This window comes from Gossypium hirsutum, chromosome D08 (genome assembly GCF_007990345.1).
Source record: "Gossypium hirsutum isolate 1008001.06 chromosome D08, Gossypium_hirsutum_v2.1, whole genome shotgun sequence".
NCBI lineage: Eukaryota > Viridiplantae > Streptophyta > Magnoliopsida > Malvales > Malvaceae > Gossypium > Gossypium hirsutum.
The window spans coordinates 64,528,773-64,589,720 of NC_053444.1; the positions used below are offsets into that span (position 1 = coordinate 64,528,773).

A 60,948-nucleotide genomic window follows, 5' to 3' on the forward strand; every position below is an offset into this window, starting at 1 on the left:
AAATGGCATCATTTAGCATATTCTATATTTCCTTCAAACTTCTTTAAATTTTTAAATAGAAAAGGATTCGTAAATAAATCTCAAAGTCAAAAAAGTTCAATATTTTTAAAAAATAATGAAGTCATGAATTATTTCACTTTTTAAAGAATTATTTGATACAAATGGGAAATTAAGAATTTATAGTAAAAATTATTAATACTTTTGGGAAAATAAAATTTAAGAGTTCCTCTTATAAGTATTCGGTATAATGATATATTTAACTCTCTCTTTTCACTTTAGCCCTTTTTTCGATTACTTTCATCCTAATCTTCAAAAGTTATTGAACAGAAAAGTTTAAAAAAATTATCCACCCCTACAATGAAGTACACATAGACTACACAAGCTATCACATCAGTATCATTAAAATTTTAACAATTTAGGGTCTGTTTGATTGCCAGTAAAATGTTTTACGTAAAATGATTTCTGGAAAATGATTTACTTTTCTGTAAAATGATTTACTGGAAAATATTTTTTAGTGTTTGATTGAATCTGTGTAAAATATTTTTTGCTGGCAGATTTCCTGAAAATATTTTTCGAAAAAGTTATTTTTACATATATTAATATATATTAATAAATTTTTATATTTTAAATTGTTTTTACATATATTGCAATGATTTATTTATAATAATACTCAATTATTAAGCTACAATATTAAACGTTATAAATTGAAAAAAACTAATATCAAATAAATTATTTGTAATTGTGTTAAAAAATCAAGTATTGAATAATTAAAAAAACAAGTTACTGGAAAATCGATAAACATAAGCAGTTTTCTACCGGAAATGAAGGAAGGAATGAAAGAGGCGATAGAGAGGAGAGCACGGAAAATGTCTTACGGAAATTGAAAGGGTAAGACATTTTCCCTAAAATGTAACCCATTTTCCCTTGTTTTGGAGTTCATTTTCCAAATGGAAAATGTTTTCCGCCAATCAAACGATGGAAAAGTTGGAAATGATTTTCCGAAAAATCAATTCCGTCAATCAAACAGACCCTTAGTAAGCTTTTTCGTCTCAAATAAATGTAATTTGATTAAAATTTGAAATTTTAGGGTCAAAAATAAAAGTTAAAGCCAAAATGATAAAATAGATAAATATTAAGGGCTAAATTTATGATTATACCTAATTATTTTAACATTTTCTATTTCTTTTATTCTAAAACTTTTAGTACTGAAAGCCTTCTTGGAAAACAAAACGGGAAAAGTAATGGGCTAAAATAATTATGACATGAAAATTGCTCCTTTATCTTAGCTTCTTTGGGTGGGCTTGCTTTGAGTTTAAACATTCCTTCATCCAAAATTTTGCATACAAAATTCATGGTTTGTTTTTTTCCCTTCAGAAAAGGGCTTCTTTTCTGGTTCAATTCTTGGGTCGTGCATTTTTGGTAAAATTCTGTTATTAGTCCCTCTGCTCTGTGTATATTGTAGATTTAATCCCTATACTTTAATTTGATCAATTTTAATAATTGTATTGTTTGAATTGATCAATTTTAGTCTCTATAATTTTCGAAATTTAAAATTTTAGTCTTGACAGAAATGTAGCAACTAAATCTATTTGGTTAAATTCTATTATTAGTCATGTACTATGCATAACGTTTTAGATTTAATCTATGTTCTCCAATTTGATCATTCTTAGTCATTATATTATTAAAATTTTAAAATTTCAATTTTGATGCAAACGACCGTCGTTAAATCTACTAACTGGTTTTTTGTGGTTAATATGTGGAAATAACAAGTTGACATGACATTACACACGAGAAAATATGTTTGCCACATCAAAATTTGAAAATAACAAAACTTAATGAATTTAATAGCTACCATTTGGTCAATACTAGAACTTCAAAGTTCAAAAAGTACAAAGGTTGAAAATAATCAAATTAAAGTATATAGACTAAATTCATAACTTATGTATAGTATCAGGACTACTAGCAAAAGTTAACCAATATTTTTCTATAAAGACCTTTTTTCTAAAAAAAAATTCTGTATTTCTATTTTTTTTTTTGGTATTGTCAAGTCTATTTCAGAGTTTGGGATTTGTAACTACCCTTCCCAATAATGTTGCTTTCAAGGTTCAAATTTGTGTCTGACCTTGAAAATACAATGTGTTTTACCACTACACCCAACAGTAGTTGATAAATCTGAATTTCTATTACTTTCAAGTAAATCACTGCAAAAATAATATTATATAAAAAAGGAATAGTGACTATAGTATCTTGCTTTACGTCCTCACCTTAAAATATGGTATTTTCTCTTCAATGTTTAAAAGAATCAATCATCATATGATGTATGGAAAAAGTACTAATGATTCATTTGATTACTAATGTAATAAAATGGGGAAAAAACTTTTTTATTACATATATATTACAATGGTTAAGCATAAAATAAGAAATAATTAGTATAAATTTAAACTTAAAATTAGAAAGTTGAGTACAAACTCTTGTAAAAAAATAAGACCTCTCCAAAATAATGAAAAACAATTTCCTCCTTTTATCTTAAAGCAAGATATGTGAGTTGTTAAAAATTACTAATTGAAATTAATGAATTGCTAACTCATAGTGAAAAAATAATACAGTAAAATAGCATATCAATCTTAACTCTATAAAAGAAAGAGAGAGAGACAATAATCTTTTCACATCACCTTTTTTTGTACTTATCAGGCCAAAGATCATAAATCATTTTGATTTTTCTTACATATGACAAAAGTAAAAAGAAAAGAGAACATTACTTACTTCAAGCTTGAGTTTGTAGCATTAAACCTTTTCATGAAGTCTCTCAAAGATTCATCTTCTTGCTATCTAATGGATATTAAATATGCTGGTGATTGCTAGAGAGGTTTATTTGTTAAAAATCTACTCATATGATTGGAGATAGAATGATGCCAAAGTGCCAAGTAAAAAATCCTTTAAAGCCAGGGAAAATGCTCTGCATTTTACTTTGTTTGTAGCGCCCAAAACATTCATATGATTAATATGTGCGCCAAATGGTCTTGGGATCCCCACGTCCATCATAAAGCATCTTGGGAAACTTGAATATTGGGGGAACATGATGGTGTAATTTCTCAACAACCAAGGGCTCATTAGTATGTCTTATGGGTAACCCCGATGACTCTAATTTCCCGTAATCTTGCATTCCCCTTCTTTAACTATTGGATTTTTCCTCAAATATATTCTCATTCATTCTCCAACTTCGACTGTTACCAGTTACCACCATCTTCAGGATCGGTCATACTCCTATTACTGAGTTGTTGCTTGTGAGTGGAAGAAGCTTTTTCATCTTCTCGCTCCTAGGGGTTCTGCCTCTGGGCTTCCCTAGTTGTTCTTAACTTTTCAATTACCTTTTCATTCTTCTCATTCCTTATATCGATCTGTCTTTGCCTCTCTGACTGTTCCTAGATAAATTTTTGTTATTCTTCGAATCTCTTCTACTGAGTGGACAGTTGTTCTTCTAGAGCTTTTATTTTCTCCTACATCTCAGTAAACTGTTGGGATCCTAACAAAGGGTTCTGGGAGTTTTGATCGGTTGGAGGGGCATTAGAATGCCCGGGGGGTAATAATTGCAATACCATGGTGGGGGGTATTGGTAGGATTGTTGATTAGGGTTATGATGTGTTTTCTTTTAAGGGTTACATTGTGTTTGTTGGTGGGGATTAGGTTGTGCATACAGACATTCTTGTGTTGTATTCGTCTGGGTTTGTCCAATTACATCTCTCTGGGGTTTTTGTTGATCATCACAAGGGTTACGCTCGTTAGCTGGGGAAACACTAGAACCTAGATTGGCCATTATTGTCCATGTTCACCCCACCAAATTGTTGACAAGTAAAACCAATAAGGAGGAGAAGAAGGTTGTGGTGGAGACGATTCACCCTAAATTGGGGTGGAGAGCCACTGTCCCTGGTGAATGAGGAAAGATTTGGGAGGATCGCTGGTTCACGTTGGCAAAAGGTCAAGGTTCTAAGTGTTTTGGTCCACTGTCCATCAAGTATTGTGATCGGGTTTATATGTATATGTGTAGGGGACAAAGAAATCCACACGTTCTGAGCTTGCTGGTAACAGAGTTATTCATTGTCTCCTTACAGTGATGATGATGTGACATCTTAGGTTAAGGATATAACATCTTAGGATAATTGGGTAAACAATGAGTCTGAGACCTTACGTGTATCCAATGAATATGATATAGTAAAGTTTGTCATGGTGTTCATCGATGTTCATTGATGCCTAAAATGCGCTCAGTGAGGACATATGTATGGTATGTAGTTCACCTATTAGAGACACATAAAGGAGGCATAATATACTCTCTCTTTTTAACAATATTCACATACAAATGAAAATAAAAGATAAAATATAGAAATATTATATATTTATTTTCAAATTTAAATATTAATATAAAATTTCAATTTTAAATTTCATATTTTAAATAAATATAACAAGAAGATGTTAATCATATTTCTATGAAAAATATTAAAGTAATTTTTCATATTATTTTTATCCAACAATTTGCTATGTTACGATTTGTATTTATGTCATTAAAATTAAGGTTTTTAAATAAAAAATATAAAAATAATAATGACGAAAATGAGATATATTACAAATTATTTACGAGAATGGTATGTTTTGAATAGTAAAATTCAATCATGCCTTATTGTTAGGCAATACCAACCCCAATACTACACCCATCATGAGCAAATCATTCCAGTCGAAAAGAAAATTTATTTTTGAAGTGGTGTTGACAATTCGGGTGGTGACATTGAAATTTTTAATACCCCGTCATTTTCTCTTTTTTTTATTCTATATTTACTGTATAAATTATTGATGATGCAACTTGCAAAGGATATGATATGGAGACTATAATCGCACTGTATTGCTCACCCGGTAATGTTGAACCAATTGAGTTATTCATTGAATTAGCAAACGTTGAGCCTATACAAAATGTGTTAGGCGACACTAGTATTTTCAATTGTATTTGCTCAGTATTTCTTCAATATTTAATGTTTATACAATTAATATGGTTAAAAATTTTGATGTCGCCACCCTAATTGGCGACACTACTTGAAAAAAAATTCATCTAAAATGATTTGCTTATAATGAGTGTACGGTTGGGGTTGGTGTCGCCTGACAGTATGGGTGATTGAATTTTATTATTTAATACATATCACTCTTGTAAATAATCTGCAACTAATTCCATTTATATAATTATTTTTTTTATTTATATAAAAAAAAAACCTTAAACTAGTATGTATATATGTGTATAAATTAAATTGAGACATAAGTTCCTGGAATTTTCAGGATCAATGATTTCTTTGAAAGTTGTTGGTAGGGAGGAGGAAGAAGAGACCGTAAATGCCAGGAAGTTGCCAAGAATTAACGTGAAAAATCAACTTAATAAAATATTCAAATATGCATGCAATCACAGTCTCAGCTTGAACCAAAACAAATGTGCAATTTTTATTTATAAAACTGTATACACTTGCACGTTTATCATTAACAATCAGATTTCGAATTAAACTCGTAGTACCGTGATAAAAAAAATACGTTGCAATTTAAATCTTGAATTATTATGTATAGGAAAAATAAATTTATATCAAACAAGGGCATAGTTAGGAGTTAGACAGTACTCAACCCTAAAATGAAAAATTTTCTATCTAGGATCTTTAAAATTTTTAAAAATTTAAATTACTTTGATCGCATTAAAAATTATAAAAATTTAATTTAATACTAAAATAATAAACATAAGAATTACAATTTAATTTCTACTCATAATTTCGTTCCCAATAAAAGAGTAGTTGAAAATGATCAATAATTCAAAAACATCACCAGCCACCATTTTTCTTTTTTGCTAGAAGAAATTAAGGGACATTTCGGCCGACAGTGAAAGTGACATGGTGAAACAAGTGGGGAGTATTTAATTATTTTAGACTCAAATAAAGTTTTGAGACTTAGGAATGAAGGGTCGATTTTATTATCTTATTTTGGTTTTATGATTTTCTTGGAATATCATGTATATATGTATAACCCTTGGAATTACCATTTCTTAGCTATTTTGTAGATTTGGTTGATAACGTGCTTTTACTTGGGGAATCACGACCAAGATTTTGTAGGTTTTATAATTATAATGTTCATCTATTTTGTTATTGTATTTAAGTTATTCTATGTTTAATAAAATTTTAATATTAATTAGTATCTGTTGAGCAGATAGATTAGAAGGGTTCATGAATTCAGTCGGATAGGTTTGATTTGAAAAGAATTCAAGTTTAAGTTTAATCTATTTAAATGATCTGTTTTAAAGTTCAAAAAAATATTATTTTTATTTAAATTTAATTAGAATATATTTTATATAACGGGCTAATCTAACTCAACTTCGTTTAGGGTCGAAAAAGTTGAACTCAAACTTAGCTCATGAACACCTCTAAAGGAGACAAACCCTGTCAAAAGAAGTTTATAAAGTGTTATCCATCGAGAGCCAATAAACTCCTCAACAAGTCAATATTATTCCCAGTGAGAAGTTTTGTCCCTCAACTTTACTGGGAGTCGGAGTGCTTGAAGAGACAACAAATTGATATAGTAGAAGCTCCTTGTTGGGTGCTTGAGAAGGCAAATCATTCGTATTACACATGATTGAAGTCAAAAACATATAGGGATCTTATGGGTGAAAATGCTATAGGGTAGAGTTCGAGTTCAACCATACGCAACGCCAAGGGCAAAGCTAAAAAATCATTTTAGAGGGCCAATTTTGAATCATAAATTTGAGGGAGGGGGCAACGTGCAACTTTGTTATTGCACTAATTTATAATATTTTTGTAATTTTAAGTATTTTTATCATTTTCGAAGGCCAAGGTCACCACTTGCCTCATTAATTCATCCTTGTGCAATACTCATGATTTGTCTTTTCAAGCACCCAATGAAATGCTTCTACTCTATGAACCCGTCACCTCTTTAAGTTCAGTTTTTAACATAGAAAAAAAATCTTCGACATTTTAAGTCTTCTGATCGAAGCTTCATTGCAGACAAAAAAAAAAGAAAAGGGGCCCATTTTTTATCAATAGAGAATGGTTTGAAAATTTTATCAATCAAGAAGGATTTTTTAGAAAACATTGATGTTAATGTTATCATTAATGATTTTGCATTTCGGAATGCTCACAGAACCAATTTTTTTTTATGATTTTTTGTGTTTTGGTTGTTGATGACATAGGAGTAGGTTGAATGAAAAATATATTTTTTTAAAATTTTGTTAGAAAATATCTTATGCGCTTAATGTAATAAAACATATTATTTTAATGAAATTATTAGTATATGTTTTTATTTTATTATATTACATTTTATAATTTTGTTAAAAGGGGTCACAATTTATTATTTCGCCTAGGGTCCCAAAAATATCAAGAACGGGTTGTTATTTGTTATGTTGTTAAAGTAAGGTTGAATTGATGGGAAATGTATATAAAGTACATTAAAATTTTAAAAAATAAGACACATTACAAATTTATAATTCTATTTGCCAAGTTAAAACATGCGCTGTAGTATATCAAATACTCACCCATTAATATATAGTTTAATAAAACCTTTTATTGATTGTTTGTGTATATACATACTTTCACCAAACCAATTATAAATTTGTATAGTCAATTAAATTTTAACTCGATTGGTATTGTTACTGTTATTATAATTTAGAGAAGATGCATTAATGTCTTCCACTTTAGAAATTGTATCAATATATATTGGTTAAATTCTGCAATTAGTCATTATATAATTTGGTCATTTTTAGTTCTATATTTTTGAATTAGTCAATTATTGTCCTCGTACTTTTAAAATTTTAAAAATTTAATCCTAATCCAAACAACAACCGTTAAATCCATTTAGTTAAATTCAATAATTACTAGTCATGTACCATGCGCACAATCGTAGATTCAATTCATATTCTCCAACTGGATTATTTTAAGTCTTTATATTTTTCGAATTTTAAAATTTTAATTTTGACACAAATAACAATAGTTAATACATTAATTAAAATTTTAAGGAATATTAGAATCTAAGCATTTTATTTTTCTAGAAAATTAAGTTAAGCGAGAAAGGGAATGCGATTTTCAATACATGTCGCGCGATTCTCAGCAGTCAAAGCTAGACCCAACGCGGTATTTGTGGAAAAACAACACAATGCATATGCTTTTTGAGTTCTTTTCATGCACGCGTTTTAATTTAATGCAATCCAACCGTGTTTTTTTTCATATTTCTCTTGTCATAAAAACAACTACAATCCAACATTTTCTGTTTCATAATCCTCTAATATTACATTTAAAATCGAATAATATTTCAATGAATGACTCGTTTTCACAGTACATTTTATCGTTTTTCTTTATGTACTTTTCAAATTTCAATGATGATAGCGCGTTGTTTGTTGTTCCACTTTCGTTAATCGTTAATGGTCCCAATGATTTTATTTGCAGTTTTTTTTTAGTTAAAGTCTGGTTCAGTGATGTGTACAACTTAAGTCTGAGGTTGATCCTTTTTAAAGTATATACTCACCAAAATTAGCATAAAATAGTGTTGTTTTCTTGTTTTAGGGTTTTTCACCTTTTCTCCTTTCTTATCTTTTAAATACAATATTTCCTTGACTTTAATGACATTTACGTGTTTTTATACAAGTGGCTTCGAAGAGTTTCCAGGTACCTTCAGTGAGTGACTTGAGTTTTCAAGTCAAGGAAAGCAACATTTGCTCTCTGATTATTTATATAGAACTAGCTGGATACAACTGGGTTTAAGGGCTTGTTTGCTCACAGTGTTTTCTGCTTCTTTTTCTTTTTATATTTTGTTTCCGTTTTCATGATGTTGCCTACTAAGAGGCCTGCTCCTGATCATGGTGATGATGAAAGGAATGAAGTTATGGTCCCTGAACCAAAAAGAAGAACTAACCTTAAGAAGTGAGTTGGCCCTTTTTTTTCTTTTTATAAGTTAATAGTTTACATGTTTTCGAATTGGGTTTTCTTTAATTTGTTGTTTTTTTGCTGTATTAGAAACATAATGGGTGTCGGAGGGCTTTCCTTTAATAAAATTGTGCTCAACCTTGAACCAATGCTTAGAATATGGGTAAGATCACATACATGATCTTATGTATCAATGAATTGAATTTATTAAGCTGGGAATATGTATATTTATGCTTTGTACCTTTGATCATTGTTGAACGTAGGTTCACGAGGCAGTGGAAGCTGCAATTAGGTCCTCCATTCATCCATCTTCAAGGTTAGCTATTTTGCTTCTTTTGCAATTTTTTATGTAATAGATTACAAAAGTCTAAGTTGGTTTTTGGTTTGATTCTTTTTTAGGCCTTCGCTTAATCGGATCGAGGCATCAAGAGGACGAAGGCTGCAGTTACGTTTCGTCGATAAACCGCCTTCGACTATATTTACAGGCAGCAAGGTTGAGGCTGAGAATGGTAATCCCATTCGGATTATCCTAGTTGATGCAACTAGCCAGGCAATGGTCTCCTCTGGCTCGCTGTCTTCTATTAAGGTCGAGATTGTCGTCCTTAACGGTGAGTTTGGCACTGATGAACGACAAGATTGGACCGAAAACGAATTCAATGCCAGTGTTCTTCGTGAACGAGAAGGTAGAAGGCCGTTGGTAACTGGAGATCTCAACATTACGTTGGTAGATGGTGTAGGTACTGTTGATAATGTGATTTTCACCGACAATTCGAGCTGGATAAGATGTCGAAAGTTCCGGTTGGGAGCTAGAATTGTGCAAAGGAGTGCTGGTGAAGTGACAATCAGGGAAGCTACAAGTGATGCATTCATGGTGAAGGATCATCGGGGAGAATGTAAAGTTTGAATACTCTGTTTTCAACTTCAATCCTATATATTCTCTGTATAATTCTATTCGAGTAACACAAACTTTATTTGTATGCAGTGTACAAGAAGCACTACCCACCGCTCCTTCATGACGAAGTATGGCGTCTCGAAAGAATAGCAAAAGACGGAGCCTTCCATAAACGTTTGGCATATAAAAACGTTCATACCGTGAAGGACTTCTTACGGTTGCTTGTTACCGATCCAATCGCACTACGCAATGTAATAAATGAAAAAAATTTCATGTCAATCACAACATTTGATCTTTTCTTTTCTTTTTTGTTTCATCTGCTGAGTGCTGACCTGTCTGAATTGTGACATAACTGCAGATACTAGGTGGTGGGATCTCAAACAGGGTATGGGAAACAATCATAGAACATGCTTTATCATGTGTTCCTGATGATGATGAATGGTATACCTACCATGGAACTGCACAAAGAGTTGAACTCCTATTAAACTCTATTTACAACGTTGTTAAAGTAACATTTGATGGCCAAGATTACCTACCTGTGGAAAATTTAACCTTTTCTCAGAAGGTTTGTACTTTATATGTCATATATATGATATCAATGAGATTTGTTTATGTTGAGACATAAGATTGAATGATTTGTCTGATTCATTTTGCAGCTTTTAGTGGAAGATGCAAAGAGACAAGCTTACAAGAATGTTTGGAACCTGACCCCATTTGATCGGCGAGCAATTATGGGCCCTTCGATGCCCTTTACCGATCTGCTGCCTGAACCAGTAGGCACCTCTAATTTACTTCTGCAGCAACATGATTTCTCAGGTACAAGACCAGACATGCCACTAGGATTGAACCAATCCTCAACATCATTTTCCTATGAAGTGGAAAATCCCAAACCCTTACAGGGAATTGAACCACTTAATCCAATGCTAAGAAACAGTAGTTTTAGAATGGAAGGGATCTTCCCTTACAATGCAGACAACAGTTTTTCATTTTTCGCGGACGACGGTTTCGGTACAAATCAGGACAACACTCAGGCTCAAATGCTAAGCTTAACATCAGCTACTCCAGCATGGGCACAAGGCAGTGGATTCATTTTCACACCAGACTATGAAACATCATCTATAAGCTTCTTGTCTTCTTTCCCGAGCTGCAATGTAAATGACCGAAGCATCGGAGAGACAAGAGAAGTGTGTCCCAAAAACAGGTGGTTGAAGGTACGAGCTGTTATCCAATGGAAATCAATCAGCCGCGGCGCTGCAAAAAGGCGGCGGCAGCACTGGCTGCAACACGGTATATGTACATGAATAATATATAAGATCAATTGCACAGCAATTAAGCATCTCCTACATGTTTAATGCAATCAGGAGATAATAATCAGTCTCCTAGATGTTTCAGCATAGGTTTCTCAATCTTATGTAGCGTTTTTTCTTCCTATGGAAATGTAATGTAATGTATTGTAGGAGAGGGCAAGTAGTAGTATTTTCTCTTAGGTTCATTTATGTGGTTGTAGATTTCACCTTTGTAACTTATAATTAACAATTGCAATCAAAACAAGGCTGCTTGAAAGTTAAAAAAATAATAAATTCTAATGTTGATCTGTTGATTAGTAATTTCATCTTAAATTTTAGGATTTTCATTTAGATTTTATTTTTTTAGAACGAAAATACTGATGTAACATTAAACTATTAAAAAGATATATAGATGACGGGATGTCCCTATACACTCCTTTCCTGGGTTAAAAAGCCAAAATAAAGTATTTTAGTCAGTTGACACCATTTTTTGATAAAACGGGATCGACTTGGATTTTAAAAGCAAAAACAAAAACGGGAGTCGCCACCAATCATTTTTTTGATAAGGTGTGATCGGGCCACATCGTAAAATAGTTGTTTTTAATAAACGATTTAGATTTTATTAAAACAACGATTTTGGTTCACGAAATTCAAAAAAACAGGTTCGGGAGTCGATTACGCACGAGGAAGGGTTAGCATCCTCGATACGCCCAAAATTGGTACCTAGTCGATTACTTAATATATTGGTGTCGAAAATTCAAAAACTTGAAAAGAATTTAAAAATACGATCCCTCTTTATAATGTTGATTAAAAAATGCTTTAATTAAATCAAAAAATGGAAAATGCCTCCTTATCTCGAAGTGACAAGAGGCCACGCCCAGAAAGTTAGGGCCCGACATCTCATACTTTGAGAGTAAATTTGCATTTCACTTTTTATTTAAACCTCATTTATTTCAATTTTAAAAGGATATTCGGTTACTTAGAATCAACGAGAAAAAATCAAAACCCAGTAAGTTAGGACACAATTTTCTCAAATTTTCTAAATGTAGAATATTGCCTTTATTTTGGAAATTTTATGTGTTTGAAATTCAAAAGAATATTTTGCTATCTGGGTTTTACGAGAAAATCGAGACCCAATAAGTTAGGATACAATTTTCCGAATTTCCAAAATGTAAAATATTGTCTTATTTAACAAGATTCCATTTCGAATGATAGCGGGTAATCCATTTGAAGGTAAGCATTTATCTTACTTAGAATAAAATAAAGCAATCCACATTGGACAACTATGTTGAGGTTTAATTTACGAAATGATGACATGAAATAACAATATAATAATAAACATGGAATAATGGTGCATGGATAATTACACAAATGTATGGCAAAATACGAGTAAACTAATTATAGTACACACGATAGCAAAAATCACACCATATTCATCATTCAAATACAAACATTAATAAATAAAGACCCATTAATTAGACAAACAATTAAGAAATGTAAAAGTAAAGTAAAATCAAATAAGATGTAAAAAAACGATGTTAAAACGATAGTGATGAGTTTAAAATAAGTAATGCCAAACAAGAAATTTAGGGTTAATAATATGTAAGTCAATCTTTTAAAATTGTATATAAGTATAAGATATGTAAGGTAAGAAAAGAAAAATCTTTGAAAAGAAAAAACAAATGAAGCATTTTAAAAAAATAAGTTGAGTTTAAAAATCTTTTAAAAATGTTTAATATAAATAAAACGTAAAAGTGAAATGAAATAAAATTATTTAAATGTAATAATATATAAAAAAAATTTACACAGTTAAAAAGAAAATAAAAATGAAATCAAAACAAACAAAACTAATAATAATAAACAAGAGCAATTTAAAAGAAAAATAAAAATTTAAAGAAATTAAAGAACTAAGGACGAAACTGGAAATGGACAAAAATATGGGGGTCAAAACTGTAAATAAATGAAACAGTTAGCTAGGGGGCTAAAATAAAAGGCGCTGAGGACATGGGGATCGATTGTGCAATATTCCCTGTCCCGCACATGCAACGTTTTGCGGAGGACCCGATTGGAGCAGGTGCAAAATTATATGGCCGAAATTAAATAAAACAAAAGGCTGCATTGAATATGCCGCGGAATCGGAGGGACCAAAGGCGAAATTACCCATTAGGGCAATAATGTGCAGATCTTCCTCCCTTAAACGGCGCAGTTTAGTTTATGCTATTTAAACTATATTTTTTTGAAATTTCATTCTTCCTTCTTCAGAGGAGAAAAAAAATGGGAGGCTCTTTGAAACCCCCCCCAATGCCTACCGACGGTTGGGTTTCTCACCGCCGTTCACCTGTCCGCCGCACCGCCACTAAATCCGACGGCCGACGAAGCGCAATAGCAGGCTTTTAAAGCCCGTTTCCGGTTTAGTCAGAAAGTTAAGTCTTTGAGCCCCGTAAGCAACGAAATAGAGGCTCTCGACCCTCCCTCCCCGAATCCAGATCCGATGCCGACGAGAGGCCACCGACGGCACAAACCGATTCAGGTAACCCTCTCTTATACCTTTTTATTTATTAATAGTTTTCTTTAAAACGATTTCGAAAGAAATAAACAAATAAATAAACCAGTAAATAAATCGACAAAGAAAAAAAACTAAGGATAGGAACAACAACCCTTTTTTATTGATTTCTGATTTTTTTTGTCTAAAAAGTCCCCGAAGTAGCATACAAAGAAATCGGAGTGGCTTTTTATAGCCGAGATTACAACTGTTTGCTTCTATTCTTTTGTTTTTTTGCGATTCGTTTTCTTCTCTCTGCTGCGTGTTTATTGTTTTTTGCAGGTGGTGTCAGACGCGTTGGGTGGCGGCTGGTCAGAGGCGTGCATGCTCGAGGGGAGGCAGACGAAGAGGCCACGCAAAGCAGGCGGCTAGCTAGGGTTTATTTTGCTGAAAAGTTTTGTTCTTTGTGGGCTAGGGTTGGTTGGGTATTGGGCTAAAAAACTGGGTTTGGGCTGAAAATTGGGCTGGTTCGTTTGGGTTAATTGTAAATGGATTTTTTTTAATTCTGGATTTTGGGTTTCTATTTTGGGCCCGGGTAAAAATGGGCTCTTACATAGTCATTATAAAAAGAAAATGAATTCTTGAACCCTTTTATGCTCATGTCACGTCGAGGTACTGCAGAAGAAAAAATTGTAAAATCTGATCCAATTTATCGTAATCGATTAGTTAACATGTTGGTTAATCGTATTCTAAAACACAGAAAAAAAAATCATTGGCTTATTAAATTATCTATCAAGCCTTGAAAAAGATTCAACAAAAAATAGAAACAAATTCACTATCTGTTTTATGTCAAGCAATACGTGGAGTAACTCCCGTTATAGCAGTAAAAGCAAGACATGTAGCTGAATTGACTCATCAAGTTCCCATTGAAATAGGATTCACACAAGAAAAAACACTTGTCATTCGTTGGTTATTAGGGGCATCCCAATAACATTCAGATCAAAATATGGCTTTTAAATTAAATTAAATTAAATTCCGAATTAGAGGATGCTGCAAAAAAAAGTGGCTATCACTCTTGATTTTATACTTTCTTAGTTTATTTAAATTCTCATTTAATTTCATATTTTTATATAAAAATATTAAGTAATTTTAATTCAAAACAACATAATTAATTACTAAATTACGACACATCTACAATGTGAGTAAAAAAAAACATATATTTATTAAAAAAATTATTAAAAATACATAAAAACTAAAAATATTATTAATATTTCTTATTTTGTGAAGTTAAGATACTTTTAGTAATTACACTGCCAAGTTCAACCAAATGCTTTATAATAAGTAAAGATATTTAATGAAAATGATTGAATACACATTTAGTTAAATACAAACAATTATTTAATTGTATAAAATTAGAAAATTATATTAGAGATTTTGTTGAAAAGTCAAATTTATGTATAATATTAGTATATTTTATACTTATTTAAATTTGATTTAATCAAATATATGAATCTCAAATTTTATTTAAACTTATTCATATTTATAAAATAAATTCACGCATGAATTTAAGCCGAACTTAATTAATATTTTAAATAATTTAAATTTTTTATAAAATTTATATTTTACGTGTACAACCTTCCTAAATTTCAAGGGCAATTTACCAATAAAAACCCTTTTTTTCAAAAATTACCGAAATGGGCCCATTTTTTAACTATTTACTGGAATGGTCCTTTTTTCGGGAAATCGCGTCCACGTCAGCGCGATGTCAGGGTACGCGATTTCGGCCCGCACGTGAACAGTACCCAACGGTCAAAAAAATAAAATACCAGGCCCATTTCGATAAATTTTAAAAATATAGGGCTTTTTTGGTATTTTGAAAAAATAAATTTTGAATCTTTTTGTACTTGTATTTATTTTTTAAATCAATTAACACTTCAATATTACATCAATAGCAATAAGTACAAAAAAGATTCAAAATTGTTACCAACAAGATTTGAACCAAGGTACTAAGGGAAAAGAACAAGCATCTTAACCAACTAAGCTAAACTAATTAATTGACATATTATAGAAATACTGTTATTATCTTAATTATGTTACTTACGTTCTAACGATTTATCAGACCTATTCCATACACGTGTCAAATCAGAAAAAATAATACAACAATTCTGTAAAAAAAATCCGGTGTTTACTTCAAATAAGTAAGGAAAATAATTATTTGAATGTTTCAAAATTCAATTTTAAACCGAAAAAATTGAAATTTAGGGGCAAAAAAGGATCTTTTTCGACAAAAAGTTATTCGAAATAAAAAAAAATCGTCTCAATCGAACAACCGAGCCAAAAGTTATGTTCAAAGTTTTTCAAGCTAAAAAATATAAACTGTTCATCCACGTCAGCAAATCGCGACCTCATAGGTGCGATTTGTGTCCACGTAAGCAAAGCGCGTTGACGTGGACGCGATGTTCTGACACGTCCCCTGACATCGCGCTGACGTGGACGCGATTTCAGGAAAAATAGCCCATTTCGGTAAATAATAAAATACCGGGCCTATTTCGATAAATTTTAAAAAAATAGGGTTTTTTTGTATTTTGTCCAAATTTCAGAGCTTTAAACAGATATAATATTTTTATATAAACCCTTTAAAATTTCAAGTTTAAGCGAACATTAAAGAAGTCTTAAATGGGATCCAAAGTTGTTTACGTGACGGAAGGGAAGAGTGACGGATAGGATGAAGAGAAAAACGGTACCGTGGTAAGCACCCAGAAGATTCCGAAGCCCAATGGCAAATCTCGTAATTTAAACCCAAATCCGGCGGCATTTCAATAACCCCCGCCAAGAAAATATCTAGCTTAATTCTCTCGAAGTTTCCTATCCTTCTTCTCCTTAGATATTTTTCTCTCTCTCCAAACTAAAAAAGAAAAAACAAAAAATCTGAAAATAATCCAATCAGCGACAACATAAACTAGTGTTTCGGTTTTTCTCAAAAAGAACATTGGTTTTTTTGTTCCTAACCTTTTGTTCCTGTTTCTAAGATCTCATTAAAGTTATGGGTTTTCTATAGTTTGTCTTTTTCTTAAGAGCTAAAAGATTTGGACGGCTAAGATGGACCGGGAAGGAGGATCCCACGGCGGATCTTGTTACTACACTGTTCTCGGGATTCGCAAGGACGCCTCCTTCTCCGATATCCGTGCTGCTTACCGTAAGCTTGCTCTGGTAATCAAAAAGCTTGTCTGGTTTTCATTAATTTCTAAAACCGTTTAATGTATTCTTTTTGACGTTTTATTTTTCCTTTTTTTGGAAGAAATGGCACCCGGACAGATACGTCACAAATCCGGCGGTCGCCGGCGAAGCGAAACTCAGGTTTCAGCAAATCCAAGAAGCTTATTCCGGTAACATTGTCGAATCCCTCCCTCTAATGCTATCGCCGTCGAATTTTATCACCTTATTTGTCCATCAAATTGGCCGTTCGCTTTTTCACAGTTCTCTCAAACGGGTCCAAGAGATCAATGTATGACGCCAGTCTCTACGATCCCTTGGAAGATGATGACCAAGTGCGTAAAAATATACATGTATATTTATTTACAGGTTAAAACATGCTCCAGGTCTTTGAACTCTTCTTACATTTGGAGTTTAGTCCTCTTACTTTTACTTGCAATAATTTGGTCCTCAATCTTTTGGATTTAAAAATGCAACTCCATTTCTTAGTACTATTAGACTTCCTCTAAGTTCATTATAACATCAGTTCTGAAAAGTAAAGGACTAAATTTTAAATATACAATGACTTGGAGCATATTTTAATATTTATTTAATTTTGCTAAGATCAAATCTTTTTCCTCCCTGAACTTTGTAAATTTTGCAAGCAGGACTTCTGTGACTTTATGCAAGAGATGATCTCGATGATGAACAATGTGAAAGACGAGGTGATCCCTTGATTTTCCTTTTAAATGTTGTATATGTAATGTATGATATCATCGACAGTCTAATTGATAAATTGGTGGGATACATAGGGGGTTAGTTTGGAGGATCTGCAAAAGATGTTCGCCGATATGGTCGGCAGCGGAGATGGTATGAGCTTCAACGTCAACACTGATCTCACGGAGACGAAGAAGGCGCATTTCACGGCATCTAAGACTTAAGAACAAATGTAAACGCGAGGTAGCCATTAGCATTCAACCTCCCTTTGTCTTAGGTAATCCAATGAGCTTGTAAGGCCTAATTTCCTTCATTAGAGAAATAGAGGGTTTGTTTAGTTTTAGCCAATTAGGACCTTGTGGAACTTGGGAATTTCTGAACCTTTTTAAAATGATTTTAGAGAAATCGGTGTGATAATTGGCATTGGCATCAATGGTGTGTTCTGTTTTTAGCTCTTTTACTTTTTGCTGCTTGTAATGGAAACGGCACTCGATACTGCAGGTGGTTTGCTTTTCAAGCACCAATTTGCTTTATGCAATTAGGAATTAAAACAGGTTTTTGTGCCGGTAAAACAATTTCTGGGTGGCATATATTTGGGTGTAAATGTTAATATTTGATACATTTTGAACTAAAGAATAAAATAGGTAAAAGACCCCTGCAATCCCCCTTTCAAATTTGAAATTTACCAAAGCGATCCCTCTCAAAATTTAGAACAATTTAATTCTATCAATTTCGAAAGTGAGTAATAAGGATAATTAATTACGATGTTAATGTTTTTTATCAATTATACATTGTTTTGATTGATATAATAATAAATTTAGTCCTTAAAGTTTATATATTTTGGAAATTTACTCTTAATTTAATAAATTTATCCGATAAAATTGTGAGATTGAATTTGTTGAATGTTTAAGAATTAAGGTCAAAATGACAAAATATGAACATTAATGGTTAAATTTATTATTATATCAATAAAAATTTATTATTATATCATTAATGGTCAAAATGAGAAACATGAACTGTTATTGTTACTTGATAAAAATTAAATTGCAATTTTTTTTGAAAGGAACTAATTTACTGAATTTTGAAATGAAGAGGACTGAAAAAGTTTTTTACCAATAAAATACAAACCCCAATTTGGTTTCTGGGCATCACTCTCATCAGCATTCAGCAAGAAAAAATGGTGGTTAGAAGTCCAGTGGCGATTTTGATGGATTAAGATGAGTTTATTTGGGTTCTGGCCATCAAAGTATTGTTGCAAAGATCATTTTCATACTCATAATTCAACAAAATCAAGTTTATCATCATTATCTGGGTTTCAACCTTGGCAACACCAAGCTGCATTTTCTTTTGATGCCATTGTTTTGTGGCAGTTTTTGCTTGAAAGAAGGGACCAAAAAAAAAAAACTACTGAGTATGGGCGTTGATGGCTTAATCATAATGTAAATAGTAGTTTTCAAAATCAATCAACCAAGTACGAAAAGGCCCGTTTACAGCCAAGTCTTTCGGTAAAAATTTTTGTTGTAATATTGCTATTATTTTATTGTTATTATTTGAATATTGTATAAATTTTATTTTATTATTAATTTTATAACTATTTTAAAGACATTTACTTGCTAAATTATAACTATTTTACTGTTATTTAAGTATTGTATTTTCAATTTGTGAGAAATATTTATTTTAATATTTTTAGTCTATTTGATGTATTATATTTTTTAAATTTATTTTTATATAAAAATAATATAAATAAATTTAATAACAGTAGATCGAACCGATCTCAAGTTTAGCATTTTTATCTAGGTTAAGTTTAGATAAAATCTTATGCCCATTTTTTAAATCGAGCTCAAGCCTAAAAAATAAACTCAAAATTTTACATTGACCTGATCCGAACCTGACCCAATTATCATCGGGTCTAAATGAAAAGTGACATTGTAGCCGTTTCTTATATTGTATGTCTTAAATAATTGTTTTTCTAATCCTCTGAAAATATTATTATATACTTGTATAAATCTGTTATTTAACTTTTGAGGTGTATTTTTACTTTTATCATATTTTAATTGTAACACCCTTAACCTTATCCGTCATCGGAACAGGGTTACAGATCATTACCAGACTGTTCAGATCAAATTCGAACATTTCATATCATTTAACATACATATTATAAACTAATCATAATCACTCATATTGTCCTTTGTATGAGCCCTCGAGGCTCAAAATATACATTTAAAATAAATCGGGACTAAACCAGGAACTCAAAGAATTTTTCAGAAAATATCAAAAATTTTCAAAGAAGCAGGGGACACACACCCATGTGGCTAGGCTGTGTAGCTCACACGGTCAAGAGACACACTCATGTCTTAGGTCGTATGGGCATTCGAAATAGGGCACACGGTCGTATCCCATGCTTATTTGAAAATTTTTGATATTTTCTAAAAAATTCTCAAAGTTCCCGATTTATTTCAAATGTGTATTTTGGGCATCAAGGGCTCATATAAGGGACAATATGAGTGATTATGATTAGTTTCTGATAATATGTTAAGTGATATGAAATGTTCGAATTTGATCTGAGCAGTCTAATAATGCTTCGTAACCCTGTTCCGAAGACGGATAAGGGTTAAGGGTGTTACATTAATTGTTTTTTTATTTTTATGTTATCACGTTTTAATTTTTTTAATTTTTTTTATTTTGAAACATCGTGAATGGTTTATTGTTTTGGTAAAATTATTCGAGTTATTCGAATTATTTGAGTCAACTCGAATCGAGTTATTCGAGTTGAATCTGACAACATATAATTCGAATAATTCGAATAATAGATTGGTGTAAATACTCTTTTAGTCCCTTTCAATTTTGAAAACAAGCAAATTTACCTCTCTCAACAAAAATTCAAAAAAAATTCAAAATAATTTTCAAAAATTAAAAATAATTTTTAAAATTAAAAATAATTTTTAAAATTAAAAATAATTTTTAAAATTAAAAATATTTATAAAAAATATATTAAAAAGTTAAAATAAAAAATAAAAAAAAATAATTTTAGGACCTAATTAATGATTCAAATACATATGTTTTCAAATTTATGTGCTCTAACATTAAATTAATTATACTGTAATAATATTTTTATTTGACATGTTTAATTTTTTACTTTTACTTGATTCGATTCGACTCGAAAAAATTTCAAATTGAATTAGGATGATAAAATAGGACTCATGAACTCGATTAACTCAAAATTTTTTCACTTAATTTGATCGAACGCTCACTCCTAATTGCATTGATACCTCCATCGTATGTATTGCAGGCCTTGAAATCACTAAGTCCAACTCAATCTTAGGCCAAACTAATCAGATATTTTAAGAGAAAATATCAATTTTTTTTACAAGATGTCTAAATTAGGTTTAATGCTTCTGATCGCATATTAACTGTTTAATTTAATTGTTTTTTAAAATAAAGCTAAGATTGGAGGAAGATATATAGCAATTGAAGCTTTAAATTAGGGTCTATTTATGCAGCATAAAAATAAAAATCAGTCAAAGTGAATCTCACATCGATAATCCCAATTTTAATAAGCCAAATTAGGACCCGAGACGTACGGATCGGGCGTTGCAAATGTGCTGAATCCGAGTTTATAGGTGATGATGGGGCTTAACTTCAACTGAAAGCCGAAAGCCCACTCCTCCACCATCCCTCAACCTCAAGACGAGGGGCTAACCCCATTTTCTATCTCCAGGTAAGAAAAACTGAAAAAGGAAAATCTCTTTCTCTCACTTTCAGAAGTGTGTGTTTGGAACTTTTTTTCGAACACGTAATGCGCGTTGCTTCACGTCTCGAATCACTCCCTGCACAAGGCACGCCTCTCCCTCCCTCCCTCCCTCTCATGTGTTTGGTTGCTTGGAAATTGAAAGGATATAAGAGAAAGGTTTTGATGTTATTATGTTTTGAGAAATGCGAAGGGAAGTAGAAGAACTCACAATCGAGCTTGGTAAAAGAAAAAAAAAAGTTGCTTCTCAATGGATAACAGAAGAGAAAAAAAAAACTAAGATTTTGAATTCAAATTTTAGGGTTTTTTTTTCTTGGGGGGGGCGAATCTCTGAATTTGTATTTTGTGAAGACATTGAAGTTTTGTTCTTATTTCCCCCCTTCAGAGCATGGTTGCATTAACTTCATTTAGATTGTGCTATTTGATTAAATAGTTAGTCTTGTTTTGTTAAGAGCCAAAGTAACAGTTCGCCATTAATTGTGGTATTGATGTCAGACGAACAAACATTTATCATTGGGTTCAGTCTTTTGTGTAAAAAAAAAAAACCCATTTTAACTTTTTGGTGCAAATTTAGGGTTGAAGTTCACTCCTTGATGGCTTGTTCAATTGTTTTCATTAATGTCTGATCTGTAAACTTCTCCATTGAAACTTGTTTTGTTAAGGTTTCCCCTCAGCTCCTTTATTCAAGGTTTTAAGGGTTTTGGTTCATTATCATAGTGATACTTGGGTTTTCATATTTTGGGTCTTAATTTGATCATGTAGGGATCTTTTCTTTTTGGTCTTAGTTTGACTATGTAATGAACTTAAATAGTTAAATCTTTTTGAGGCTTGATATGGTTGAGATTTTATCTGTTATTCTTATTTTACTAATTCAACTGTTCTTCATTTTCAGGTTGGAGTCCATTGTTTGTCTGATGTGGTATAATTTATCCATTAAAACCTCGCCTTGTTATAGATCAAATTCAGATGAGATCCGCTGCCATTTACTTTTCAATGTTGCAAGCCCCCAGAGGCAGTATCCATGGCTTAGCTAACTTTTGTTGGGAAAGCTTCCGCAATATAAGTTGCAGTCATGTAAATAGTTCGAGCCTCAAGCCACTTGCTTCCAAGTATGGGGTTCAAGGAGGTTACAGAAGAAGATGGATTAGAAGGCCTATGACAACAAAAACAGGTGGAAGAAACAAGACTAACCAGGCTGCTAAACCAAGTAACCTTGTGCGTAAAATTGTAGATAAAAAGGTGTCAACAAGCACTGCATTGAATTTAAATAAAGCAGATGAAACAAGTAAACATCAACAGATTCAGTACTGTGGTATTAAACAGATGATTGCAGAGAACAAAGACTTAGCTGACCTTGTAACGTTTATCATTTATGATACTGAAACTTCGGGCCTTAGTAGAAAAGATGACCGAATCATCGAGATAGCTCTTCAGGATCTGGCAGGAGGTGAAAACAGCACATTCCAGACGTTGGTTAATCCCGGATGCTATGTTGCAAATTCTCATATTCATGGCATCACAAGCAACATGGTTTGTAGGCGTGATGTTCCAAGGTACAGTATTTCTTGGGTTTTTTCCACCACTTATGAAATCAAAACGAGAAAATTTGTTTACTAGGCAGTGGTAGTGGTTAAATTTGAAACTTTTCCCCCATTGATTGCTGGATAATGACATTCGCGAACTGCTAATTGCATCTAAAGCCAAATTATTAGGTTTTGCTTATAACAGGATGTGCTGTATGGACCTTTTGTAGGATGGAGGAACTAATACCAATCCTGCTGCAGTTTATAAAAAGCCGTCAGAAACCCGGGGGTTATGTATTGTGGGGTGCTCACAATAGTTTTGCATTTGATTTACCGTTTTTAATCAATGAATTCAGTTGTTGCTCATACGAGATTCCTCCGAATTGGTTGTTTATTGACACCATTTCTCTCGCCCGTGAACTGATGAAGTCCGGAGGTCTCTCTCTTTTCCCTCCCATTTTTTGTTGATATGGTTTAGCTGTAAGTTAAAAGCTTTGACATTGAAATCAAATTCCTTTTTATCCACAGGGTCCAACCTCCCTTCGGGAATATCCTTACAAGCACTTCGAGAGCACTACAAGATCCCATTAGTTGGTTCAGCACACAGAGCCATGTCTGATGTAAGAACCTTATCAATGATTCTACAGATGTTAACATTTGACTTGAAACTCACACTCCCAAACCTTGTCACAAGATCTTTCACTGCCTTTGAATATGTCAACAATAAAAGGAAAAAGAGTTGAGCCTTTGCTTCGAGGTGGTTTATCCTGTATTTAATTATTTGTTGTATTCCTTAAACTCCATTCTTACCAATAAAATGCTAAGCTGCATTTGTGATTCAATCACTATATGAATCATGTTTATTTGGAAATTAACATCCATTTCATGCTTATATATGTTTACTCTCTGAGCTTACCAACATAAGAAAGCACATGATTACTGACCTGAAGAATGTTGTAACAAGTAAGCTCAAGAGAGGAAGTATGAGATTGTATACGCAGTTCGGTTATCAGATCTATATTTATGAGTACTGACCTAAAGAATGAATCTATTATACAAAGCTTCTTGATAACAACCTAATCTATCAAACACATCAAGGATAAATGCAAGGCTAAAGTCATAGCTTCTATGCATTCATTCTACGCCTAAAACCTTTCCTATAGAATGCTAGATACCACTTTCACAAATGGCGAAATATAAATAATGAAATCTACTTTAAAACAGTTCCTAGTTTGATTAAAGTAGGGTTATCTTCCATCACCAATTCTAAAGGAAGCGTCCCTTATAAAGTCATGTGGAGCCAACTATCATATCTCAAACAAATCATTTAGAAAACATTAAACTAATTATTTTATTTGTAATTTCACTCGTTCGATTAAAAGAGTTGCAGTCTGATCAGAACCGTTTTTTTTATGAAGTTCCGAGTTAGTGCCTGTGTTTAGGGTTTGGAATAATGTCCACTAGACGTGCGATTCATGAGTGATAATGAGCTTAATTGATATATTTTTACTATTTATTTTAATTAATTTTGGACATAAGTTCTATTAAATTTGGCAATTAATTAATCATCTTTTATGTAGGCACAAAAATTATTCAATGCGCCGAAAAACAAGTTGATATGTGGATTGCATGAAAATTTGACATGAGAGCTCAAATTGGCGTACAAAACTTTTTTTTAAAATTATTTGTTTTTTATTATTTTGAACAATCTTTTATAGGTTCTAATTATATATGCTTTTTTTTTATAGAATGTATAGAACTACCTATAGCCCCTCCCAACCTATAAATAGGAGGATAATGCGCTTCAGCGCACTCAAACGCTTGTCCTTCTACACTGACAATAACATTTATACCAGACTTAGTCATCATATTTATCATTATTATTGTTATCATTGTTGTTGTATATATATAGTTTAGGATGAAGGATGCCCAATTCAGAAACATTGTTTTACTTTTATTTTTCAATAGAATTTCCTTTATAATTATTTTCTTTTTTTGTTCTTTGATAATGAGTAGCTAGATTTGATCTAGCCAAATACCGGTAATTAAAACGGTGTTTCAATGGTGAGATTTGAAATCTCACATATACTTTCCACATTGGTATTCGTTAATTCTTCAATTCAGGAAATAAACTCAGCCGCCTCACACATCATTTTAGCATCATTTTGAGAAGGGTGCCCCCTGATTCAGTGTTGGACAACAAACAGTTGGTGAATCGATACAATTCGTAATTGGCATATTCAGTTTACTGAATAACAAACATACGTGACCAATTGAATGAGTGGTTGGATCAGTCAAGAGAGTTAACGATCAAGCTTAAACGGCCCACATAGTTGAGACTCTTGATTTGAGTTGGATTCTTCTAATTTGCAAGGCTGCTGAGGAATTAAGTTATGGAAGTTGCTTTTAAGGTTATTCACTTGGTGAGGGTTAGTTGTCGGGTTATTCTCACAGTTAATTTGCCATTGCGGACGAATTAGATTGTTCTTCGATCTCTATAAACGACTTATCGATTGGAGGAGAAAAACTATTTTTCGGACTCAATTTGAAGCTAGAATCAAAATCCAGCTTGAAGCTAGAGCTTTCATTTGATTGGTTTATTAAGTTTTAATTTCATTTTACTTATTTCTACTTCGTTATTTTCTTTATTTAATTTCTATTATTTGTTTATTTCCATATTTAATCCTCCATTCTATTATGTACAGGTTAGCATGAGTCGTGGGCACAAAAATACTTGCGACACATTTTAGTTATAATGAAATACAAATCTGGATAGATCAGTCTTTGTGCGATTGACCCTCCTCCCTATACTACTAATTTAATTTTGGTTTTAGGTATGGTAATTTATTTTTGATCAATTTGACACCCATCAATGTGTTAGAAAATAGTGGAAAAGATCCAACCGATTGAAAATAAAAATTGAAGTAATGTGAGAATCTGAAATTAATCTCGTAAAATTCCATAAGGTCAAATTTGGCCAGCTTTTTCATGATTCTAGTTCCCAAATCTTATAGCTTTGAGTTATCTTTGAAACAGTTTTTGAATAACTTGAACTTGAAATATGATAATTTTTGTAAAGCAATGGATTTCCCTATGGGAAGTTCAAGATTAGTAGTTCATAGGATTAACTTCGACTTCCTAAAATATTTTGACCTCCTTTTTGTGTTATTTTTGTTTTCAAATAATAAATCATCAAGTTGTCTTCACAGGAATTTTGAATTACCTAATTTCAAGTTCTACAACACGACATATGATCTTTCTATCAAGGAGTGTAACTTATTGTCGACAGTTAGAGATTGACCACAAATAAGCTTTTCCAGCTTGTGGAAACAGACCAAAATGAATCTAAGTACTAAATTATCAATGATTTATAGTTCTTAACGAATCGAGTTGATTCTAAGTTGAATTAAAATTTTTAAAATTTGGTCCTGCACCACTTTCGTATTTTTCCAACATGAAATACATCATATCACTGGGTTTAAGATAGAGAAATTGCCTATACGATACTTAGGTGTTCCTTTTGTGACTAAGAGACTCTTCTCCCTTAAGATTTCAACTTGTATTTATTCTTGTTCAGCCAAACATCTAAGCTATGCAGGAAGGATGCAATTTATCCGGTCAAGTTCAGAATTTTTTATGTAGACTATTTTTTGTTGCCAAAAGCAATACTTCAATCTATTAATCAGAGAAAAGACGAGGCCCCAAGGGTGCAAGGGTCAATTGAGTACAAATTTGTAAGCCCAAATCAAAAGGGGGGCTTGGATTGAAAAATCTTGAAATATGAAACCATGCTATATGATTAACCGTATTGAAGCTATCCAGGGATCATTATAAATAGCTTAGCTGCAAGCTTGAAAGATTGGTCTTTGTGGCATGTTTCTTCTTTTCGTAATAAAAGTTGGAATTGGAGAGTGATTCCAGGAGTTGGAGAGAAAGCTAGTTATTGCTTAAACTTGTTAGCAGGACAAAAATAAGGACAGAAAGATGGTAAGGTTCCATGGCATAGAATTCTTTGGTTACCTATAAAAGTGAGGCTCCAATCCATGGGGTTAACATTGATAGTTATTGCAAATTGGCTGAAAAGATAAGACATCATCTGTTGTTTGATTGTGAATATTTGAAGAAAGTTTGGGGAGAAGTCCTTAAGCTTTGCAATATTAACAGAAGGACCAGTAGATGGAATCAAGAGTTTCAGTGGGCTATTGCGTGTTTGAAGGGGAAATCTCTCATAACTCTTATTTTGAAGCTACCATAGAACGCTCCTATAAACTTTATATGGAGACAACGAAACAGTAGACAGAGCAGTTGCATGGATTAGATTGAGGGGGAAATCTATTAATACACTTATTTAGTAAATGTACAATTATGTAGAGATTGGGGATAGGGGCGTAAATGAGGTGTTGGTGCTCTCAAGCTACTCGAATTCGATTAAAAAAATTTAAACTTGATTCGTTAATTATCGAGCTGAACTTAAGCTCGAGCTATCGATCAAACCGAATTCGAGCTTAGTAATACTCGACCTAAACACCTTGCATGTCTTATCAAGTTTTTATATTTTTATATTATTAAATTAAGTTATTGCCTTAATCATTGAATCGAGTTCAAGCTTGAGTACAAAAATTGGTAAACGAGTTTAATCGAACTCGAGTAACTTGATTATATCTCAAGCCGAGTTCAAGCTTAAAAATAGATGTTCGATCAAGCTCGAGCTTGAACTTAACAATATTCAAGCTTGGCTCGATTTGATTACAACCCTAATTCAAATATTAGACTAATTAATTATTTCTTTTCTGAATTTTTGAAACAAACCAAAAAATGAAAATTTAACCATTTGCTACGCATTTATATTAACTATAAATTATAAATATGATTTATATATTCAAATTAAATTTTACAAATAAATTATATTAATTATTTAAAAAGTATTTAAAATTTATATTTCATAAATCATAATATTAATAATGTGTTATCATAAATTTTAATATGATTTAAATTAATTTTTTTTACTTTATAACATTACGTTTAAAATAGACATTTTAACTTTTCACAGTATTTTTAAACAATAACGATGAAAGCATATACATCATGTTTTCATTAAGTGGGTTACCGAAGTTAACAAAAGAGTGACTTAAATGTAACAATACAATAATATAGAAACCAAAATATAACTTTATAAGTATTAAGTGACCAATTTGTAATATTAACCTTTGTTTAATGACAATTTATGAGTTTACCCATTTAAATAAATAGAAAAAAACTGTGCTATAAAAGGCCAAGAGTTGATAAATGGGAAAACCTTTTTGTCGATGAAATTCACCTCCAAAGGGGAACCAAAGGAATCAGCTTCTTCTTCTTCTTCCTCACACTCACAGCCAACACCAAAGACCTAACTACCTTCATACTCTGTAATTTCTTGGTTTTTTATTTATTCAGTGATTTACTTTTTAAAAAAAATCTAAGATCAGAGCTCTAAACAATTCAAGGTTTAACTCCAGAAATTATTGTTTACACTTTGGGTCCAAAATAATAATAATAAGAGGGTGATTTAGAAATGGATGCTGATACATGGAGTGTTCGTCTTTCTTCAGCTTCTAAGAGATATCAATCATCTCTTGAATCACGATCTAGTAAGCTTTAATAAAACCCCATCTTCTTTTGCACTTCCATTTTGTGATTAAATACATATATTTGATTTTTTTTAGCTGTGTACGGTGGAAAATTAAGGGAAAGGAAGTAACTCGACTTAAATTGATTACAAGAAGATTAGATTTTTAGGACGAATTTTTTTTTCCTATTTTTTTGATTGAAAATGATTTGATGTTTGGAAATGGGTCTAAAATGCAGATATGTTAATGGGGTTTGAAGAAATAGATGAAGAAGATGATATAAGAGAGGAATTTCCATGCCCTTTTTGTTCAGAGTATTTCGATATCGTTGGCTTGTGCTGTCACATTGATGATGAGCATCCTGTGGAGGCTAAAAATGGGGTATTTTTTCTTTTATTTATTTATTCCTCACTGCCCTTTTATATATTTTTACTAGCAAGATGGGTATATTGATTTCTTATTTTTTTTCATCACCCTTTAAGATTTTGTTCAAAGTAGCATAGTTCACTTAACTAAGTTAAGCTTTGAATTTTAAGGGGTTTGTTTGTTATGGCCCCTGGTAGTTCAGATTTTAAGCCTTTGCCTCAAAAGCTTAAATGAGTCTTTTGATGGTTGAGTACTTATGGATTTTGATAATTTGGATTATTAAGTTTTAGACTAAGAGCTCGAGTTTAACCAATTTGAATGTGCTCATTGAATCTAAATTCTGTTTGTGATGTTTTTTTTGGTTCACAGGTATGTCCGGTCTGTGCATTGAGGGTGGGGGTTGATATGGTTGCGCATTTAGCGCTACAACATGGAAATATATTCAAGATATCCTTGTTTATTGAGTTATTATTTATTACGAATTGTCTTTCAAGTTTCCTCTCTAAGTTGTATCTTTGAGTTCTTTCTTTTCATATTGCCATGTACCTTAAAATCATTATCGGTGTCTGCTAAAGATGTAGAGTTTGATGTTGATTCTCAATTTTACCTGTTATTTTTTTCATCTTTGTTCCTTTTCTTTGATGCTCGGATCATCAAAGGACATTTAAGATGAGTCTCCTGTCCTTCTCTCCCTGTTTGGTGTAGTAGTAGCATTGCTAGCTTTGTTGGTCACCGTTACATCACTGTAAGGGCATGATTTAGATATATTTGTTTCCTTAACGAGTGGTTACATGCAGCGCAAGAGGAAATCACGTAAAGGTGGATCTCATTCAACACTCTCCCTTCTGAAGAAAGAGTTGAGGGAAGGAAACCTACAGACCCTCTTGGGGAGTTCTTCTTGTATAGTGTCTTCATCCAATTCAGCACCTGATCCATTGTTGTCTTTGTTTATTTTACCAATGATTGATGATTTTGTTAGTGATCAGCCTCCGTTTCCTACTGAAACAAGCAGAAATAACAAAAGTTCTGACGTGAAAAAGTCCGAAAGGTAAGTTTTAACTGTGTTTTAAAATCCGGTTGTCCCTTTTTTCTCCAATTGTTGCTTGAGGCAGTCTTACTAATGGATCTTTTCATAGCCTTCTTGTTTGGTATGACATCTCAAAAAGTTCGGTTCTAAGTGAAAAGGGCATGCAGATGTTTAACAACATTGTGTTTTCCTATCGAGGTTTTAGGCTTTTTATGTTTCTGATATTTTGTTTCAATGACAGAACTATCCAATCATCACCCCTTTCTGTTAAGGACCAGGAAGAGAAGGCAAAGAGATGTGAATGCGTTCAAGGGCTGCTGTTGTCTACAATTGTTGATGATATCTTATAAAGCTGCTGCAATTTCGGACACCGGTTCCTGATGGACATCAAGTTCAGGGAAGAGCCTTCATCCCACTTTCAATCAAGGGTTTGTTAAGCTGTTAGTGGTGAATATGTTGATGATGTATTAAGCAAAATGTTGAAATAAGGTGTAGCAATGAGTGTAATTTTTAATGTTCGATGATGGACTTATTTTGAAGTTCTTATTTTGTCCAACAACATATTTAAGAGTTAGTGATGGAGATTACATAAATATTATTGGAAGGAATTACTAGGCCTAACGTGCTTAATTCAAAAGTATAAAAGTTGAAGCCCATTGAAAAGCTAAAACTCTATACTTAAGTTTACACTAGACCTGTCCATGGGCCAGGCGGCCCGGCCTGGCCCGATGGCCCGTCTGAAATATGGGAGGGTTTGAGGAAAAATATAGGCCCGAAATATGGGCTTGGGTAAAAAAAGAGGTCCGTTTAAAAAATGGGCTGGGCCTCGGGTACCATTTTTTTGGCTCGGGCCTGGCTCGGCCCGGCCTGAATATAATAAATATATTTTTTTATTTTTTATTTTTAATTTTTAATTTTTAATTTTTAATTTTTAATTTTAAAATACTTTAAAATTTTTTAATTTTTTTATTTTTAAAATATTTTTTTAATGTTTATTAAAAAATGGGTCGGGCTCGGACTTATGATATTTTTCTCGGGCCAAGCCTGGGCAAAATTTTAGGCCCATATTTTGGGCTGGGCCCGGGCTTAGGAGGCGGGCCAAAAAAATTTTGGGCCTGACCCAGCTCGGCCCATGGACAGGTCTAGTTTACATGCACCCAAATAGAGCTTGATGTGGTGTTGGGTTTGGGAAAATTTTAGACCCTATAGCACCTCATTTTCTCTTTTAAATTATTGTTGTATGGCTTTCTGTTCGTATTGTTTACACTAAAATAAAGTTTCCATTCTCGTTCTCTTTTATAATTTGATTTTTTTTCATAAACTAGTTTTGAATATTACAAATTTGTGAATCAAAATTCAAATAGCATTCTTCTCTAATTTTTGACATTAACTCTCAGATCGACTTGGATTGAAAGTATGTTCTTCTACTCGTCGATGAGTACTAATTCACCTATCAATCGTTGAATCATCGCTTAGAGCTCGCTACCCAGACCTTTTATAAAAAAAAATTAACTTAATACTTCAATGACTTAAATGAAAACTTTAAATAGTTTAATGACTTTTTTTGTAACTTTTTAAAATTAAATAGACAGGACATATTAAAGGCGAGTGGCATTATGGTAAGAGTAAAGCATCCTCATTTTGATTGTATTTGGATTGATTTTAAATCTTGAAACTATTATTATATTAAAGTGGAATTATTTAAATATCATTTCGATTCGAACAGAAATAATTTTAAGCTGTAAAACTGATGAGAATACTTACGATCATATTAAAAATAATTTTAGTACCGAAACTTTAAACACCAAACATGATTAAAAAAGAAGTACTTATTAGGTAGTTAAAAACTATACTTTAGCCCAGCCTAAACCATGCAAAGTTCCAATAAAAATGAACAAAATTATTGAAGTGTCCACAGGACTGGAACAATCCTTAAAACCCATAGATTGATTAATAGAAAGAAGTAATGCTATCTATAAAGGCTATAAGAAGGAAAGAATAAATTTTAGCCACATTTGAAGAATCATAACAATCCATCCACTTGCTTGTTTGAACGTTGATGCATTTGCATGCCCACTTTGCCTTGCACATGAGTTTGAGATAAGTGGCTAACCCTCAGTAGGCCCCACAAGCACATGGCCAAGTCAGCAAACGCCTTGATTTTTCTTCCCTTTTTTATTTTATTTTATCTAAAAAATTTGAGATATTTATTCCACTAAATTCCATTAAAGAGGAAGACAAGTACTCCCACAAAGTTTAGGCTAGCTACCCTTCAATACAAACCATAACCTTAAATATAAATTATTTAATATATCCAAAATATTCTAAATATAATTATAATACAAAATAATAATAATAGTATAACCCAATATTTTGATTTCTTTATTTTTTTCTTAAATTTTTTATTTCATATCTTTCTTGCTAAATTATCATCCCAGTTTTAGTTCATACATACAAAGTCAAAGATATAATATATATGGAAATTAGTGAGAGGCAGCTTGCAATTTCCACTAGGTGGACTATGATTATAAAGAAAAAGAAACAATAATGTGATGAAAATAACATGATATATAAATTTTGATTTAATTTAATTATATATATATGAAATTTTATTTTTTATTTAATTATACATATTTTAAAATATTTGTTGATATATGTAATTCGTAATCGTAAATAATATTATGTTAAAAGTTACTAAAATTAAATTAAAATAAATTTTTATATATAATTAAAAAAATTCAAATTTATTTATCACATTGTATATACTAAAATTTATGTATGTTTTTTAGATTTATCCATTAGGTTTCTTGAATAATTTGATACAAGAAAAATAATAAACAAATGTTTTTTTATGAAAAAGAATATAAATTTGTTAATTTGTCTTAAACAAGCAACCCCTGACTTTGGTAATCTTAATCCTCACCTAAACAACAAGTAGCTTTCTCTCAGCCCCACCATTATTTTCTCGGGAAAAATTCAACCCCACCTTATTTTCTTGCCAGCCAAAACACAGCAAATTCCCATTATCTTCTTTTTTTAATTTCTTTTTAATACAGAAAAGAACTCTCTGTCGATGAATGAGCAAATAAGTCAAACCCAATTTTCATTAAGAATAGGATATTTGATAGAGATTTTCTTTCATAATATAGACTTATAGGAGGTGAAAAATAAGGGGGGAAAAATCAAAAGTCAAAACCACTTTCACTTTTTTTTTCACATCCCTATATCTTACCCTTTTTAATAATATGTTTACATCATGGTTATATTCAATTTTAAGGATGAATTGATAGTTACATCACATATAATCTCATCCTACTTTTTTAATAATATTTTTACATCATGAGTATTAAAAATGATGTAAGTGAGGTGATGAAAGTTTTTCCTATTTAAGTAGAGGTCGAGAGTTCAATTTTTATATTGGGTATAGAATAATTTTAGAACTCATAGAAAAAATAATAAAAATAAATTAATTTTATTGTAGAATAATATTTGTACAAAAGGCCAGTTAGCGTAGTTTTCTTCAAGAATATTTGATAAAAAATAAACTTTTTTTTATTTCCTTTAGGGGGAAAAAACTAAATAAAGAAATTGAAAATTAAATAGTTTTTTTTTCTTTAAGCAAGTTAAATTATGGTGCTCTAGACAGTGAAATAGTATTGGGATTTGGGATCATGGCGAGATTTATGTAAAAAGACAAAATCTTTAAATTTAAAAAATATGTCATATATAATATATTAAAAAGATAAATATTATGTTTATAGGTTTTAAATTTTACTTTTATTAGAAGAATTCATTAACGTCTAGGCAACATTAGAAGTTGGGTCATATATTACATTTCCAGGAAGCTTAATAGCATCGCTGATTGTTTGGCCAAAATGGCGTTCGATACGGGGCAAAATTTTATGTATAATTTTAATATTTACCCTCATTTTAAAATAAATTATTAAAAAGGGGCTGTTTTGTTACTTTAGAGGTTTTATTTTTGTTTCATAATTTATTCCTTATTATAAGGAAAAAGGATTAAGATTTAGGACATAAATGTCATTATCGAAGTGTTTTGTCCAAAAATCAGCACCTGAACCCCGCGTTTCTCTCTCCCTAACTTTCTCTACTTTTTTTCGATCAAATCACTGTGAATCTCTCTCTATCTCTTTCTCTCTCTAGTTTTTTTTTCAGCTTTGATTTTCGGAAGCCAGAAAAACACAACAAAAGGAATGCTTTTTATACATGCAGACAGAAAATGAACAGACACCCAATGAATCTCCATAGCTGCTCGATCTGAAGTTTAACTTTGTTCATCTTTCAACTGTGAGTTCTTTTGGGTTTCTTAAAAGTTCTCTTTTTTGGGGCTTTTGGCAGTTCATTTTTCAGATTTTTTTTTACTGTTAAAATTTGGATCTTGAATTGAATTTTGGGTTTCTCATCAAACGGTTGAAAATGGCTTGGTTTTGATTTTCTGGTTTTATTTAATCTTTTTTTGTAGATTTATGGGTTAAGAGTAACATTTTTTGAGTTCGATTATTTTAATGAGTAAAGAATTTAGCTTTGGATGATAAGTTTTGTACATTGTCTCATTGCTTTTTTGGGGATTAGTGTAAAGTTCAATACAGATGAGTTAATATGTGGAAATTTTCAGATCAGTTTTCTGGGTTTTTGTTTTAATTTTTGTGAATTGAAGTAGTGAAGTGTGTAAGGCCGTTTCTTTCAATTGTTGTTGCTGCATTGGGTTTTTTTGCAGTTCAATTCATCTGGATTTGTCTTCCATTTTATATAATCAAAGATGAAAAAAAGCTGTGGGAAGCTTTTGATCTGTTTGTTTCACTTTTATCCTGTTTTTTAGTGGCAAAAATGTGTTTTAAAGATTAATAATGAGTTATATAGTATATGAAATTGTTGATAATTTGGAATTTGATTTTAACCTATTGATACTGTTTAACTTATTGCAAGTCTTTTAGATTTTTATCGAACTAAACTGGGTTTTTAAGCATTTATATATGGACTTGGCAAGTTTTTCTTATCTTTGGATGTGGTGATGCTAAATAGTTTTCATTTGGATTGCTAGGACTTGGGTGTTTTGGAGATTTGGAGATGTTAAGACCTAAACTAACATGAGCCAGGCTGAAGTATTGAGGATGAAGCCACCTCTTGTTCCGCTTGCGACCTTGATCGGTCGTGAGCTGAGAAACGAGAAAGTTGAGAAGCCTTTCGTGAAGTACGGACAAGCTGCTTTGGCCAAAAAAGGAGAAGATTACTTTCTGGTTAAACTTGATTGTCAGAGGATTCCCGGGAATCCAGCAACGTCATTTTCAGTATTCGCGGTATTCTCTTCCTTTCTCTTTCAAAACATGAAGTCTTGTTAGGTTTTCAAGAAATTAAGAACGAAAACGGGAGAAATTGAATTGTATTGTGGGAAGGAAGAGATTCCGTGTTGAGTGTTGGTCAATGCATGATATTGTTTAATTTGTCCACATAAAAATGATAACCAAAGTTTCTTAGGATTCTTCTTCTTTTCTCCCTTGCTGATCAAGTTGATAAATCTAAATTTGGCAATACTATTAGAGCTTCCTAATATTGGTTTTATTCACAGATTTTTGATGGGCATAATGGTATATCAGCTGCCATTTTTGCAAAGGAGAACTTATTGAGTAACATCTTGAGTGCAATACCGCAAGGCATCAGTAGGGAGGAGTGGCTTCAAGCCCTTCCTCGGGCTCTGGTTGCTGGCTTTGTGAAAACGGACATTGAATTTCAGCAGAGAGGTACTTATTCGATTCTATTTCATGGCACTTGTTTTCACTCAGTCAAATTCTGCTGCGTGCTTACCTATCTGTCTGACAGGGGAAACTTCCGGGACAACAGTCACATTTGTTGTGATTGATGCATGGACTGTCACTGTTGCATCCGTGGGTGATTCTCGGTGTATATTAGACACCCAAGGGGGCATAGTTTCTCTCCTGACTGTAGATCATAGGCTAGAAGAGAATGCAGAAGAAAGGGAGCGTGTCACTGCCAGCGGGGGTGAAGTAGGAAGGCTTAATGTTTTCGGGGGCAATGAGGTAATCTACTTTTCAATTGGAGGAATTATAGGTGGTGGAATGGATTGTTTGTGAAGGTTGCGAACGTTTGTAACTCCTTTATCTTAATGGATTGAATCTTTGTAGGTTGGTCCACTTCGTTGCTGGCCTGGTGGGTTATGCCTCTCTAGGTCAATTGGTGACACAGATGTTGGAGAGTTTATTGTCCCGATACCACACGTTAAGCAAGTGAAGGTTACATCTTCATCCTTATTGCTGATGCATTTTTTTCCTTCCAAACAGTCAAACCTGAAACTTGTTTTCCATTTTAATTTAGTTGTCAAATGCTGGAGGTCGACTTATTATTGCTTCAGATGGTATTTGGGATGCTTTATCTTCAGACATGGCTGCCAAGTCTTGTCGGGGATTACCAGCAGACCTTGGAGCAAAGATGGTTGTTAAGGTGATAACCTGACCGGTATTTTCTCCTTGTATTATCCACTCAATTTGCTTTGATATCTAATCATGTTTATTACTCTTTTCTAGGAAGCTTTGAGGTCGAGGGGCCTAAAGGATGATACAACCTGTCTGGTTGTTGATATTATCCCGTCTGACCAACCGGTCCTACCTTCAACTCCAAGGAAGAAGCAGAATATGCTCAGTTCAATTCTTTTCAGGAAGAAATCTCTAAATTTCACAAACAAGACTACAAATAAACTTTCTGCCATTGGAGTTGTTGAGGAGCTCTTTGAAGAGGGTTCTGCTGTGCTTGCCGAAAGGTTCGTATCATTTGAATTCTTCTCTGCTCTTCTAAATGCTAATCAGTGTCCAGTTTTGCTTGTTGCTTTGTAATACTCATGTTGGGTGTCAATGCATGTGGGAAAGAATATGGATCAATGGTCTTAAATGAATTGCCATACATTTGACATGTTAGTTGCAACCATTCCGTTGCAGGTTGGGTAAGGATTTCCCCACGAATGCAAACTCCGGGATTTTCCGATGTGCAGTCTGTCAAGTAGATCAACCTCCAGCTGAGGGTTTAACAATGAGCTCTGGGCCATTTTTCTCACACAGTTCGAAGCGCTGGGAAGGACCGTTTCTCTGCACTAACTGTCGGAAAAAGAAAGATGCCATGGAAGGAAAAAGGCCAAGCAGGCCCACGGTGGTCGCATAACATCTAATTTGGTAACAAAAGTAAATATGGTGTGATATTTTTTTTCTCTTGCTATGGTTTTGCATTACCTGGTGATTGCAATAGATGTGGCTAAGAATCAAGGTAGAAATAGAGTTAGGTGTTGTTTTGCCAATTATTGTTTGAGTTTACGTTGGCTGTTTTACCAACCAAACTCCGGGCAAAGATTTTATGCTATCGGATAGAGTTAGGTGTTGTTTTGCCAATTATTGTTTGTGAGTTTACATTGTCTGTTTTACCGACCAACTCCGGAAAAAAAGAAGCTATGTGATAGATATTTGTGATAAGTTTTGATTGCTAACAGCATGAATGTTGTAAGTAAAAGTGAAAGATTGAGCAGTGTAATATATATATCTCAATATCTATTTTCAGATGTCCTTCTTCATTAACAAGGGCATCTTCTCAACTTTCTAGCCTGACTAAACTCAATGGCAGCAATAATGCCTATCTACAGCCTGTTAGGCCATCAATAGCAGGCCTTAAAAAAGCCTGCTAAAGGGAGCTTCATACACCTAATAAGTTCAGATCTCTTCCATAATCAGGTTTTAGGGTAAGAATGAAGACTTTAGGTCAACTTGCAAGACATTATTTGTTTCAATGGAGAACTCCTTTCTAAAACCATAACGTACTCTTTCACTCCAACAAGGGCCACTATCTTCAGTTGCACATTACTCTGCCCTCAAAGCATCAACATGGCGCCTCTATAAGACCATGCCATTGAGCCAGGAAAAGTCTGATCGCATACTGTTAAGAGTAGTTTTAAATGAACAGTGTTTGGTTTCTATTCATTTTTATTTGTTTATGAATAAAATTTTGATGCTCGTTTATTAAACAAATTGAATACGAACAAACCTTATTTAGTTCCTTTATATTCATGAATAAACTCGTTGATATTTTATTTAAAACTTGAAACTCATTTATCATCAAGGGAATATTCGATGAATAGTTTGATTTATAAGTAGTTTGGTTTTTGTTCATTTATATTCCTTTATCAAGCTAAATAAACAAATAACAAATTTAACACAAATAAAACTAGTTTGATTCATTTATGTTCATGAACAAATTCTTAATTTGTCTGAAGTTGGTTTATAAAATCATCTAAAACTTGTTTATCGATGCAACATTGGATCAGGACCGAAAGGATGGAAATATTCAAAATGTTGATGCAATCGTTTTGCTAACGTAAATGGTCCCTCATATCAACCTCTTTAATATTATCATGAATTCACATTCTCAGTTCTTCAAATGAAAGGGAGAAACTAAGAGGGGAGGAATAGCAAAGAAAGGCAAAAATGCCATATCGAGTTTTTGTCAATTGGTTTAAAACAAGATGATGATGACCAAGTGGTTCATAGAAACTAAATGAACTAAGCATTAATTCCATCTTGGCTCAATCAGCAGAAACATAAGAAGGTTCTTCCTTTTATACAAAGAAGCATCAGCTGCTCCCATTTTCGGTGTAAAAGTTGCCACAGTGTGCCCTTAGAGATCAAACTACACCAATCCCTCACCTGCCACAACCAGTCAGGTCCATTAATCAGAAGATTGAAGATATAGAAGGTGCAACCTAACTGAGAAGGTTTTATGCCCTTTGCTAGTAGTTTCAATAACTTAGTATTAACATGCCACTTTAAGCAAAGAGAAATTAGAAAGAAAACTTACTCAGGTCATCAAAGGATACATTGTTAACACCTGTACCGGGCTTTATAACACGAATTCTTCCTGCAAGGAGATATTACAAGGTACAAATGTCACAAATTGATAATGCATCATCTACAAAGGTGATGAACTCCTTAAGATAAAAACCATATAAACATTATCAATGCATAGTTCAATGCAGAATGCAGTTTGCTGGTGTCTACTTTCTTCAAGAACTTAACTCGGTTTTAAATCAATTCATATAGCACTACCCCGATAATGAGGTCATCAAAAACAGATAACAAATAAATGAGCCCTAAAACAATAAAATGGATAACAAGGGAGATAAATAAGGGCAATAAAAAGCCACATACCATCGCGACGGATGCATATTTCTGGTACATGTTTAACTTCACCATTTATGCTGTCATTGTAAACTCTAGTTTCAATGTCACCCTCAACAAAGACTTGAGAGCTGCATCAAAAAATCCATTCCTCAGACACACACAAAGATAAACACGGTGCTATTTTCTAGGATAATCCGACTTTAGGTTGTATCAGAAGTACGAATTTATTACTTTTTTGTGACTTGTTGAACTGCATATGCCCCAAGTATATCATTATGCACAGCAATTCGATGCCATTGGACAGGTTTTGGTGTGTTCTGGTCCCGTACAACTCTCAGGTCAAACATACCACCTGTTCCAACAGTAAATATAGTTACAGTTCTCCCATTTCGCAATATCTTCTGCACGGGGGCTTGCCCAACTTTTCCACAAATAATTGCCTGTAAAAAATGCGTAATACTTTGTTTACCTCTCCTTTTAAAGGTAATAGAAAAGATGAATACGGAGACAGGCACACACACATAAAAAGCTAGGTGATTGCTTAGAACCTGTGTTACTCCAATCTGGGTGTCGGACACAAGTACATGTCCAACATGGTTATGTTCAACTTTTGCCAAGATGAGTCCTTAAAAGGATCATATCCTCAATTCATATCTGGATATGCATCCAAGACCTGTGTCGGACTTAAAAAGAGTAAAAACCTAAGTTTCTAATCAAGGGCGGATTTAAGCAGGGCTCACAGAGAGGGGGACATGGGAAGGCAACCCCCCAAATTCTTTGAAAAATGCCTTTTAGCCCTCTTAACAATTATTTAAAAATATGATAAATTTTGTTTGGCCCTCAGAAGTTTTTCTTTTATTTGGTTTAATTTTTTGGGAATTTGTAATATAGTATGATAAATTTGATAATATTTTTAGTTTAAATCACATTCATGTTATTAATTAATATCTTTCTTACCTTTTCAATCAATTAAATAAATTCACTTATATTAATTATGGTATAAATAGTTTTCATTTTATGTTCATAATAAGAAAAAGAACAGGTTAAACCATTACAATATCTAATGCAAGTTTACATTTTACTTTTAACCTTACGTTTTTCTTTTGTAATATAAAATAGTTCTGTGCCTATTTTAATTATTTTACATGTACCATGTCTATTCACTTAAGGATCCTATCCTATACCACCTTTAGTGATTAAAGGCAAGAACCATATTTACAATCTAAGATTTGCAGTAACAAATGTGCTATATATCACACAATCACCAAGAGGTTATACCTTGTGTACACCACGGAAATTCCAACCCTTTCCGGGTCTGACACCTTGGAGCAGTGGCTCACGCCTGTTAGGCTTGTCGCCAAGAATCTCATCTATCTCTTCGCTTTTCGCTTCCTCAGTTTCGAAGTCATCAAGCGAACCTGTTGAATACCACATCTTGGAGGTACGTTGCACACCCGCTGCAACTACAACATTTTCGTGAACAAAGTTTTACCAATATGGCATTCCAGTTTTATTAATAAAAAAATTTCTTTCACGCGCATCAACTGTTTGTTAAAATTGCTAAAAGAACCCACATTGATCAGCATAAATAATACACATATTACAAGATGAAGTTAAGATTTTTTTAAAAATTTTTTTGTAATGCCGGCCGTAGAAAATAAAACAAAACAAAGCATGTAGATGAAAAATATGAAAACAGTTACTTATATTAATATGTTTAATCTCATAACCATAAACGTAAAAGAAGAGAGAGACCTAGAGAAGAGTTGCGTGTCGTAGAAACAGAAAGTCTAAGGAGCTTTGCCGATCTGATAGCGAATGAACTCATACTGGTTTTCTTTGATTTGATCCAAACTCAGAAAACCCAAGGGAAATGAAGAGATGATGAAGCAAGCAATACAGTAGAAAGGAGAAGGTGGGAAAGGGAAGAGGGTTTTAGTTTTGGTGAAGTAGGATGGGCCTTTTTGTGGGGCTTTTTCCGTTCCGTTAAACTTAAATGTGCTTGTTACTCCTGCTGGGTTGTAAATACTAGTACTCCAACAAAGAAAAGCCTCTTTTCTATGCCAATTTTATAATAATTTTTTTTTATTAATCTCATTATAATTCTGATCATCTAACTAATAAATAGAAAGATAATGTGCTTCAACACACTCGAGTCCACACCTTCCACAACAATGCATATACTAATCGAATTAAAACTCAATTTTTTTAGAACATCTCAAACTATAAATTTTTTTAGACATTTTTTAGAATATGTCTGCTTAAAACCCAGACCGTAAATTTTGTCATTTAAATATAAAAAATTATATACAAAATAAATTCAAGCACAATTTCGATTAAAAATCATGTAAACGAGCTTTGCTCAAATAACTCAACTTTACCTAAAGCTGGATTCGAGCTTCTATAATAGCATTCAGTGGAGCTCAAATCAAATTTCAGGTCCAATAGCAGCAATTCTTAAAGGACCTTAAATGTATTCTTTTTAGAAAAAGGCAAAGAGAAAAGCGTTAAAGAAACTAATGCAATATATAAAAAAATAAAAATAAAAACCCTATCTACAAAATTGAAGAAACAAGATCCAGCCTTAACAACTCTGTCTAAAAGGTTCGACATACAAAATGCAGTAATCCATCCAAGGAAAAATAAATAAACAAATAAAAAACATAATACAACTTTATCATGTCTTAACGTCCCCAAAAACCAATATGCCTCAAAGCTGTTTGTCATTTGTCATTGACAACCATAAATAGTTCCCAAGTACAAAAATTTCTGCATTCATTCCAACCCAGCAGCCGGTTCAACCGCGTTGTGGGTTCCTGGCCCTTGAAGGTCGCCAGGGTTCTGCCTTGCTGCTCCCACTGCCACCACCAAAACGATTCGAATCTGGAGGTGTAGCTCTGCTACCACCACCTGCCAAACGATCAGAATCCTGAGGTGGAGCCCTACTGCCACTAGTCCAGCGATCAGATTGCGATGGAGGAGCCCTGCTGCCAGCAGCCCATCGGTCGGGCTCCAACTGTGCTGGCTTGCCCCATCGATCAGGTTCAGAAGGTGGAGCTGGACCAGAGCTTTCAGGCCTTAGCCGGAACTTAGGAACATATTTCCCGGTAGTTGGAGCAGCAGCAGCAGCAGCTGGAGTCGCAACGACAGGCTCAGTTGTACGGGACCCAGCAGGAAGTTCAGAAGGCCTAGAAATCCCCTCCGGTGCCCTTCCCAAGAGGGCTTCTCGCCTCAGCCTCTCTTTCTCTTCCAATTCTCGCTCTCTTTGCCTCTGCTTTTCAGCAATCTCATCCATTTTTGCTTTGTGTTCAGCTTCTTCTTTCCTTCGTCTCTCAGCCTCTGCAAGTTTCAAGGATCCAATAAATAATGACGAAAACAGAATTTAAATAACAGAAAAGCATAACTGATATGACTCTGAACAAAGTACTCAAATTTGTTTAAGTTAATAAGAGGTGAGACAATTCTATTATGTGAGAAGGGGAAATTCATGAATCAAGTATAAACTGGCTTTTTTCAAAAGAAAAAATCTCATTGAAAATATATACCTTCACGTTTACGAGCCTCCTCCTCTTCGCGCATCTTCTTGATTCTCTCCTCCTCAGACCTCACATAAAATATTTTCTTTCTCTTAATATCTCTTTCCTGCTTCCGAGCCTGAATTATTTGTTTGATCCTCTCCTCTCCCTCTACTCTCCGTTGGTCAAACTCAGCTTGCCGACGACTTATTACTCTTTCCTGGAAAATCATCTGTGGAAAAGCAGAAACAAAAGGTGTATGTTAAATGACTAACACTGGAAAAGATGTAGGAACCAGCAAAGAAGATTATCTCTGCCAAGAGCTCTCTCTATCTCAAGAACATAAAGCCACAAATCCCAAAGGTACTGACCTTGTTTTCTAACATACGTGCCAGCCTATTCTTCTCTTTCAAGTCCCCATCATGGCGCTGTCTGCTCAACTCAACTTCCAGCTACAAGTCAGAAGGAAAAAAGAATTAAAGATGATATAATCAAAAGGTTGGCAATGGCAACAAAAACCTCTCAAACAAAGATGGTGCAACATAGATTGACAGTCCATCCATTAGAGATGGATACGCAAATGAAGGAAGGGCATCTGTTGAAGCAAACTTGAGCACAACAAAATATTTTATACGTTTATAGAATTGCAAACAAGGTATGTTCTAAATGCAAAAACAGGTGGGATAACAAAATCGAGAACTGGAATTTTCACCTGTTGCTCACGTTCATGAAGCACCTTCTCTTCTACCAATCGCCGTTGAAAAGCAGCTTCAATCAAGGGGGCTGCTTCCTCTCTCTTTGCTCTTTCTAGATGGTCCATTGTTTTGGCAACCTTTAGTAGTCTCTTCTCCTGTTCCTGCCTCTCCTTAAGCTGCTCACTCAAAGCCCGCTCGATCAAGGTTTGCTTTGTTAATTTCTCCTGGATGCACCCATTCATAGTCAAAAACCAAATTCAATATGAATAAAAGAACTTCATTGGATGAAAAAAATGGCTACTTACCCCATCCAAAATTGTCTTCTTTTTCCCCCTTTTCAAATGCTTTTCAGTTTCCTGTAGTAGTGCCTGTGCTTCTTCAAGCTCTCGCTCCTCTATTTCCTTACGAATTCTTTCAGCTCGTTGTTGCTCAAACATAGCAGCAAGCCTCTTCTTTTCTGCTTCTTCAGTTTTCTTCAGCAAATTCTGCCTCTTTGACTCCTCCTCACGTTCCTAACATATCAAAACAAACAAAAGCATGGGCACAAGTTTATGAAATTTCTGTTATTTTGCTAAATAATGAAACCTCATGTTTTAAATGGGGATACCATTTCCAATAATTGACGCTCTTGTTCTTCCTTTCTTTTCTCAATGATTGATTTCCGTGCAAGAAGTCTTTTGTGTTCCTTGTCTACAATTTCCCCTAACCCTGGTAAAACTTCACCCAGCTTTGATGCTTTCTTCGGAGTGGGGTATATCATTGCTCTTGCTTTATTCAAAGACTCAGCAAGAACAGCCAAGTGATCATGAAGCTTGTCAGATTCAAGACCCTGAAAAGGACAGCATAATGAAAAAGAAATATAATATCATGTGCCATACAGAGGCCTTTAGGAAATGTGAACAGAATGCATAAATCCTAGAAATATCCAAGAAAGAAATAAGCATAAGCAGCCAAAAATCCTAACTTACCGTATTACCAAACAGCACAGCACCTTTCATGTGGTCAACTTTCATGGATATGAACTTATGTTTCACAGCATCAACAGAAATCTTTTCAACCATAGAAAATTCAAAAAAGGGGATCATCTGAGACAGACTCTCAATTTTCATTGTCTGGTAAAGTTGGGAAACCTGGAGAAGCAAGTAAATCAAGCATAAACACAAGAAAACAAATGCTTAAGCTTAACACAAGTAAAAAATAAAAAAGAACAATGAAAAGAAAATTAACAAAAAACAGAAACAGACCTGCTTAAGCAATCTGAGGGTAGCAAGCCTTTCAAGGGAAGGAACATATTGAGAGAGTTGAACTTCGGCAACAGATGAAGCTGAAGTCAGCTTCCCACCCAGTTTTGATATTTTCATCAACAAAGGATGTATCTTAGATGCAACATCAAGAGGGAGAAAATCATTTTCTAAAAGATGGTAAAGATCTTTCACTTCTTGAGTTGCACAACTAAGTACACCTTTGGATATCTAAATAAAAAGGAAATAACAAAAAGCAGTTGGTCAAGACTCTAAAGATATTAAAAATTCTAGTCACATAAATGTAGAGCCAGTACTATTTGGTATCCCATACAACTGAGAGAGAGAGAGAGAGAGAGAGAGAGAGAACTCAAGTCTAACTTGCAAAAATGCAAAGACTTATTCCTTTATCTTAAAGAACATAGCAAAGAGAAACCATTACTTCATGAATATAATGATTCAAGACCAAAAAGAGATCCAGGAATAGAGCAGATTTTTAAGGCTATGATAACCTAAATAAAGAGTTAAGCCTATATAGCAATTGATTATTCGCCTTAAACAATGGAGAAATTATGTGATGTAGCCAAACCCAAATAGTTTGTGATTAGCGGCCCTAGTTGGGTTAAGTTCTACCATATTAAAATTGATTTGAGAAATGTCATTGTTAAGAGTATCAACAATCAGTAATTGACAACATTACCATCCATAATCTTGCTTCTTCTTTTTTAAAGGCTATTTGAACAATTTAAACTTTGAAAATTCATGAGAAACAAGCCATCAAAAAAAAAGTAACATGCAGAGAAAAGAAGAAACAAAGCAAAAAGAACTCATAAAATTTAAGCATACCAGCTCTGTGAGAACTGCTGACCTTGACAACTGTAAGAAACATAATGTCAGAGTTGGTTAACGTCAAGAAAAACAAAAGTACATCAAATGAAAATACAACATACCACTTCTCTGTTCTCAAGTTTAGATTCAAGATTAAATCCTATAAGATTTGCCATTCGAAGGTTGCGTTCTTTCTCATTTTCAAGTTCCAAGTGTGATGCACCACGTGTTTGATTGTAAGGGGAAACTGACAGTGCAGTCAAAACAACTGATGACGCTATCAACTGCAAGTCCTTCTGACTTAAGTTTTTATTAAAGCTTTTTTGAAGTGAAAATAGCTTGAACCATGCATAAGCATGATAAAGATGGCTGCCTGAAATCCAGAATATTTCAGTTAACTTGGCATAATAAACCACCATCAAGGAAGCCTTGGGAGTTTTCTTGACAATGGACATCAATCCATGAATATCTTCAACAGAACGAAAAGCTTCCTGTAAGGACCAACATAACAAGAGGAAGCAGGTAAGATCTATCCATTACACTAGCAAGCTCGTCCATTAAGAACAAAAAGGTGGATAAGGCAAGAAGCATACCTGCCAGAGTCCAAGTTCAGTAGCAATCTTTAGCTGCTCAAATCTTGTATCAAGATACAGTTGCAAACTTTCAGGTGCTGAAAGATCAGGTCTGTCCCTCTGGTCTTTATATTTATTTAGATTTGCTAAATGATTCCTTATAATCTCACACAACCTTCGGAACTCTGTTGTCCGTTTATACTGCTTGCAGAACTGGAATGCCCGATGTGCTGTCATCTACAAGATAGTTTTTAAAAACAGAAAGCTTAGTTATTCCAAATTTTTACATATAACCATGGAAACAAGACATTATCAAGTACAAACACAAAACAAGGGACATTAATGCCATTATGTTTCAACTGTAAGGATGTGCAGGTGAAATCACCTACACCAGACCAAAAACAATTTTTTTGGACAAACTAAATCCTATGTTCCTGAAAACTTACCTTTCAAGCTAAAAGATTGTTAACCACCCCCCCCCAAAAAAAACAGAAAGAAAAAGAAGCATTGATTCCAAATGCTAAATTAATTATCATTTTCCCAAGACCAAAATCTTTTTTTTTCCCATGTTCCTTTTTTTTTTCAGTAACCTCGTTAATTCTTTGTAATTCACCAAATAACAACTGTAAGTCCCTATGTTACTCAAAACTTATCCTTTAAAGCTTAAAGATTGTAATACAAAGAATACTTCAATTCTAAATACCAAATTAATTAACAGTTCCACTCATCTTTCAATGAAAGACTACGAACACAAAAATAGTATGCAAGAACCTAGAGTCCCTCCTATGATAATGCTAAAAACAGGTTTGTCAATTTTCCTGTAGTAGTAAAAAATTGAAAATTTACAGATATAGTTGCAACAAATGATGAACATTTATGGAAAGTCATTAAGACAGGAAATACCGCATAGAGTGCCTCTAACTTGGAATTGTTCCGCAATATTTCAAGCACTGTTCTATAGGTCTCCCAGAGAAACTTGAACCAAGGAGTAACAAGCTCACGATCAGACCTATCCTTTCCTTTCTCTCCGCTGACATAGCTTAGCATCAGATCTTCAGGCCTTTTATCAGCTTCAAGGTCATCAACATCAAGAGCTTCTTCTAAGGCTTCTGCCTGGCTTCGAGCCTGCTCGGCTTTCTGAGTAGAAAGATGCATGAAGTGCTTGATCACCTCCTCCAGAGAACTAACATTTACTTGTTGACATACGATACGATATTGAATCAGACCATCCTTGGCAAAACGACCCTTCCGCATGTCAACACACAGCTCTACATATTTAAACATGATCTTTTCAAGCGGCTTCTGCCAAGCTCTGTATCTCTTTGAAGTTATTAGATTGTGAAGAGCCTGCAAAGCATCTTGCTTCTGCCCAACATTAATCAACTCTGCATCAACCACATCACAAAGTCAATACATTACAAACACATTATACCATAAAAGTATAATTAAATATCACAACCTAACATAAACTTTTAAAAAATTAGGGCAATGACTGCAAGACCCAGATTCACATTAACAGCAGATAATCGTTCTGATACTAAACAATGGGTAGCATATATTAACAAAAAAAAAACAATTTGAATAAACAACGAACAAACTAATAAAGCAAACTTTTGTAGCTAACCTTCAGCTCTCTTCAAGGCATTCTCTGGTTTCGCAAAATTCGCCATGTTTTGAATCAAATTCTTAAAACCGCCCTTGGTCACCTAAAACAAACAACGCCGTTTTCTATCAATCAAATAATTTAAAGAATAATTAATCTTAAAAAAACTTTATCTTCAATCTAGGAAGGAAGCCAAATACAAGTTCCCAATCAAAATAAAAAATAAAATAAAACTACGATCCGAAATTGTATTACAATTCCTAAAATATATCCACTAAATTCACACAAAATCTAAAATACAAATAAAAAAAATAAGTCGGTCTCGTAGCCCGATCTGATATAAAAATAACGATGAAATTTTCCCTAGAAAATAAATATGAGATTGAATATGGGAGACTCACCTGAAAAGGAGGGTTAAGAGCGGCCGCGATGAATGGTAACTGAAGTAGAAGAAGAAGAAAGAAAGAGGGTTTGTCTGAGGCTTCTGCTTGAAAAGAAAGATAAAATAAATAAATAAACTTCAAATAAATTCGGCCCAAATAAATTCGGCCCTATATACTTTAGGATAAACTACAAGTTTAGTCACTTCCATTTGCCTAAAATTATGTTTTAGTCACCAAACTTTTAAATTTTACTATATGGTCACAAACATTATCAATTTTACATTATGGTCAGTGAGTCGTTTACTTCTGTGTGACGGAAAGCTGATGTGGCATATTAATATCATCATTTCATGTGAAAATTTTTAAGTCAAATTGTACAACAAGTCCTTGTGCTTCTTATTTTTGAGCAAATTTCTTCTTCTTTTTGTTTAAATATATATTTGGCCTCTATGATACATTATCCCAAGTTGATACTTATGATTTAGGCATGTTCCCTTTGTCCACAGCAAATCCCAAGATTTTTCATAGCGAAAAATTTTAAACTTTTTTTCAATGTTGGATTAATATTTGTTATTGATGATGGATGCAAAAGGTAGAGATAAAAATTGAGATGCACCGATAGAGTCTTAGTTTAGTTAGTATCGGTATTTTTGTCAGTGCAAAAGGATGAGTTCAAATCAGTTGATGCGCATTATTCTGAGAAAAGTCTATGAACAATTCTAGACATTGTGTCAAAAAATGATGATACTACGCTCATATAAAATGAAGTAAAAAAAATTGAGATAGATAATAATAAAAAGTCAGATCTCCACACCTTTTTTCTGTCATAGGTTTATTAAAAATAAATAAAAAATATTTTTTTTTCAAATACGTGATAATACTGGTTAGTTTAAACTTTTTTTTCTAAATTTATTCTTAAATATTTTCTTTTTCTCAACAATTTTCTTATTTCTCTTTTTTTTATGCTTAATTTATGTCATCAAACTATTTATATTTTCATAATTAATATACGTTATCAAGTAATCTTAAAAATTATCATGTTTCTTTTTTCTTTTTAATGCTTAAAAAATTGAAGGATGTTTATGTTGCTGGAGATTATCAAATCCCCTACTATTTGGTCGGAGGTGTTGGAACAACAAAGAAGGTGACCGAAGGGTGGTGGAAGTGGTTGCAAGTAGGGTTTTATTTTGGGAGAAAAAAAGAAGGAAAGATAGGAAGCACTGCTTTTTTAAATTAAATTCGTTGATTGATTGATCTGATCGGTTTAATCAATTCAATTAAAAATATTAAAAATTTAAAAAATTAAAATAATTTGATTCAACCGATTCATGCTAATTTTCAATCTAATTAATTTGAAATTACTTTTCGAACTAGTGCTCAACCGAACCAGTTCAATTAACATAGATAAGAAGAGAAAAAAGCAAGAAGAAAATAGAGGGAGAGAGAGTTGTAACTATTTTTTTTATTCAATTTGATTTTGTAAAATTCTAAAATTCTAAAATTTTAAATATTTTTATCTTTTTCATATTTATATATATTGAATTTTCATTTTTTACATATTTTTAGATTTTGTAAATTAGTGTTTTTTCTTTTAAATTTTTAAGCTCCTTTTGAATTTTTTAGAATAATTAAGAAGGAAAGACATGTTTGTTCCCCTATTTGTCTAGGTGTCACTTCCTAATTTGGCCACATCACTCAATTGTTCAAAAACAAATGTTTTTATGGTAAGAATTACTTTACATAACAGATACCAACTTTAAGGACCAGTTTGATAAAAAAAATCTAGGGGTCAACTTAAGAAAAAATGACAAAATTCAAGAGTCAATTTATATATTTAGCCTTTATTTGAAAATTATATTTTATTAATTAGTTTTGTTTTAATTTAAAAATATTAAAGGGATTGTATGAATATTAGGTTGATTTATTGTTTGTACCAAAGGGAGTGGTTTATCTTCGGTAAAAGTATCGGGAAGTCCATGTAATTAGGGGTGGATTGCATTTCGATCTATTTTTTTTTTAAAATGGTTAAATTAGTCATTATACATTTCAAAACATATAAATTAGCTGATTCGTTAAATTTTTTTATTAAATGATAACATGGAACGTTAATTTAAATGATTAATTACTAATTTGATCCCTAAACTATAGCTAAATTATCAGTTTGATTTTTAAAAATTTTCTTAACAATAATTTAAAAAAATTGAAAAAAAATCTTAAAAAAAATATAAATTATTAAAAATTATGTTAAAAATTCAATAAATTTAGCTTTCACTATATTTTAATAATTTTTAATATAGTTTTAAAATACATTAACCCTAAAAGTTTTCAATTCTAATTAATTAACAAGTACTGTGAAATTGCTGATTGAGTCTTAGTTTAATTGGCATGAATATTAATGTCAATGCAGGAGGATGTGGGTTTGAATGCACTAAAACGCACTATCCTTCTATTTATAGGTTGAGGAGGGATTTTGCGTGATTCTAAGCATTTAAAAAAAACTAATATGATTTAAACTTATAATAAAATTATTTAAAAAAAAAAGTATGAAGCCCGTAAGGAGGCATATGACGCACTTGCTCCTCAAAATTTTCAGCTGTCACTAATCAACTGACTACCGTCTCCTACATTAGTCTTGACATGATAAGCTTGATGATGAAGCAACCATAATATCTTCTTGTTGTTAGCAGTGAACCAGAAATTTTGATGCTCTTGCACCTTAATTTGTTCTCTGTCACCTTGTTCCTTTTATTAATAATAAAGAATTTTGCAGAGAATTTATCAAATTATTTTTTAAAAATATTTTAACATAATTTTTAATATTTTTAATGATTTATATTATTGTTAAGATTTCTTTTTTTTAGAATTGTTGTTAAGAATAAATTTTTAAAAAAATCAAAATGATATTTTAGCTATAGTTCAGGGACCAAATTAGTAATTAACCATCTAAATTAACATTCCATGATGGACTAATTTGCACATTTCTAATTTTTTCAGCAGAGGGTCAAAATACAATCCACCCCTAAGTACCGGGGCCTCCCTAGTACTTTTACCGTTTATCTTCACTTCATTTATCTTTCCAGAAAGTTGTAATATCTTTTTTCATATATTTATCTATCCAAAAAGTTGTAACGTGATATATATAAGCATGCAGTTTATAGGAAAAAAAAATTTTAAACTGGATCATGTAAATCTTCATACTTCCCCACTTCTCATACAACTCTAAATGCTTCTTAAAATTGAACTAAAAAAACCAAAATAATATTCTCTCTACACACACAAAGAAGATGGCTGCCAAAATTCATGAAAGAAATGGGGTTTTGGTTTCCCAAAACTCACATTTCTCTTATGTTTTAAGCATTACACTTCCGCAACCAACGATACGAATCAAGATTCCCAAGGTGTTGGTGAAGGCTATGCAAAGAAGAAATCATGGCCGCCGTGAAAATGATGCCATCCACAAGAAAGAGAGTTTTAGGAAGAAGGTTGGATCAATGGCTTCCAGTGTGTTTGGTAAAAATAACAACTCCCCTGAGGCTGCCTCCGATGAAGCGATGATGAAGTTAAAGAAAATGATTGAAAGCCTTGACATGGAGTCGGAGAAAAATGGTGAAGATGAGTATGTTTTTAATTATGGGGTAATGGTTTTAGTCGATGAAAAGGAAATGGTGGAGGCTGAAGAGGGAGATGAAGGGAAAGAGGAACTGGCAATGGTGGTGGAGCCTGGAAATGAGAGGAAAGAGAGATTGAGATTGCTGCAGACGTACTCGAAAAAGATCAGCTATGTTGGCAACGATGATTCAGGTGTTGTTTGCGTGGACGACAATGAAGGAAAGGGGACTCTTGGAATGAAGGAAGGAAATGGAAGCAATGACATGACTTGGTCGCAGTCTAGAAGACAGAAGCCGAAGATAGCATGGTTGGTGAAGAGGATAACTGAAAAGGTGGTGGGAGTAAAAAGTAAGGAAGAAGAAGTATGGAGGAAGAGGATATTAATGGGAGAAAAGTGCAAGCCTCTGAATTAATCTGGTGTAATTCAGTATGATGACAATGGCATTTTGTTACCAGAGTATCCCCTCCCCTGACTACCTACTTTGATGATGGCTGGCTGATAATAGTTTTTTCCTCTCGATTGTTTTATTTCTTCATTTATTTTGATATACTTTTTCTAAAGTATGGAAGCTGTAAAAGCCAAAGTATGTTTATGATCATCTCTTATTCACTGCATTAAGTCTGCTTAACAATGAAATTTGGTCCATGGGTAAGAATTATTGATAATTATTTCACAAAAGAAAAAAAAAATCAAACTTACAACAGGGTTTTATTAGGAAATAAATTCAATAGAAGTCGATACAGCCATTGTTTTGAAAAAGAACAGCACTCCAAAGGTTAATACAAGTAAATAAAACTAGTGAACAACTATCAATCAAGTAGGAGGATTATACAAGAATTGGGGCATTCTTAATCATTCAGGGTTTTACCTTTTTGGGACATATGGAACACTAAAAAGTAAGAACCTAATAATCTACATTTCATAAATCTATCTTTGTAATTGATCTGGTGTGTGATTGCTTGTGGTAGATGATGATGTCGTCCTACCGTTAAGCTGGACACCGTTATCTGCTGGTGGACTCACTCCCCATTTCCCTTCAGATTCGGAGGGCTCCAGTACTTTCACAGTTCCATCGCTCAACCCGATTGCAAATTGGTTTGCTTCTATCGGGTGTGCAGCCACAACAAGCGGGTACACAGTTTGACTTCTGCAAAACAAGTGTCCTCTTTATGAAACAAATACCGGAGAATTTAATGGTTGCTGCAGTTCATGCAATTAAGGGACAATTAAACAGTCTTATTGATGTAAATAACAGATAACTTACCCTTTTAAGATTACTGAGGACAAGTACACTGATGGAGCGATACGGCATCTAAGTCTCAGGCTATCAGCATCAAATACCCCAATGTTACCATCGCAAAAGGTGGCATAAACAGATTGACTATTACAGGAGTATGTTGCGTAAGATATGGGTGCATGCAATACATCTTGTAGAATCCACTGCAGTAGATGAATGGGCATTAGTAAGTGTTGCCTCCATCAAAAGCAAATATTTTATCACCAAATTCTGTACCACTTTTTTTACTTCCCTACCTGTCGAACGCGCTCCATCTTGGAGGCATCATATATTGCTAACTGAGTTTCATGAACTACCAACATGCGAATTTGATCGGAGTGAAATTGTACTCTTGTATCACCTGTAGGTGCCATTCCAGCTGGAATTTGGATTGCAACTGATTTCCTTTTCTCCCACGTATCAATGCTCCACAAACACAGCTGCAGAAAGTAGCAAGATGCTAATAAGTAAATAATAACATATTTGAAGTCCTTCGCTGTTTGAAGGAAGCATGGACATTAAAATAGAAAAGGAAAAAATAAAAATGAACATGACCATACAGACTAAACAAAAAAGATAGAGATGTGCAAATGTATTTCAGAGATGATGGAACACACAAAACAACAATGAAATTAGGTTGAAAAACCAGCTAATAGAATGCTTGCATCTTTCTTTTTTTTCCCCTAATATGATTAGTTGATTGCATCATTTATACACAAACAAAGAATAAAATAAGTAAATATGACAAGCCTGCTACTTACATTAGCATCGGCACCTGATGAAACCAAGATATTGAGGCTGGTTGAAAAAGCCAAACCAGTTATTCGTTTTTGGTGACCTTTCAATATTGATTTCACCTAAAAAGGTTAAAAACAGAACATTGGAACCACCCACGAGAGCAAGATGATACAAGGGGAGAAGATAAATAAGAACACAACAAAAAGAGTTCGGAAGTGTCACCTCATCTACTCGAACATTGTATATATGGATAGTTGAATCCTCCATTCCGATTGCTATGATATTATTATCCTGAGGATGGAATGCTAGGAAGGTTGAAGCTGGAGGAGGAGACATGAATGTTGTCATTACCTGCAAATCACGAGTTATTAGCATGACAAGCAACAAGTAAATCCAAAACACCAGCATATGAAGCATACCTTGAAAGTCATCATGTTAAACAAAGAAACTTTTCCGCCAGTTGCTGACATAACATACGAATCATTCTTTGAGAGTGCTATGCATGGTACCGCTTCTTCCAGGTTGACACCTGTGACATCATTAGTCATAAGAAGACCACTGTTTGGTTGCCAATGCTGCGGAACAACATTGGCAGTGGCCTTTAAAGTTCAAAGGACTTCAGAGTTCTGCTTGCCAGTAAAAGGGAATATAGAGAGAAAAAGTCAAAAGTGAAAGAAACAAAGACACAATCTTATGTAATAGAAGGTGCTGTACCTTTCCAGATGGATTTTGCTCGTTACGGGGCCACTTCCATAGCTTCTGAACACCATTTGACCCAAGTGCCAAAATACCGACAGCAGAATTTGTGTACAAAAGGCGAACAACCTTCAAAGAGATGCAATAATTCAGAGATAAGTGGTATCAAAAAATTGTATAAACCAGATTATAGAAGGAAATCAACGCACCTTGCTGGAGGTATCTGTGCTGTCAGGTAAGGTAACCAACCGACAGTGACCAGGATCCACAATTTCAGCTAACTGCCAGGGTTTAGTCTTGTCTATTGCATCATCCAGAACTCTTGGCCTTTCGACACTTCTACTCAAGGGATCAACTCCATTCTTGAGAGAAAAATCCAAAAAAGGAAACCAAAGGCAAGATAAACATTATACCCATTAAAAGATAGAAGCAAAAAACAGTTCTCTTAAATCAACTAAATGATAAGAAAAAATAAAATTCCACCATTGGCATAATAGAAAAATGAACGGGGTTACCAAAAAGATCAAAAGAAGTTGGCCCTTAAATATATAATATCCTAATGTGCTTGTGGCAGTATGAACCATATTGTTACTACTACAAGCACCAACTACCCTACAGGGTTCAGCAAAAAGGTTCAAACGTGAAGCAAGGAACATCCAGCTAACATACAAGCATCGGAGAAGGCCTGACAGGAGAGCTCCTCTCCACTTTACAACTGACAGGACCAACATTTGCAACTGCAGAAGAGCCGGAAGCCTAACCAGCAGGAAAAAAAAGGGGTGAAAACCTGCATGTCTCAAGACGTGGATGTTCTCAAATAAAATTTAAACCAAAACGATCATCACCTTAATTGCAGAAGAAACAATTGGCGTTCTCAATGGATCAAAAGATGTTTCAACTGCTCTTAAAGATCTGAGACCCAAAGCATTTGCAAGTATTTTGAATCCATTATCTGCTGTTGTCACAGAAAGGAGGTTTCCTTCCTTATTGAATCTCACACGGGGAAGACTCTGAAAATTTTAACATGATTAATTAGACACCCAACCAAATAGCATATATGTTACACAAAAGAACTATAAAATCTCAATATTTAACTTACAGGAAGTCCACCCTCGGCTTCTGTGAAAGTGAGAAGACTGATATTATCCATGTCCCAAAACTTTATCTGGCTATCTTCTCCCGCAGCCAAAAAGTGATTTTGTGTTGTGTCAAATGATACCACACCTGCTGATTTCTTTCTAAACCCCACATAAGTCCTCTTTATTGCTCCTTCACTTTCATTCCACTCAACCAGAAAAGACTCTCCATCTTTACTTGTTCCACAAGAGAACAATCTGAAACAAAAGTAGACATTAACTGCAGTTGAAAACTAGAATGACATGATACATGTAAAATTGGAGAACAAAGGGTTAACCAAAGGTGTTGTGAGAGAAAAGAATGGGGAAGGAGTACAACTCGAAGTTATTAGCATCTAGTAACTAAACTTTCTGTCGTAAAGTTCATGATCATACCTGCTTCCATCAGCACTGTAAAGCATTGTAGTACACCAATGACCTGGGGCATCATAATCAACTCTGGAACCCATATTATCATACAACCAGGCCTTAATTTTCCCATTGACAGCAGTTGAAAATATGAACTGGAATGATGTAGAGATAATCAGCAAATGAAAGTAAAAATTCCCATCCAAATATCAAAGGTAAAGCAATTCAGTTCTCAGCCAAAAATAAAAACTAAGCATTTAACTGAACCGCAAAACTATAAATCTACCAGACACTGGCCTAAAATGTTAGAGAGTGAATCAAATATATTGGACCACTATAGCACCAAACAGAAGATCATTGGGAGGAGTTATGATCGGGTGTACAGAGATGGCTTAGATAAAATAGGCAGCTCTTCGATGGATATTAAACTGGATAAGGAATCATAAATTACAGGTTGTGACAGCAAATAGCTATATGAAATTTTGTTCATTTAACAAGTTGATGGTCACAGCAGCTTCAGGCGGCAGAGATTGGTTATAGTCGCATTCAGGACAGAAACAGAAGAAACAGTTGTGGCAGTTCTACAGCTAAGGCTTCATCACTTATTTCCCATTCTAACCACTAAAAGTATATATAATCAATCAACCTAGGAGATTTTTGTATTTTACCTGAATGTTCTCTTTATGATGTGGGCAGATGGAATAAACAGGTGCATCATGACCTTCAAAATTAAACAGCTTTTTCCCTGTTATCGAGTCCCACACCTGTCCACTTTCTTTCATTAGGAGAAGAAGAAATATCCACTTCAACCAAACCTATTTAGTGAAAATTTACCATTTCTCACCTTTATGAGCTTGTCTTCTCCACAGGTAACGATGCACAGTTGTTTGTTTGGATGAGCAAAGGCTAAGTCATTTACGCCACCAACATGGGCATCAATCTATTAAAAAAATAAGAAAAGCCAACTCTCAGTTGTGTATCCTTTAGCTCTAGGGTGTAAAACATATCAACTAACCTCTAAGCGCTGTATCAGATCATTTGATCCAGGATAAGTGTAAAAATGAATCAAGTGTTTGGAAAATGCAACTCCTGCAGCAAGAAAGGCAATAAGCACAAATATATGCAAGCTAAAATGTTTAGTAATCGGTTGAAAAAGCACACACCAAGAAAATTTCCATCAGGACTCCACGTGACGCGGTTGACAGATATAGGTGTATCATTGACCATCATAGCCTGCAAGTGACTCTTATAACAAAATCAATTGCACTGTTGAAATACATAGAAATCACTAAAACATACATATGTCACATTGCAGCAACAGTAGACATTGGAAAAAATAGTACAAGGCAAAAAGTATAACATAGAGAGAAATCTCGGAAACTTATTGCATACAAACCTGAAACGTCATCGAACATGCCGACATTTCCCATATCTTGAATGGCTTTGAAACCAACCTTTCCCGCATTCCAAGTTCCCAGAGTGTAATTTCACCATTGGCAGAACCAACTGCTCCAATTGCATTATGTCATAAAAAGAGAGAAGTTTCAAGCTAGTCTTAGTGTCTTAGTGTGAATGATAAAATAAACTTTCATACCAAGTAGCAATGTATGGTTTGTAGGATGAAAATCCATGCTTGTGACCATGGATCCTTGATGCAAGGTCAAAGCTACTGTTCTTGGTAGGTCATCCAATGACCAAGCTTGCTGCTGTGGTGTAGGATATGTAACCTAAACATGGAAAAGAAGAAACATATTAAATTTTTTAACAAACCAAGCCAAATGAATCTAAGATTAGTATAGTTGCAAAGTGAGAAATTACCTCCTCAACCGATGGAGCAGGGCGCAATCTTTTCATTAGCAGTTCATGATCAGGGTTCTGATAATCAACCAAGCCGGGTGCTGATGGAGGTGTTCTTGGACGTTTCAAGACTGAAACTGTTGCAATGGAAGTGAAATTAAATGCATTACACCTAATAAATACATATTTTAATACATGTCTCATAGTATCTCCAAATATAGAAAATTTTACAATAAGAAAATTTCTTCCTTAAAAAGTAACACATCCAGAAATTATAAACGATGGGAATGACATTCTAACATTAGACCGCCAATTGGAACCACACCCAAAAATTTGAGAAAAAAATATTAACTAATGTCACTAATAGAGCAATTGTCCAAATTATGCCAAACTTTACAAGGCTATTTCTAATGATTCAGAATTGAAGTTCTGACCTTGGTTTTGTGGAACAGGTATGGAAGATGCAGTGACAACAGCAGCTTGAACAGATGAAGAGGCAGAAGCATTGGCCATCCAGCCAGCTAAAGCACCAGCATTAGCAGCTGCTGCTGCTGCTGCAGCTGGTGGAAAGGGCTACATGCCAAAGGTAGGAGAAAGCATATGTTAGTTGATATTCTAAATATTATTATAGAAGTAGAAAAACAAATAACCATTCAAGGGAATATCAAACTGCGATAGATGTTTGGTATCATACACTGTGAGCTACAAGAGATGTATAAGCAGCAGGTTTTGCAACTGCAGCAACTGGAAGATTGACAGGTGTAGGTGCAAGAGGGCCATTTGGAGGCGTACATGTGTGATCTGTGAACAAAGTCTTGATGTCTGGGTTTGGCCTTGGATTCTTGCATAGCTGATGCTGCCAGTTCAAGCTGTATGAACCATACTTACAAATCAAAACATATATATTACTGGTATAAAAATTATATTTGCTTCCTGTTTCCGTAATAGCAAGTATCATATCACACCTTTGGTTGATCAAAGTCCTTAGTCTTGAGGACTTCAAAGTAGGGAAAGCAAGCTTATCACGGAAAAGTGGATTTGCTTCTATGAGTTTCTTTAGTTCTGCCAACATTATACTGCGAGCAGTTTTTGTATCCCCATATTTGGACAGCTGCTCATTTTCCCTGCATTCGGATGAGAAAAGTACATCCATTCAATCATGAATATTTCAAGCATTCATTTGAGTTAGGTTTACAATGACAATTCTCTCAAAAAGGTCAAGCATTTAGTTGCACAGCTGAACACAAGTTATGTAAGTTCTCTTATATCAAATTTCTAACTTATTTAAAACCTAAATAATATGTCCACTTGTTACCCTATCAAGTCTCTAGACAAAAAAAAAACTGATTAATAAATCGAAATCATTCATCAATGCTATACCTGGACGAACAATGTAGTTTATTTGTGCAATGGAATTACCTGAAATTGTTGAGGGTCAAAAGTTGAGTGATTTCTTTGTAGAGTTCCTCATTAAATGTAGAAAACACCTTCAAATCACCGACCAATATTTCAACAGCCTTTGCCTTGTCTTGCCTGAAATATCAATAAAAAAGTTCAAATTATTTCAGCAGGAGAAACAATAGCAAATCCTTCATTTGATAGAAATTGATGGAATCTTATTAATTAACAGTTGAAGCATTAGCGATACCGATCAAGTGCTTCCAGATACTTCTGCTTCCTTATCTCAAAGAATATCTTCATGGAATATCGATTATCATCAACTTTTGTAAAACCTGATAAATACCGCTCAACTTCTTCCCATTCACCTGCCTGAACTTTCTCTTCAAAGTATTTCATGTTGAAGAAAAACCCTGATTCTTTCTCAAGCCTATGAAAAAATACATAGTTTCAGACATATAGTTTCAGACATAAACTCAGAGCAAGAAAAATGATAATGCGAATCAAATAACCTACGCCCAAAATTCATGCGCTAAAGAACAGAGAATAATTTTGCACACTAGCAAAATTCTCACCACTTCACTCACAGAACAAGCAATACAAGTGAGTTATGATTTCTTCTTTCTATTCTGTTTTTTTCCTTCTGCTAACTAAAAGTTTAACCAAGTTTAAACAAGAAAAAAACCATATTTATTCCGTTTAAATGCATCTCTCCGATTCAAAACAAAACATACAGAAACCAAATATTAGAACTCCATTGCATATCTTTCATTTAAGGCATAAAAACTTTCCCTCTACACCCAAAATCCTCTGATTTTCGCCATTAACCACCACTAAAACTCAAATTAGCTTAACTACTTAAATATACTCTGACTAATTTTACCATAATAACCTCAAATAAAAAGCCAAAAAAAAAAAGATTTACAAAATTTGTCTACATTTACTTCTACTTGCAAACACAAAAAAAAATGCATATACAAAGACAAAGATACGAATATACGGTGTAGACTTATAAAGAAAAATTAATTAATTAAATAAAAATAAACATAAACATGAACATAAAAGACTTTACCTATGAACTGACTCCTTGAATTTCTCTTCCTCCAGAAACTGAAGTATGAGAAACACCAATTCCCTGCTCAACGAAGACATTTTTCTCCTCTCGAAGAAACAAAAGAAACTCGATCTCCCAAAACCAGCAGAGTCCAGGAAACAACTCGAGATCGAGTTAAACTCAGCTCTGACTTCGAATCTGTATAAATTTCCAGAGCTACACACGGATTTCCCCTTGAGTTTCTCTCTCTAAAGTTTAAATAAGCTCGAAATTCGAGGATTTCTAGGGTTTCAAAGCTGCGAAGAAGTAGAGAAGAAGATAAAGAAGAGAGAGAGAGAGAGAAAGAGAGAGAAATAGTTTCGCTATCTTCGATGCGTTGTACAGGGTCTTTCATTTTTATACTGACCTATCAGTGAAAAGTACTTGTGCTTATCACTATAAGTAGTCCACTTTTCGAAGGTGTTATCAGCTTATCATTGCGTGAGATGATAGGAAAGCAAAGGGCGGATTCGAAACCACTAATTCAAATCTAGTGAATATTCGGTACACACGTCCAGTCGGGTCCCCCCCCCCCGCCATCATCTCTTTCCCTCCCCTTACACCTTTTTCTCTTTTCGTACTGTCACTGTCGTTATTACGCGAGTTTTTTCTCGTGGTACCCTTTTGCATGTCTCACGATATTTTGCTTTTGACTGGAGGTTGGTTCTTTTCTCATGCGATATATACGGATCTCGATCTTTTGGAAGGCTCGCGCGCATTTTACAAAGCGCCTCAATTTTTTTGTTATTTCTAATTAATTAAATATTCAATTCTTATTTTGGATTTTCCTATGTGAGGTAATGACACTCAACCTCCCACCCTAACTTAAACTTTTCCTTTTGTCATTATTTAAAGGGGTAAAATATCATTTGGTCTGAACCTTTATAACTTTTTACAACTTGATCCTTGAATTGGATATTTTTATAATTTCTTTATAAATTTATTAATATTTTTCAATATTTTTAGATTTCATATATTTTATTTCAATTTTTTAGCTGATGATATAACAAAATTTCAAAATATCACGACATCATATTTTAACAA

General features: G+C 33.4%; 9 protein-coding genes and 1 long non-coding RNA gene across 15 annotated transcripts; 7 read left to right on the plus strand and 3 right to left on the minus strand.

Moving 5' to 3' along the window:
* The first annotated feature begins 8,785 nt into the window (after window positions 1-8,785).
* CBP60B (calmodulin-binding protein 60 B) lies at window positions 8,786-11,437 on the plus strand. The gene is made up of 7 exons (NM_001425983.1): window positions 8,786-8,942; window positions 9,036-9,108; window positions 9,209-9,261; window positions 9,345-9,838; window positions 9,928-10,088; window positions 10,196-10,402; window positions 10,494-11,437. Exons 1-7 carry the CDS (start codon window positions 8,845-8,847, stop codon window positions 11,136-11,138), a joined length of 1,731 nt encoding a protein of 576 aa, NP_001412912.1. The 5' UTR covers window positions 8,786-8,844; the 3' UTR covers window positions 11,139-11,437.
* A 1,935-nt stretch (window positions 11,438-13,372) lies between these two features.
* Window positions 13,373-14,251, plus strand: LOC121219959 (uncharacterized). The gene is made up of 2 exons (XR_005917013.1): window positions 13,373-13,653; window positions 13,948-14,251. It is a non-coding gene; the product is annotated as an uncharacterized lncRNA (long non-coding RNA).
* Window positions 14,252-16,287: 2,036 nt separating this feature from the next.
* LOC121219960 (dnaJ homolog subfamily B member 6) lies at window positions 16,288-17,947 on the plus strand. Its single transcript, XM_041098827.1, has 5 exons — window positions 16,288-16,815; window positions 16,904-16,991; window positions 17,083-17,153; window positions 17,466-17,522; window positions 17,610-17,947. The coding sequence occupies exons 1-5, from the start codon at window positions 16,705-16,707 to the stop codon at window positions 17,736-17,738; spliced, it is 456 nt and encodes a 151-aa protein (XP_040954761.1). The 5' UTR covers window positions 16,288-16,704; the 3' UTR covers window positions 17,739-17,947.
* A 3,066-nt stretch (window positions 17,948-21,013) lies between these two features.
* On the plus strand, window positions 21,014-23,627 carry LOC107899064 (exonuclease DPD1, chloroplastic/mitochondrial). Of its 5 annotated transcripts, none has more exons than XM_016824672.2 (4): window positions 21,014-21,232; window positions 22,155-22,815; window positions 23,016-23,221; window positions 23,314-23,627. In XM_016824672.2, the coding sequence occupies exons 2-4, from the start codon at window positions 22,229-22,231 to the stop codon at window positions 23,526-23,528; spliced, it is 1,008 nt and encodes a 335-aa protein (XP_016680161.1). In that variant the 5' UTR covers window positions 21,014-21,232; window positions 22,155-22,228; the 3' UTR covers window positions 23,529-23,627. The 5 variants fall into 5 exon arrangements, with proteins under 5 accessions (XP_016680161.1, XP_016680160.1, XP_016680159.1 ...); XM_016824671.2 differs by having other exon boundaries at window positions 21,053-21,484; XM_016824670.2 differs by having other exon boundaries at window positions 21,054-21,350.
* A 4,432-nt stretch (window positions 23,628-28,059) lies between these two features.
* On the plus strand, window positions 28,060-30,392 carry LOC107899065 (protein DEHYDRATION-INDUCED 19 homolog 3). The gene is made up of 5 exons (XM_016824675.2): window positions 28,060-28,412; window positions 28,630-28,772; window positions 29,127-29,204; window positions 29,549-29,805; window positions 30,026-30,392. Exons 1-5 carry the CDS (start codon window positions 28,337-28,339, stop codon window positions 30,132-30,134), a joined length of 663 nt encoding a protein of 220 aa, XP_016680164.1. The 5' UTR covers window positions 28,060-28,336; the 3' UTR covers window positions 30,135-30,392.
* A 3,251-nt stretch (window positions 30,393-33,643) lies between these two features.
* Window positions 33,644-37,277, plus strand: LOC107899066 (probable protein phosphatase 2C 5). Its single transcript, XM_016824676.2, has 8 exons — window positions 33,644-34,092; window positions 34,847-35,102; window positions 35,372-35,543; window positions 35,623-35,840; window positions 35,946-36,053; window positions 36,136-36,261; window positions 36,345-36,577; window positions 36,753-37,277. The coding sequence occupies exons 2-8, from the start codon at window positions 34,893-34,895 to the stop codon at window positions 36,970-36,972; spliced, it is 1,287 nt and encodes a 428-aa protein (XP_016680165.1). The 5' UTR covers window positions 33,644-34,092; window positions 34,847-34,892; the 3' UTR covers window positions 36,973-37,277.
* Window positions 37,278-38,177: 900 nt separating this feature from the next.
* Window positions 38,178-41,392, minus strand: LOC107899067 (single-stranded DNA-binding protein, mitochondrial). Of its 2 annotated transcripts, none has more exons than XM_016824678.2 (6): window positions 40,731-41,392; window positions 40,254-40,438; window positions 39,207-39,415; window positions 39,003-39,103; window positions 38,653-38,712; window positions 38,178-38,501 (listed from the first exon to the last, which is right to left on the minus strand). In XM_016824678.2, the coding sequence occupies exons 1-6, from the start codon at window positions 40,801-40,803 to the stop codon at window positions 38,485-38,487; spliced, it is 645 nt and encodes a 214-aa protein (XP_016680167.1). In that variant the 5' UTR covers window positions 40,804-41,392; the 3' UTR covers window positions 38,178-38,484. The 2 variants fall into 2 exon arrangements, with proteins under 2 accessions (XP_016680167.1, XP_016680168.1); XM_016824679.2 differs by having other exon boundaries at window positions 40,254-40,432; window positions 40,731-40,964.
* A 146-nt stretch (window positions 41,393-41,538) lies between these two features.
* LOC107899069 (eukaryotic translation initiation factor 3 subunit A) lies at window positions 41,539-47,974 on the minus strand. The gene is made up of 14 exons (XM_016824680.2): window positions 47,831-47,974; window positions 47,451-47,532; window positions 46,730-47,211; window positions 45,848-46,063; window positions 45,377-45,745; window positions 45,273-45,302; window positions 44,430-44,657; window positions 44,154-44,315; window positions 43,793-44,014; window positions 43,491-43,697; window positions 43,203-43,409; window positions 42,862-42,942; window positions 42,521-42,722; window positions 41,539-42,314 (listed from the first exon to the last, which is right to left on the minus strand). Exons 2-14 carry the CDS (start codon window positions 47,494-47,496, stop codon window positions 41,773-41,775), a joined length of 2,994 nt encoding a protein of 997 aa, XP_016680169.1. The 5' UTR covers window positions 47,497-47,532; window positions 47,831-47,974; the 3' UTR covers window positions 41,539-41,772.
* A 3,462-nt stretch (window positions 47,975-51,436) lies between these two features.
* Window positions 51,437-52,036, plus strand: LOC107899071 (uncharacterized). The gene has a single exon (XM_016824684.2). It carries the CDS (start codon window positions 51,451-51,453, stop codon window positions 51,832-51,834), a length of 384 nt encoding a protein of 127 aa, XP_016680173.2. The 5' UTR covers window positions 51,437-51,450; the 3' UTR covers window positions 51,835-52,036.
* Window positions 52,037-52,107: 71 nt separating this feature from the next.
* On the minus strand, window positions 52,108-60,237 carry LOC107899070 (topless-related protein 3). The gene is made up of 25 exons (XM_016824683.2): window positions 59,884-60,237; window positions 59,062-59,241; window positions 58,833-58,946; window positions 58,379-58,537; window positions 58,108-58,282; window positions 57,848-57,986; window positions 57,435-57,550; window positions 57,211-57,343; window positions 57,013-57,122; window positions 56,780-56,849; window positions 56,632-56,705; window positions 56,461-56,556; window positions 56,285-56,380; window positions 55,644-55,771; window positions 55,232-55,466; window positions 54,978-55,142; window positions 54,802-54,888; window positions 54,342-54,494; window positions 54,151-54,261; window positions 53,856-54,035; window positions 53,659-53,787; window positions 53,460-53,555; window positions 52,956-53,138; window positions 52,687-52,862; window positions 52,108-52,569 (listed from the first exon to the last, which is right to left on the minus strand). Exons 1-25 carry the CDS (start codon window positions 59,961-59,963, stop codon window positions 52,350-52,352), a joined length of 3,405 nt encoding a protein of 1,134 aa, XP_016680172.2. The 5' UTR covers window positions 59,964-60,237; the 3' UTR covers window positions 52,108-52,349.
* Between the last annotated feature and the right edge of the window lie 711 nt (window positions 60,238-60,948).

Bases quoted from the DNA above. Each gene is read 5' to 3' on its own strand.
- LOC107899069 (XM_016824680.2), bottom strand. From the start codon at position 47,496: ATGGCGAATTTTGCGAAACCAGAGAATGCCTTGAAGAGAGCTGAAG. The intron at 44,658-45,272 runs GTATGCTTAAAT...CTTTTTATTTAG, and splicing joins CAGCAGTTCTCACAGAGCTG to ATATCCAAAGGTGTACTTAG. The intron at 42,315-42,520 runs GTATATATTTTC...TGAAACTTGCAG, and splicing joins GGAGGCTCGTAAACGTGAAG to AGGCTGAGAGACGAAGGAAA.
- LOC107899065 (XM_016824675.2), top strand. From the start codon at position 28,337: ATGGATGCTGATACATGGAGTGTTCGTCTTTCTTCAGCTTCTAAGAGA. The intron at 28,773-29,126 runs GTATTTTTTCTT...TTTGGTTCACAG, and splicing joins CTGTGGAGGCTAAAAATGGG to GTATGTCCGGTCTGTGCATT. The intron at 29,806-30,025 runs GTAAGTTTTAAC...TTTCAATGACAG, and splicing joins GACGTGAAAAAGTCCGAAAG to AACTATCCAATCATCACCCC.
- LOC107899067 (XM_016824678.2), bottom strand. From the start codon at position 40,803: ATGAGTTCATTCGCTATCAGATCGGCAAAGCTCCTTAGACTTTCTGTT. The intron at 39,104-39,206 runs GTAATAAATTCG...TTTTTGATGCAG, and splicing joins GTTCAACAAGTCACAAAAAA to CTCTCAAGTCTTTGTTGAGG. The intron at 38,713-39,002 runs GTATGTGGCTTT...ATCTCCTTGCAG, and splicing joins AATATGCATCCGTCGCGATG to GAAGAATTCGTGTTATAAAG.
- LOC107899066 (XM_016824676.2), top strand. From the start codon at position 34,893: ATGAGCCAGGCTGAAGTATTGAGGATGAAGCCACCTCTTGTTCCGCTT. The intron at 35,841-35,945 runs GTAATCTACTTT...GAATCTTTGTAG, and splicing joins ATGTTTTCGGGGGCAATGAG to GTTGGTCCACTTCGTTGCTG. The intron at 36,054-36,135 runs GTTACATCTTCA...ATTTTAATTTAG, and splicing joins CACACGTTAAGCAAGTGAAG to TTGTCAAATGCTGGAGGTCG.
- LOC121219960 (XM_041098827.1), top strand. From the start codon at position 16,705: ATGGACCGGGAAGGAGGATCCCACGGCGGATCTTGTTACTACACTGTT. The intron at 16,816-16,903 runs GTAATCAAAAAG...TTTTTTTGGAAG, and splicing joins CTTACCGTAAGCTTGCTCTG to AAATGGCACCCGGACAGATA. The intron at 17,523-17,609 runs GTGATCCCTTGA...TGGGATACATAG, and splicing joins TGAACAATGTGAAAGACGAG to GGGGTTAGTTTGGAGGATCT.
- CBP60B (NM_001425983.1), top strand. From the start codon at position 8,845: ATGATGTTGCCTACTAAGAGGCCTGCTCCTGATCATGGTGATGATGAA. The intron at 8,943-9,035 runs GTGAGTTGGCCC...TTGCTGTATTAG, and splicing joins AGAAGAACTAACCTTAAGAA to AAACATAATGGGTGTCGGAG. The intron at 10,403-10,493 runs GTTTGTACTTTA...TTCATTTTGCAG, and splicing joins ATTTAACCTTTTCTCAGAAG to CTTTTAGTGGAAGATGCAAA.
- LOC107899064 (XM_016824672.2), top strand. From the start codon at position 22,229: ATGAGATCCGCTGCCATTTACTTTTCAATGTTGCAAGCCCCCAGAGGC. The intron at 22,816-23,015 runs GTACAGTATTTC...GACCTTTTGTAG, and splicing joins TGTAGGCGTGATGTTCCAAG to GATGGAGGAACTAATACCAA. The intron at 23,222-23,313 runs GTCTCTCTCTTT...TTTTATCCACAG, and splicing joins TGAACTGATGAAGTCCGGAG to GGTCCAACCTCCCTTCGGGA.
- LOC107899070 (XM_016824683.2), bottom strand. From the start codon at position 59,963: ATGTCTTCGTTGAGCAGGGAATTGGTGTTTCTCATACTTCAGTTTCTG. The intron at 58,947-59,061 runs GTATCGCTAATG...TTGATATTTCAG, and splicing joins TATCTGGAAGCACTTGATCG to GCAAGACAAGGCAAAGGCTG. The intron at 54,889-54,977 runs GTGATGATCGTT...CCTGCTGGTTAG, and splicing joins TTGTTTCTTCTGCAATTAAG to GCTTCCGGCTCTTCTGCAGT.
- LOC107899071 (XM_016824684.2), top strand. From the start codon at position 51,451: ATGGTTTTAGTCGATGAAAAGGAAATGGTGGAGGCTGAAGAGGGAGAT.